This window comes from Penicillium daleae (assembly GCF_028827525.1).
Source record: "Penicillium daleae strain IBT 16125 chromosome Unknown utg000001l_segment0_segment0, whole genome shotgun sequence".
In the NCBI taxonomy this organism is placed as follows: domain Eukaryota; kingdom Fungi; phylum Ascomycota; class Eurotiomycetes; order Eurotiales; family Aspergillaceae; genus Penicillium; species Penicillium daleae.
Genome location: NW_026623149.1, coordinates 2,846,826 through 2,907,773, shown reverse-complemented (window position 1 = coordinate 2,907,773; position 60,948 = coordinate 2,846,826). Strand labels below are relative to the sequence as shown.

The window sequence follows — 60,948 nt, the reverse complement described above, 5'->3', positions numbered from 1 at the left end:
CGAAGAAACGTCCACGATGTACGCTGTGGAATTTCACGCTAGATGGGGCTTATGCTAGTTCTAGACAGGACGGTCAGATGACCAGGTGACGACTAAGTCAGAAAGCCAGGGATACCTAATTGATAAGCTTTTAAATCTTATATACACTAATCTGAGTTCTACGCTGCCTATCCGATGATCGAACTCGTAGATCCAACCCTAGAACCGTGAAGGTTCGGGAGATGACCTCTGTGTTACGAGCCAGCAAAAGGATCAAGCCCAGGTATGCATCAACAAAAGGGTGAAGACCAAGTTCGCGCTGGATTGCAGAACGCTAGATAAACCGATATTTGACTTATTAGAGCAGCATGCTAACGCCTGGATAGGGTATCTTCAACTATAATCGTGGAAATATAACTGTTTAGCGTCAATCCTCAGAGACGCCTAAGGCATTCTCCCGAATCCATGGCCAGTACACGTCGCTGGCCCATTTGGCGAGACGTTGCAGGCTCCATATTGTCTTGTATACCCCAAGGATATTACTACTCGACCCAAATACTTGCTCCAGCCATAGTAGGGTAGTCTCGCCCTCCCTTGTCGTCGCCGCAAAGCTCCACATGTGCCCATGCACGACGATAGCGGGCAGGAAAGGCAGTCCATCAAACGTACCGCCAGTTTGAGCGACGAGACGTTCAAGCAATCTCCATTGAGCAGTGTGCCAAGTGCCTAACTGCAGCTCCGCGGCTGCGAGGCGTTCTTCACCTTGTCGTTTAGTCTCGATGCTCACGGCAATAGGCCAATTTCGGAGAGCATATTCGTCTGTGTGGTTGATCACTTGGGCGGGGAGCGTCCGTGTGAGCTTCTCTGCTTCACTGCAAGCAACTGGCTCCGCTTCCGGGTTGACGTATATGCAAAAGTCCACCATTTTTCCTGTTGCACCAGGGGGTAGATACTCCCGAATGATTTTTGCGGTTGTGCATGGTTCAAAACCTATTAACTGACTTGGTCTTGCTGAGTCACATATAGCTTTGCGAAGGAGAGGATAATGGACCGCCATGTTCCATCCAGATTCGGACCGCTTCGTGCCCTGACAATGGAGCGCCTCCTTGACCAGGTCGGAGGCATCATCGAATGAAGGTGTCGGTCCGAGTTGATCTCGGTCCGCGGAGGGAGCAAACACAAACTCCCGGAAGACACGAAGTCCTGGTACTTGCTTTTCCTTCTCTTTGATCTCTTCCTCTCGGCGATTGGGATATGACACCATACCCATCATTGCAGTCCTCTAGCTCCACAAGCAACTGAGATAGTGCGACTGGCAAGTTCGGATCTGTCGAGTCTAGGACCTTTGTCTTGATTCTCTCGGAAGATAACTCCATGGCTCTGAGTTGTTTCAGAGGTGAAGACGGACCGGAAGCTTGCGATCGTTCCGACGATTCTGTGGGCGCCGGAATAGAAGGTACTGGGGACTCCGTGATTGCTCCATCTCCCTGATTACTTCTAGCTCTCGGTGTCTCGTCAACATCTCCCATCACTTTTCGTCTTTTATGCGTGGAACTGAAGTTGCTCGCCATTGTTTGGCGTCGTTTGCGCGATTCGGGTGGCGACGGAAGCTGTAGCTGATTCTTATCGGCCGACGGGTTCTGGTGCGGCGTAGGGATGATACTCCACGCACGGTCTGCGGGGCTTTTGAGGTTTGAAAGCCAATTGAGAATGTAGCAATCTTTCATCTTGTCACATCGTTGCGACTGGATCTCTCCAGAGAAGTAGCTTGAAAATTAGTGCTAATACGGAGAGCGGGATGTTTACATGGGGGGGACTTTTCTCTGAGACAACTGCTGACTCAGCTGTTAACCCCAGTGCCCGCCCACCACGTTTTTAGATGTAAACACGTGATTACTCTTTGCTGCTGATCCCTCGCAAACTCATCGATTCTCTATGATACACCTATTTCATTGCTGGCTAGCCAGTGACTCGCCAACATATCCATTACACTAGCCCTCCTTCTCCGTCAAGGAACCTGATGTAATTGGAGATGGAGCGATTTTCTTATCTTTCAAAGTACAAGGTGCTAATTTGAAAACCATATGTGCGTGCCGCGGCCACAGCCCCTCTCCATGCCCATCCAAGTCACCGCAAGGAATGACCGAGCTTGAAATTTCGGCTCCCCGTCGTACAGGCCGACCACATGATTCAGCCGACAGCATAAACCAGGCCCAGCCAATCGACCAGGCGCTCTGTGGGAAGTTCTATTGCCAGCACTTCCATGTCTCGGAGTTCCCACAAGATAGCGCTAACTCCCGGGGGTTTGATTGGTTCTCGGTCGCTACTCAATTAGGTGCAGCCCCCGCACTTCGATGTTCGTAATAACTGCGACTAAAAGCAAATCAACCTCAACAAGTTTCCGCCAAGTCTCATTTCGATATTATTATCTAGCCTTACCCTCCCCTCAAAATTGATACAGTACAGCCTGTTTATTCCATGTCATTTACAGGGAGTAATAGCTCTAAAGTTGGCAAGGCCGAACAGCCATATAAATATCACGTGGTTTCATCCGAGTTGCTGTCGGACAAGCAGCATTGGTGGATACCCGGAGGAAAGGAGATACTAACTAGTTAACTTATAGGTTAGTTAAGTTAGTTAGATCCGCCGAGATTAGTCATTATTATGCCCACATAAATTGCCAGCAAGGAGCAGTATAGCAATTCAGACTTCTTGATATCCTATTGGTGCACCAGTATGACTCACTGAGCGTCTTCCGACCAATAACTAAGCGTACGACGTGGTCAGAGTTTGAAATAGTAAATCTGTTCCTAGACATGAAAGGCAATATCGGTCGCCACGGTATATATTTGACCTTCAGAACAAAGAGACCAGGGAGCTTAGAAGAAATACATCCTAAGAGATGAATATGGATATTTAGTTAATGGTTAAGTCATTTTCAGACAGAGCTGTTGCGAGCATGTAGTATGACAGAGTACATTCCGTCGAGGTAGCTCCATTATGGGTAGACTAAGTACCAGTAACCGCCGAAGACATTTTTGGGGTTGGAGATTGATGGACTCTCGCAACGTATCCAGAATTGCCTTCAGTGTGGTGTTGTGGACTTCCTCATTTCTAAAACTTTACATCATTACCAGTATCAAAGGAACGGCAGGGTATGAGAGACGGTAGCTTACTGATGTAACATACTCTTTCCAGTCGAAAATCTATGCAATGGAAGTGGAGTGTCCTACGTAGCATTCAGGAGAAAGGGTATCAACTGTCCGTACTGGCTCTCAGAAACTCCTGCCAGTCGCTTTGAGAGCATACAGACTCCGGAGAGCGGTAGTATTCCAACAACCGTAGGACAGCTGCCTGAAAGAATCCGACTTGAAGATAAGTGGCGAGAATGCCTCAGCGCCAGGAGGGATAATGGCTTGTCCGCGCTCGATGGCAATTTCCGCCATCCAGGCAGAGTACGGGCGCGTCGTGCATGTTGCAGAGGACAAAGGGGTGTCTGTAAGGAGGCTCAAGAAGTAGACAAGGATCGGGAAAACGCGCGCATGATGGTAGATACATATGTTGTGTTCAGGGCAAAATTCGATTGCTTTGCGTCGTCGTTCTTGGGTCAAGCTATTTGCCAGGCTCTGGTCAATCGCTGCTGTTCACAGTCTTATCTCCGAAATTCTGCCACGACTATTTGATACGACCAACCACATCTGGCAGCAAGAAGATCTCTCCTTCGGATGCTGTTGTCCGGGAGAATGGAAAGCTGCCCCCAATATTGAAATTTGTCTCGGAAAGGCGAGCCAAAATGGAAGACAGAGTTATGGCACCTATCCGTTATAGCTATTGGTGTTGTTATTTAGAATACATTTGATTATTTCCGATGAGATGTAAGAGGCCAAACAAGTGTCTAAAAAGGAAACGACAGGATCAAGTTAGCCATGGTGGCCATGGCCCGAATCAAAAAGACCTAAGAATAAAATTAGATCCTGCGCATCCTAGAGAGCAGCCTTCGCCTTCTCTGGGTTCCAAAATTTTTACAACCCCTGCAGGATTGGCGTGTTATACTATGCACCACACACCGTTGCTGCTATACTCGCCAGAATATTGCATCACACCTACTGGAGAAGCATAAATTGATGAGAAACCAGCGCCTGTTCATAGAAAATGGACAGTTCCAGGCTTTGGCTCTAACGGCGGGAGATGTTCTGCAACCGCCAGATGGAATCGCAGAAATTCATGGACTGCCGACCCATATTGGGTTCCTTTGCCACTTTGACACCTGTCACTTTCGCACAACTAGCAAAGATATGAGGCGTCAGCACTATAATCAGAAGCATCAGTGGTATGTCTCCCACCAAGGTAGCAGGCCATGGCACCAGGCCATTTTTCAGACCTTCTTTACTCAGTGTCAACTGGTGCGATATTTTATTGTAACACCAGCAGTTGATGGGAATTAGTGCGAGCTTGATTTCCGCATGTACAGCCTATATATCTTTCAATAAAGGCAAGTATGTTCAATAGTCCCTTGAAATTCTTGATCATTATATTGTGTCTAAGCGTAATCACAGTATCACCGCATCAGTGGTGGACGCAGAATGTGATGCGTTTCCATCGTACATCCGCGTCCTGCCAGAGAATCTCTCTCGCCATCTATTAGAGAAGCATCGCTTACAGGCCAGTAAGCGAGGACGAATTGCATCCTCTAGTGAATTAGACTCGGTCGCCACCTCCAATGCTGGTGCGGTACAGCTACCTGATGGGAGAGAGGAGATTCATGGGCTGCCGACCGTGTTTGGGTATCTCTGCCACTTTGAACGATGTGACTTCCGCACGACGAGTACTGATCGGATCCGACAACAATACAATCGGCGGCACCAGTGGCAAGTTTCCCGCCAGGGCGCGATGCCATGGCACCAGGCTTATGTTCTGACATTGTTTTCCCAGTCGCCTGCTCAAAGAACTCGGTCCTAGCTATTACCTCCCTAGGGTGCAGGACGAGCCGTCTTTATTCCTGATCTGTGAGAGTATCGGACAGGTTCTAGAGAAAACGATGACCGTCCTCGTGCATGACCAGAACGTAGAGGCCCGATACCTCAGCCGGCGCAAGGCACGACTCGTCAATACCTTTACGCGGAGGGAGACCTCCCAAGATCCCATCACTGAACTACAGAACCAGCAGTCTCGTCGGAAATATATCGACACTTGGCAGAGGCTGATCTGCTATTGGGACCGCGTCGTTGGGCAGGGCCATCTCCGGGACACGCTCTTTCAGCCAAGCAGCTGACAGCTCGAAGCATGGTGCGAGGTAACTGAGGCCGCGAGCGAACTCACCAGTCGAACAGATCCCGATAGCGACGAGGTGAACACCGAGGCTTTCCATGACCGGCTCGATCGGGCTGTTCTCGAGTTCAGCCAGGCTATTATCCAACACTCTGTGCGCCATTGCAAGTTTGATTCCGTCTTTATGTCGTATGCTGCCGTGCGGTTCTGGAGCCATAAGCAAGGTGCACGGATGCTCGTCGGGAATTACACATCGATTCTATCGCAATTGATCTACGACTGCTAGATGGTGGTACTTGCCCAAGTGGTAGCGGAGGCCGAGGATGACCGGGACACGGACACTGGTGCTATGATCGTCGATATTCGGGATCAGTGGTTGTTGAATGACACGGAAGGTCCCGTGGTTGAATTGCAGGAGAACCGGCTACCCGGCTTCCGGATTGGCGAGACCGGAGTTCCCCCAGCACAGCTCCGCTGGCATGCGGATGGAGAGACACTGGTATGGTCGAATCTTCCACCTCTCAGACCTCTATCGGATCATCTTCGAAGGGATTGCGGAGGCTCGGCGGATTTTTGAGCAAGAGCTATTGGGATATCGCATCTTTCGTTTCGAGTTTCATCCTTCTCCCACGTGATTGATAACAGTTGTTAAGTTAGTTAGTCAGGTTTGTCACGCTTAGGGAGCGACTAAGCAAGAGCGGGTTCCGGGCTTAACTTAGTTAACTAAACTAACTAACTAGTTAGTTAATCCCGCGCGTCGCGGACAGGCACATTACGTGTCGCGTACCCGACAGCTAGTTTAGATGAATCACGTGATTGCACACCAAGAAGTCCCGCATGGCGCGTCTTGTCTTCTGGCACATTTAACACCTTTGCATTCGGGGCAATCCTCGACTCCGCTCCGTGTCATGAGCGACCAAGATGCCGATCTACACATCGCGTTTGACCCGGGCACAACCACCTGGACTGTGTGTTGGAAGTGGTCCTGTAGCCTGACGGTTCACACTCTCAAGTTTAGCTCAACCTACTCGGAAAAGGATAATGAGGAACTCGACGCCACGGTGGGCCGGTCACAGAGCAACTGGCATTATGGTCTTGATGTAAGATATCTGGATGTCCAGAAGTTTGAAAACATCAAGCTCGGGATTCTGGGCCAAGAACCCTACACGAGTGAATTGAAGCAATCGTTTCAGGCCACGGCTCGGGCCTATGGGGCGGCGGAGACGCCCGCCACTCTCTTTGAAAATCTATTCAAACACATTCTCGCGACGCTAGCAGAACGGTACTTAGAGGTACCGGAGAGTGAGGGCTTGATTCGTGGTCGGCGCTTCCAAGATATTCGGAAGCACTGCTGGGTTACTTACCCGGTCCGTCACAATAACTCATTACGAATCATTCTCTTCGAGGCGGCGCTCGCCGCGGGATTCAATCGTGTGGAGGGGGTCTCCGAGTCCATGGCGGCTGCCCACTTCGTGGCCTTGCACACTAAAGGCCAACTCTTTACTGTCGACAAGACAGCCCTAATCGGTGATTGTGGAGGCGGAAGCACGGTAATGCTCGCTTACGTTCAAGATAGTGACGTACGTACTGATAGTATTGGCAGGACTTTGTGGGTGTGCGCCGGGAACTGGAGGGATGGATTCGACAGGCGTGTGCGACTGATGGTTAGGGAAAGCCTGTCCCTAAAATACTGATGGCGGAACGGTGCGCTAACAACCGACATACAGGGCTCAGCCAGGGTGGACTGATGGTCAATCGTGCCTTCCAAGAGTGGCTATACGATACTTTCTCTGATAAAGATCTTCTGACAGCGCCTCGCTCTTGGCCCACGATCTCATTCGAGTTCGAAGGCTGTAAACGGGTGTTCAATGGGGTGGACCCTGTCCACTTGGACGTATTTGGCGAAAGAATTCAGATCAGCGTGTGAGTCTCTCCTTCGGTTCTGGCATTACGAACCAGTGTACCTAAGGGGCCCTGAGCTGCCTTAACGTCCTGGGATTAGGCCGGCCAGGACTGAGCCTGTAGATGATCGTGCCGGACAACCCACTTATCCGAACGACTTGCATTAGTGAAACCATGACTGGTTTTTTCCAGGACCTGATAGAGGGTATTCTGAGGGTGTTCTGGGACCAATACACTGCCGCTCAAGATCAGGGCCACGCGGCCGACTTCTTCTTCCTCTGCGGCGGACCAGCCCGAAATAAGTGGTTTGCCAAGAGTATCTTCGACGAGATACAGAAACGGGAGCCTAATATAATGTGTGCTGCGGAAACGCAGTGGGTAACCCAATATTCTCTCGCATAACTTTCCGATTGCTAACCAGGCTCGACTCTAGCGTGGGCACCGTAGCCCAAGGGGCGCTTTCGTTTGCGCATAACCCGATCCGAGAAACTAGCGTTGCCGGTGAGGACGTTGGCCTGACGTTTTTGATGGACCGATCCGTGTCGGGCGTCGAGTTAAGCGGAGATCGCGTGGAAGAGGCTATAGGGTGGGTTATCGAAAAGGTACAGTGCCTTTCGTAAACGATACCCTAGAGAGATGCTTATTACCTGAAGGGCCAACCGGCCGGTGACGGCAGTCGCGTCGAATTGATAAAAACGGTCTACCGTGACCGGCCCGGCCGACCCAACCGGGTCATCTCGTCTGATTTATACACCACCAACGACCAATTCAACCGAGCAAACATGAGGTCGGATCATGATGTCGATTGGGATTGTCGCATCACCTATCCGTTGGTTGGCGTTCACTCCCATCTGGTATACCTCGGCCGCATCGAAGCCAACATCCCGCATGACGAATTGTTCCCTGCGTCTACTACGCACCGCGAGATCGAGGCGCGTTTTATATTTTCCATTAAGCCTGAAGGACAGCTACTGAAGGTGGAAGTTTTGATCCAGCGCGAGAATGACTCGCTGCTGCTCACAAAATCTTACGTGCCGGCGGCCAGCTGGATACCTCAATCTGAACTGGACTTGGAGCCTGGCCATCACGATGGCACGCTGGCCTTCTTCCCTCGTGCCAAGCGGCGACGTCGGGATAAAAGGGGAAGACGTGTGCTTTCCACGATGAACACCAACATTCGCGAGGATCCCCCCGTGGCGACCTGTCCTGCGATTACACCTGCCTCACTGGTGGTCCCTTTCGTCGGAACTGAGAACGAAATTCCGTCGGTCACTGTCGACCACCGTCCAGTCGAGAACGACAATTCCGCAAATGGTATTTCCTTGCCGCCGGGTCGCAAAATTGTCCGTCACAGCCTAGGACCTAGGAACATGGCTTTTCTACTCTCGCCTCCCGATTAGGTCCGTGTCCTCGATGGAGGGGGAACGTAGCCCATCCAAATGCATTGTTGTTGCACCGGAGGACACTCTTCCCGCACTCGCTTAGCTTGGCATTCGGGATGATGTCAGAACGTGGAGAAAGAGCGGGAAAGAAGAGGGCTTTGGGAACGAAAATTCTGGCTGGACAGCGTTTGAGATGCGCGGAAGATATGTACATCTAATAATACACCTTATGTCCGTAATCCTCCAGGCCGCCTTAAATCTGACGTGCGTCAACCTTCATGCATAGTAGTCGTGCATAATCCCTCCGGAATGCCTTATGTGTCCTTGAACCATGGCTGGTCCCTTCGCCAGCTCGTTGGTTGAGACATTTCATGTCCATATTGTCTCCTGAAGATCTCACAGTCGCGTTGGTAGCAGCATAGTCGACGTCTGATTGGACATGCATTAAATACCGACGACCTTGCCTGAGGAACTCGCTCGGTAAGGATGTCCTTGATGATGCTATCCGAGCGTACCCTCGTCGATATGTGCTGATCGCCCGCAACATTCCGCCGATGCAACTGGATTCTCGTCTGTCATGTCACCAGATACGTCCATGTCAGCTCCAGGCCGACTGAAACAATCGCAACCACCAAATCGGATGTTGCCTCATAGCAGCCAGTCTCAGCTTACTGTTTGTTCGAGTTTCAAAGTCAGCACTCACAAAATGTTAAGACAGCTGAGTAACCGTAGATCGGTATTTCCCGCCCAAAAAGTCCTCACGGGTAAAGAAGTCCAGGACAAAGCGCAGAAAAAATCGAAAGGCAATACGATCCCAGGGTCTCCCTGAGCTCAAGGGCGAGAAGAAAAGCATAGGTCTCGGGGCGGTGCCATAGTTGGGAAGAAGGGTCCATGAAGGGTTGGATCTTTACCTCATTGTCCCACACTTCTCTGTCGCCTGCCCCGAGAGTGGGGATAGAGCTCCAGGAGTGTAGCTGCTTCATGCATGTAGCCGCCTTCCAAAGCTTCCCTTCGCCAGCTTTGGTCGTACCTAAACGAAATGGCTAACTTTCTATGGGATGAATTCCAGATGCTTGCAACTACCTCCAGCATCAGGAGGGCCCTCGTGTCCAAAGGCTGGTCCAGAAAGACTGCCCAACAGAAGGCCAAAGAGCAGAAAGCTGAATTACAAGAGTTATATCTTCACGGCCTTTTCGAGTTGAGTCTTACCATGTTGTTTACGTTGATGAATCTGGCCGCCATTAGGTGTAGCACCAAAATAATTGTCACAGTTCCACGGTGACGAGCGGTATCAAATTCTGCCTTCATATACTCAAGATGGTATAGTTCTTTATCGCGTCTTTTGTCAGTCAACGGATGCCTCTGTGTTCGAAGACTTCATCGATGAACTGCTGCGGCATTGTGGAAGATGGCCGGAGTCCTAGTTATCGATAACGCATCATTCCACCCCTCCGAGAAGCTTTCACAGATGTGTGCTGATGCGCGAGTAAAGTTGGTTTATTTGCCTCCGTACTCACCAGTCCTGAATCCAATTGAATGGTATCATGCTGAGCTAAAAAGCTTCATCAGACGTAATTGGAGCTAGTACGCATGTGATCACAAACAAGGATTTGGTTCCTGTCTCGAATGGTGTATTAATCGGGTCGGGGCAAGAGAAGACAGTGCTAGAGGAGATTTTCGGCACTCCGGTCTGAGCGTTGAAGAGTTGGTATAGTTGATTTCTCCTTCCGACGACATAATATGATTAAACCATACTCCACATGGCAAAGTTCGCAATTCCAAGCTGGCAACAGGAGGTAGATAGAGGAGAGCGGAGGTACCAGAATAGAGGCTATGACAGCTACACCACCAAAGCAAGTACATGTGAGTAGAAGCTAGGGAACATTTTAAGGTTAAACAACTAGGCATTTCTGAAATGCAATGTAGTCGAGTCTCGACTGGTCAACTGTTCATGACAACGTCTCGTCACTGATCTCATCAAAGATCTGGTGCCGGGTTCGCCGCCATTGGCCGCTTCATGGACGTGATCGCATCCTTACGATCCGCCACTGTTTCTTGGTGGGCCAACCGTAGATAATGGTTAATTGAGGAGGCAGAAACCGAGCAACACAAATAGATTTTTTATGTGCTGATTCTCTGCTTCCTTTTTCTGCAAGGCGATTCGATTCTTGATGTCCGTCCGCTTGGTTTCCTCTTCAAACGCTGCTAATTGATGCTCCAGCTCCCGAACGTACTCCTGCTTGCGAGCGCGGCTTCTCCGCTGGTTCTCCTGCACGCGGGCGAGTCGATTGACTTCCTGAAAACTAGTCAGAATTGACCATCGTGACAAGTTCTCAAGGATATCGTATACCTTCTGCGACTTCACTGCTGAATCCCATTGTGCCTGGGCTTTGGAGTGTTGAGTATCTGAAGAGTGATGCCAGAGCCTGCTGATATCCCTCTCAAATCATTCTGAACGAGGTTGCTTCAGGACTGAAACAACGTTCAACCGGGTAAAGTGTAGTAACCAATAACCGACTGATTGTCCTGAACCAACCTTGGATTTCGGAAGTCACACCTACTGAAAGCTTCCACCTTCACGTGGCACCATACTAAACCATACCCGCCACCCGAAGCACAATTCCTTTCCATCCCAGAGGGGGTGGTTAGTCATCATTATTCACATATAAACAGCATGTGGCAACTGCTCAGTATCCAATGGGCCCTCGAGTGTACGAATGACGAAGAATGTAGCTGCAAAACCTACTGGTGATGCGCGATGTCGCATGCCGTTGCGCTGAAACGACATGTAGAAAGGAACGAGGGTAAATACCCTAAAATTTAGCTCTATTAGGAAAAAACTGAGAGATAGTCGAGAAATATTAAAAGATAGCCAATTCAACTGCCACTTTATTGGCTGCGTTTGAAGATATATATATTATATTTCAGACCTAGAAGGCAATAATTATGTACCGTAGTTTAAATCGAAGATACATTTGGACGGCTAATCTATGTCCAATTCTATATATACCATAGTAGATTCCCTTCTGCAATCCCACATACCCACTGCAACGTCCCACTCCAGGAGGGTTTAAAACCTCTGATGACATGCCTCGTTACCTAGTTCACTAATCGCAATCAATACTAACTTCAATATAGCTGTTTCGTGGACATTTTCTTCGGACTTCCTTATCTTCGCGCTTTTCATAGTGTCCCTCTTTCGAATAAGGTTGATACCTTTAGGCGGAAAGTTGGTCGCCGACTCCGATAGTTCTAGGCCATTGACCGCGGCACCACTGCTCTCAGTAATATCACATAGCTTTAGGCCATCTCCATCACAACCCACTTCAACCAGGCCTGATATACTCGACTATTACCTCGTTCTCTTGTCAATTTCTATTTCTGTACTACTTTTGTTCCGTACAACCAGCTCCCTGCTCTAAGAGTACACTAAGCTCCACCAAACTATCACGGTGGACTTATAAATTCAACCGATAAGGTTTTAGCCTAGGCACGGGAGGTTTTATTAAGTTCGCTTGGATATTAGTACCGTGGCTTTCGCAGAGTGTGTCCGACTTGATGTTTGTCTGGTGGCATAGGAGGTTGATCCGAGACAGCTGTGTCAGCACCAGGCCCCCGCTTCTGTATCGGCCGAATCTGGATTGGATGGCATGCCGCGGAAGCGGAACCTAATGGAGTTTAAATCCGGCTTTAAGTTACTATTACCTAGGGTTTACTAATTAGTTTAAGGTTAAAGAAGTTACCGAGTACAAGGGAGATTAGACCGAGGTTTGCCTCGGCCTGTCCTTGGCAGTAAGTATCACCGCTCAATTCGTCATCACTATCTTTGTATTGCCAGGCCACGTAGGCAATTAAGTCTCCGGCACTTGCGGAGTATTGGAGATTCATGTCCGAAGATTGCCTTTAATGAATGAATTTGATTGGAGTCTAATTAATAATGCCACCAAATAACTGCTTGGAACGGAAATGATAGGCTCTCTTAACGAACTAACTATGATTTCGCTGTTGATAAATTGATCCGTGTTGTGATGGCCTACTGTATGATTAGAAATCGCTCCTCGAGGCTCGCTGCATATAAAAGCATTGTACTTTACTGGCTCATACTAAAAGAACGGATTTTGCTTAACTTTCGATTTAACTTCGCTATGGCTGCGAAGGTCTTTGTGTAAGCATGACTACCAGCGTACAACGATGACCTGGGTATACTGATCGGCGACAGTACAGGGATCACGGGGTATATTGGCGGCCAGGCCGTGGCGCACCTGGCTCGGAAACACCCTGAATTGGAGATTATCGCCCTTGTCCGCAATGCAGGGCATGTCGAAACTATCCAGTCCGTTTTCCCACAAATCAAGACAATCATCGGTGATCTGGACAGTGTGGAGATCATTGAACAACAGAGCGCAGAAGCGGACATTGTACTTCGTAAGCCTGTCCAGTTTCCCTGGAGGTTAGTTACGACACACCGCTAACCACCACGTTTACTCTGATAGAATGCGCCTCTGCAGATCATCCTGTGGCAGCCGCTGCTATCGTGAAGGGAATCAGGTCCAAACCAGCAGGCAGTCCACCAGGCTTCTATATTCACACCTCGGGAACAGGCATACTGGGGGACCCCTCTCAGGATTATGGCCAACCCCCTGACAGGGTGTATGATGATATCGCCGATATCAAGGTAATTACATCCTTTTCAATGGATCGCTGGCACCGCAATGTCGACAAGATCGTCCTGGATGCCGCCACAAGTGACCCGGTTGAGCAGCCTAAGATCAAGACAGCGATTGTCTGCCCACCCACCATATACGGCACCGGCATTGGTCCAGTTAGAAAGCGCAGTGTTCAAATTCCGGATCTGGCAAAAGCCTCTCTACGCAGAGGGAAAGCGCTTACTGTCCGTCAGGGACAGAATGAGTGGAGGAACATTCATGTCGCCGATTTAGCGGATGCGTATGTTAGTCTTGTAGAGGAAGCCTTAAAGGGGGGTGGAAAGGCAGATTGGAACGGCGATGGGTACTACTTTGTTGAAAACGGGCAGCATGTTTGGAAAGATGTGGCGAAGGCGGTGGCCCTCTATGGGTTCAAGAAGGGACATTTGAAAACTCCCGATGTTGAACCGCTTTCCGTGGAGGAGTGTCTTCGTATTCAAGGAGACCCTGTGCCTGGGCCTGCAATCTGGGGAGTAAACTCTCTGGGTATTGCAAGTCGCATCCGCAGGCTTGGCTGGGAGGCACGTCAGCCATCCATATGGCAGTGTATTTCAGAGGCAGTTGATGTGGAGGCCGAGGCTCTGGGGATCGCTTTGTGATCATACAATACGCTAAATCAACTGCGCTCAATTCGTAATAACTAACACTGGCGTATGTAGCCTGAATCGTAAGTGTAAGAAGTTTTCATGCCAATGCTAGATTGAAATTTCTTTATCCGCCCCCTACTACTTTCCACCCTTGTAACTCGAAGCGTAGCATGGTTTTAGAGATAAATAATCAGTGGCCTGAAAAGTCATATTCCTGAAAGTCCTGAAGGGGAAATGCATTATGGATCGCAATTCACCACCGTTCATATGATTTCGGCCCCGCTAATCTAATTGAGAGAAAATATTATACTACACACTTGCCCAGTTGTTGGCCATGTTTATCAATATTCACTTTAACCGGTCTAGTTTCATCGAAATTTGTCTGTGAACTTGTAAATATTAATCCAAAACAGTCTCATTGAACAGATGTTGATGCTTCTCGGGGCTCTAATCGGTAGACAAGTAAGCTCTACTTTAGTTCCCAGGATAAGCTCACTTTACCCCAGGTTAGACACGCAGTCATCGTCATTGATTCACCTAGTAACACTAGTAAGGGCTGGGATACTGGAGTAGATGTACTCATGACAGCTATGTAACTGCAAGATCGTCCTTCCCATATTTTCTAGATTCCGCCCTTTCGTCCATGCAGATATGAGGAAAGCGCTATGTTTTATGCTCACTTTTAATATCTTCGAAATCCCTGATAACCTTGCCATATCAGTTTGGAGGATCGTAGCCCAGAACCAAGATTTAACATCTCAAAAGCCACTTCTCATTCAAGTATTACCGACTTCGTGATCGCCTATTTTCTAATATACGTCTACGGCCTACATGAACTGAAGGTGGTGCTCAATAACGGGAGCGTAATGCCCTCTCTCCTTCCCCGTAACACACTCGCTCACCTGAGTATGAAGGCTTACCTCACGACAGCTTCTCTAGATCTCGCTATGGCCCATGTGGTTATCAATTTTGGGACACTCAAACCGATGTTTATGCAGATGGCAGATAGGCCGACTGTAACTATTAAATGCTTAGGTTTATCTACTGCTGTAGGCACATGAAACAAGAGATCTGATATGCTCTACGTGATGGATTTTTGGAAGATCACCCTGAAGACGACAAATCTTTACCAAGGTGCTATACCTAACCTCAGAGGGGGCGCAATGCCGGCTCTCCAGGCCTAAGGTAGCTAGACGAGCCTGGCAGCTGAGGTAGACAGGTAGAGTTTTTGGCGAGGCCCGACTGGAGGTGCACGTTAAATATGATTTGCCTACGATTGAAAAAAGATAATTAATATCCGAAGCAAAGCGAACGAAGTGAATTTGAAAGGGTTATAGTGTTCCTAATGAAGTCAGTCGGCATATCGTTCGTGGTCATTCGGAATGTCTCTTCGAAGCTTGTTGTAGGGCTTGCACACTTAAGAACAATGAAAACCTGCTGAAAAGTTGAGGATTAGCTAATTGAACTGCTAAGACTAGTTGTCCTCATCTCAATGGCTGGAAAGTCGATCAGATTTGAGAATGAGGATGGAATTGGATTTAGGGAAACTCTTTACTCGGGATGATTGGTATTTTGCCATGTATATAATTTTTAGGCGCACGGGAATTCTTTTCAAAGTTATGATTGAAAAAACTACAAGGCCTCCATATGCAAATCATCTGGCATATCAAAATAACCATCTTTTGGCTGAGGGGGAAATATGCGGTCCCAAAGGTTCTTGATATTTTATCAGTAAGGATGTATAACAGGGCTTTCCGAAAAGAAGACCAGGGATCTCTTACCCAGTCAATTTCAAGCATTTGAGAATCAGTACTGCCATTCCTACCATGCGCTCCAACGCACTGTTTGGTCGGCAGGCTCTCATTCGGGCTAGCACTGGAGGCGGAGCTGGGGAGATGGCTAGGCTGGAGCTTCGTGTTGCTGTCTACTCCAGGGTCTAATTCGCGGTATTGAATCCACGGAGGGAACTCCCCAGTTGATGAAGCCAATGGAGTCACTATATTGTCCACGGTGTCATTGTGCTGACCTGATATGGCGACGCCACGGTATGGTAATATAGAGGTCAAATGACCTATGTATAGGTCCACCTCCTCGGGTGAAGGCACTGGAGGATCAGGGGCTGCTGGTGGATTCTGACTCTGTGCGGCTGATTCTGGCTCCCCATGGGCATGGCTAAGGGGCAACCTGGGGTCTGTAGTATCACCATCTTTCTGGGGTGTGACGGCGATCATCGAGTCCTCGAATTGAACGGGATTCTTCAAGCCCTTGGCTTTTTGATACACCCTCATTCGATCACATACCATGCTCAGCAAATATCTCGCTTTCATGTCTCGATGTCCAATAATATCGTGGAGCGTCGGGATACCCCTCTTCATATCTATGGGAGGTATAGTGATCAAGGCATCAGCAAAAACGAAATCCAAGCAGCGCCAAATCCGATTTGCCTCCCTACGCATTGGGAACATGAACACCTCATTTAGCAACAGGAGTGCCGAATGATATTGCTGGTAGGCACCACTATACCAGGACCACTGTTTGAGATCCTGGGTTGATTCGAGTCCCATGGCAGCTTCCAGCGCCTCGGTACCTTTGGTCAGAACGATTTGGCGTAGCTTATCAGGAATGCTATAAGTAATGCTGTTCATATACCGGTGCAGGGGAACGAGGTACATTAGGCTGGTGAAGAGCTTCAACACAAGCTGTGCCATTCTTTGCATTGGACTCGGGTTCACTGAGTTGAGATAAGGGCCATATTTTGCATCCATCGAAACGCGGAATGCGTCAATCTTAGAGATTGCTCTGGTAAGGCCGATTTTTTCCTGGTCGACCCGGATACGCAGGTATAAGCACTTGCGCTGCATCTCCTGGCATTCAAATCGGATCATGGAAAATATCATATCATTCCAAGTGGATGTGGAATGCGGAGAGGGTGAACTGGAAGAAGCCACATCTAATGGAAGTTGTGTGGTGTACCCATCGGGATGGATGTATGGCCTAGGTCCCTGGATTTCACTGGTCTGGAGATCTAGGTAGGAGATTTGATACCAGATGACGCGTCTAACTTGGCATTCGGATGGAGAGAAGTCGTACTCAGATGGATCACGGTGAAGCCCCATACATTCTGCTAGCCTAATTGCCATGCCAGTCAAAACAGTGTGCGCACGGGAGATTTCATCTACACACATTGGCATCTGAAACGATAGATTTGAGTGAGTGATTCTGTTGCCAAATAAAGTTGAAGTTGAAAGGCCAAGGGCAAACCATGAATACATACCAGGTAAGCCACAAAGGCTAGTAACGTTTCAATTTTTGTGGATGTGAGCAATTGAGCACGCCCCAGAGAAGCCTCAACGCCCAGCTTCAAGCAGTTCTTCAACTCATGCCGGGAATGTTGGCAGACTTCAAAGACTTGCTCTTCAGACATGCTGACCACGGCTGAGAAGAGAACAGAGTACACGATCGCTAACAGAGACGGTGTGACTCGTTCTCCATCCTCAATGGCTTCCCAAAGAGTTTCATATCGCTGCACAAACGAGGGCCTGTGAAGGACTTGTGCGACAGGATGAACAGCATTCCAATACTGCTCAAGCAGTTTGTCCGCAATAATGCGATGAGGGATATACCACAGCAGAGGCTCAGGAGCCGAAGGCTGACAGAATAAAATGCTGAGCGATGGAGCCGTAAAGGACCGCGAAGGCCGTAAAAGCTCCTCGGCTGGGATTAAACTATAGTTGGTGGGACAAAGTAAGAGCCGCGCTGTGGGACATGTTGAAGACAACAATCGATCTAGAGCCACGTGAATTAGCAATGTTCAAAGGCAGCTCGGTGGTTGCTTATAGTACATACCTCATCGGCTATCCTTGGGCGATACAGACCCCCAATTCTCCTCGGAATAGGCCTACTTGTGAGGTTAACCAGGTCAGTAGCGTATCGTCCCATCGAACGCGCAGCGAAGACAACACCCTCAATGCGCACTACACCCAACTTTCGGGACGGTGCTCGAGGCAGCCGTCTACGTAGGAACGATGATTCCTCGTATCCAGATGTCAGCATGGAAAATAGTTCTTACGATTATTTTGAACAACTCTGCAATCCTACTTTCACTCGCAAAGTCGCATCTTCAAGGCGGACACGCACTTATCACCTCAATTACTGAAGCGATTAATCGACCGTCAGAGATGGACACTACAGTCAACTTGCAGCTACTATAAGAAGGGCATAAGGAGAATATAGGACCAGCAACCAACTCAGCCCGCGAAAGAGTAGAGTACAGCGAAGTCAAACCTCCGCCATGGACGCAAGCCCAGTGGGCAAGCGAACCCAACGAGAGAGGATGGCAGCCCGATCTCAAAATTGTCAGGGCTGTCATCCAGTTCGCAATGGGGACCGAACGGTTGGTTGGAGAGAGGTGAGGTGCGATAATGGATGCATTACGAGAAGATCGTACGGTGGTGAACGTACCAAACGTAGTCAAAGTCATCGGAGTAGCGCACACTAGCTAGGGGGCTGCATACGACATAAGGTCGTGAAAACCCCGAGGAGTTAACAAAAACAATAAATCAACACAATTACGCAAAGGGATGTCATTTCTTACGTCTTCCACTTTATTACTACTAGCGCTCGCTCCTCTCATGGGCTGTCGGCTGATCTCTAGATTTCCATGGGGAGAAGTCATTCGGAGGCCGAAGAAGGGCCATGAGAAGTTGCGATGAAGCTGGCCCGGAAAATAGGCCGGGCGAGGGTTAGCCCAGCATAGCTAGGTTGACCCGATTGCTGCCGCTTTAGATCACCCCTCCACTTCTTTAGCACTATAAAGCGGAAGCGGAACCACAAGGGAAATAAATTCGCCGCTTAATACGAATTATAAAGCACGGACAACTCATCTGATCTCGGAAGTTGTCTGAGTCGTGTCCATCTAATACTGAAGGTCTGGTGTCCAATTCCAACTCGGATGGACGAAAGGATAATCACTACATCTCGAGTGGCCTCATCCAGTACAGTGCTTATCTCAATACCCATTCCCTAGTTACTAAATAGTTAATTTTTATAATGAGAGATGTAGTTGTGTATAGTACATCGTAGTAGCGGTAATAGTTCCAGGATCCAGTGAACTGTCTTCAATGAAAAGCGTGGATCTCGGGTGATGCAAGGGAATGGGAGGTCAACTGTCCCCGCCTATTATGACTTTCCCAGTGTAATAACTGCCTGTCATTGGTAGGACCAAGGAAAGTAAAGGCGAATATCCTCACAATTGGTAGACTTATCGAAAGTCTGCCGCTGACTGATCGGACAATTGTGGTGGTAACGAGACGCAATGCTCTACCAAGGAGGTTCACAAACCTATCGATCCGATACAGACAACACAAGTATATCCCATACTGACTCATCTTCATAGTTAGATACTAATGAGAAAAGCCCAAGTCTTTCGGTCGAAGAGGCCTTCAACCGATCTTATCACATGCAAAAGCCTCGACCAGCTTCTGTTGGACATGACATTTCTATACCTTCTGCCACACCAATCCTGGGAGAACAATCGAATATATGCTCCATGGGATCGGCAGCCGATATTCATTCAGGACTGATTGCTGTGACTGATCTGTTCATCTCGGATCCAGAGCCATATATTCTGTGCATACGCGACGAGGTCACCATTTCATCGATGTGAAATGTCGAAGCTGGACGCCTAGGTGAGTTATTAGATTGTCAAATCCCAGAGGGTACGGTTGTCACTGCATCAGCCGATAATCAACAATATCTATCAGGCAATTGACTCTGAAATCAGTATGGATCCCGCAACCATCATATATAATCTGAGCCGGTCTCGGATGATGGCTTGAAGTTACTGATGACAAGATTGGGAACTCTCCCTGTTGCCGACGATGGAGGTCTATGCTTCTTTGGAGCCCCATCAAATGTCCATTTAATACAGCAACGGGCTTCTGATCTCTGCTCTATCGTAACACCTTACGCGAGGATACTCAGGCAATCCTCGAGAAGACTTGGCTGAGACAGGAGGTTCTAGGAAACCTAGAAGGGTATCTCATTAAGTTGTATCTCTCATGGGAAAATCTCGATCCCCACGTTATCAATAGAAAGCTATTGTGTGGCCAAAAATCAAGCTCTGCACCATTCACATAATGTGGAATTACTGTGCTACTATTCCATACTACTATTCCTCTAAAGTGCTGGTCAACGCAATATTAGTGAATATCCTCTATTGAACTTGCTGAATCCGTTTGCCCTCGCCCTGAAGATTTGTTTGGAGTCGAGTTTGATAGCCCAAGTGTTGCCACTCTACAGCCACTGGTTGTGTTGACTGCAGATGAGGCAGCATTTACCGTGGATGCTCGAGGATAGTGGTACAGTGAGATGGCGATGAGGCTAGCCGTCGATCTCGGCCTCTACGCAAACGTGAAGACTTGAATAACCATCGGTGTATTGAGCAGGACCGAGGCTACACTATGACCAACAACTTACTTTGGGTATATATGCCGGACCTGTGCGATTTCACCGATTCAGAAGGGCATTCTCATCGGGATCGTAGAGCAACTTCTCATATAGCACGGGCATCAAAGCATCCGGACCATGGCTCCGATACGAACCGACCCTAGGTACCAAAGGTAATAAATAGTAGGTGAAGCAACAGCTAAAATTGCCCGGTTGACCCTGATACATCACGCTTTAAAACACCAGAAGAGCGGAATCTCAGCTTCGATAATTGACACCATACTATTATGATTCTCTATCTCAACCGCGGCATTGTATTTAAGGATTATCAGTCTATAAGCTTACTCAAAGCTCATCAGGTTCCTGGTCCTTCCCAAGTGTTCGATCTCAACCTCCACCATGTCCCCGTCCTTCAGATACTTGGGGCCCTTCATGCCCATCGCTACACCGGCCGGAGTTCCCGTCATGATCACGGTGCCTGCTTCTAGGGTGGTGCCCTGGCTCACAAAGCTAATGATCCTCTTCACACCGAACAAGAGATCGTTGGTGTTGGAGTCCTGCCGCAGCTCGCCATTGACGAATGTCTGGAGTCGGAGATTGTCCGCAGCTCCAACAACCTGGAACCGATACTTAGTCACCAATTGACTATAAGAATAGTGGTTTTCGGAGAACACAGAAATTTACCTTTGGCGACACGATCATTGGACCCAGGGCTGCAAACTTGTCAAAGCCTTTGCTAAATCACCACTGTGGAACACCTCCCGCAAAAGCAGGGTCACGCTGCCATTTTCTGGCAGAGACGTCGTTTGATGAACAATATCCAGCGACATAATCCAAGGCATCCCGCTCAGGAATATCTTTACCAGTCTTGCCAATCACGATTGACTGGTGGCGTTGTTAGTATACAAGTCAGTACAATGGAGGGACGTGTAGAGAATATGAGTACCAATTCGCCTTCATAGTCCAATTGGTCATCCTGTGCAAGTTTAGGAATAGGAATATCTTCCTGGAAGCCTGCAATGGAGGTCGACGGCTTTATGAATACGGAAGGATAGGGAGGAGGTGCACGACCTCCTTCCTTGACTTTCCGCCAGAATACTGTTAGACAACTTAACGAGGATCAGGGTAAAAATTCACTTACTGTGTTTCATGTAGTTGAGACCAATGCAACGGATGATAGGCACGTCACGCGGCTGAAGAACTCCAAGGAGTTCCTTCACGCGAAAACTTTGTGTGCCTGGGGACAGAAGAAGAGGACTGTCCCCCACATATTCGGTGGCATAGAGCTCTCCCATGGCTAGCAGGTCAGAGAGCTCTTTAGCCTCAGTGATCTTCGGCTCTCCAAATCGAATGTTGTTCGCATCATCGGCAAAGCGTATCAGCATAGACCAAGTCATTTTGCTCGTCGGTTTTATATTCACACTCAGAAATTCCAGAGTTAGACCTGAGAGCAGAGCTAAGTCTCTTTCAACATATACTTCATCCTCTGTATGATTTCGGTGAGGGGGTCCGCAATTAGACTCTTGTAGATACTCCACTGAGGGACTCATCGGGATGTTGCCCCGACATTAACGGCCATGGCTCGCTAATCCCCTCAATTCTCGGGCAAATTCCATTACTCAGCTTTCTTCGTCTTAACAACCAGCCTTGTCTTCTTTATCGTTAGCTGTATACCCCAACGCACTCGTCGCCACACCAGGATATCAACATCTCCACCAACATCATGCCTCGACCAACTTTCTCGCCATGCCCAGTGGGCACAAAGATGTGGGTAGGGCTTTCTCCATCGCTGCAGCGAGTATGGAAGTTATCTGACCTAGTAGCTCCTTGACATGGGAACATTGCACATCGACGCCAACTTCCTGCTTGCGGGAGGGCACGAGAATGGTAGGTCATAGCATGGTTCGAGTTTCCCAGCGGTCGTAACTAGTCTGTCCAGCTGGCTCGGCGAGCAACCCAAATCCAACCCACAAGCGGATTGAAATGATCGTATACGGGGTCCTTATTGCGCATGCCACGGCCGGTCTGATTCTCTTTGAAACGGGCTGTCACGATGATATGGAGAAACACTGGGGCCCGGTCAGGACTCTTGCTGCTGGATGATTTCGATGGATATGAACTGATCGGTCTCGGGATAGATGTACGATGTATCGCCGCGCAAACAATACGCCTCGAAAAACCGGCTCGACGAGCAGATCGCGATAACTGGTCATTCCATCAAGGATATTCGAGCGGTGATCATCGGTCATCTTCGTATGCACTCCACTCCGTCCATCACTATTGCAATAGAATTAATTAACCCTGGTGGCGAGCCCAGATGCCGACCATTCTGGTGGCTTAATGCACTTCCTTGGCACAGATGTTCCTATCTATGTACATGACTTGGAACTCAATAATGCCTTGTGGTGCCTTTTCACCAAGGTTCGACTGGTCTCCCTTATACTCTCACCCCTCTCGGATGGGCCGACTAATCATATATGTTAGGCTGACGCGGGTCCATACATGCCCTCATACCTTGACCACCGCCTGAATTGGCAAACATTCAAAGACCCAGTCACGGAGCTTTTCCCCGGACTAACGATGCATCTTTGCCCAGGGTAAGAGAGAAATACATACATACTGCTCTGGAATCCGCGTGCAACTAACAAGGTGTCTACAGTCACACCCCCGGCCTGTGCTGTCTCCAAGTAGACCTTGAGAATGACGGGTGCTTTATCTTTACCGGTGACCAGTTCCACGTGAAAGAGAACTACACTAAGAGAATTCCCCAAGGTTAGTAGTGACGTTCTAGCATATTTTATACGCGCAGTTAACGGTGAACTTTATGAAAGGCCTTCTGGGACGGGACCGGAATGCTTGGTTCCAGTCAACTCTGTACATCGAAAGATTGGAAGTAGTACTGGACGCTAAGATTGTCTTCGGCCATGATTATGAGGTTTTCAAGTCGCTTAAGCAAGCTCCTGAATATTATCATTAGACTGCTAGATTTAATGTCATGCACATATCTGGCTAGTAAAAGCTATGGCACTAAATATATACCTTCTCAGGGAATCTTATCCCACCGATCCATAACTAGGCGATAGCCGTCACGCGACGCTAATGCTTGCTCCCGCTGACAGAGAATAAGAATAAGGCGAATGAGGACTCAATTTTCCTCCAGATTTTGGCCCCAGCGTGCCTCAGGCTGCGCCAGCTACTTCTGACCAGTGTTTCTTAGAGCGGTTAGGCCCCAGTCTGCGGAGTCATCATTCCTGGGGAAGCGGAGAGAGCTCCCCAGTTGCGGACAGCGCCTCCGACAAAACTTAAAATTCCTCTGGTGTGATGAGGGCTACCGCCATAGCTCTTGGGCCAATGAATAAATACCGAGAACTCCTGTTCCATGCTGACGCAGTCTGTGAAGGTTCCAGTTTCTCCGAACGCCATCGAGCATGACCGTACTGGATAATTTTTCCACTCTAGCAGGCCTGGCATTCTGCCTTGGCGCTGTATCCGTTCTCTACCGATTGCTATTCTCGCCTCTGCGCAATGTCCCAGGGCCGCGTCTTGCTGCTCTCTCAAGTATTTGGCTATGGGTACAGGACATGACTGGAAACTCACCGCAGTCTATTTCCAAGCTCCATAAGAGTCTCGGTATGTCGACCTCCTTATATCACATTCGGCTCATATTCTAACGATCAAGGCCCAATCGTCCGCATCGGCCCTAACGAGATCAGTATTGACGATATCGAGATACACAATCGCGTCCTATATTGCCAGGCTCCCAAGTATATGAAGGTATGATTCAATGCTCTCGTGGGCAAATAAATTCACTAACTATTTGGAGACAGGCCGCTTACTTCTACGACCCATTCAAGACCGGGCCATCAGGGATCTTCCAGAGCTCAGAGCCCAAAGAACATTCCACTTTGCGGCGTTTAGTCAGCAAGCCATTTTCCAGAAAGAGTGTTCTGCAGTTCGAGCCAGAGATCTGGAAATCAGTCGATATGCTCTCAGACGTGTTGCGCCAACATGGCAAAGCTAACAACACCTTTGACCTCTCAAAGATGTCTCGCTGTCTTTCACTCGATTTTATCACGAATTTCACGTACGGGGAATCAATGCAGGCAGTTCTTTCTCCTGAGTTCCATGACGATGTCCTGGACGCGTTCGATTCTTTCGCTGTTAGCAATTTCTTAGTATGTGATCTCCTCTGATGTGATAAACGACTTTCTGATTGCTATTCAGTTTATGATGATACCTTCTCTTCGTCAACCCTCAATAACTCTGCTGTCCATGTTACCTTTTAAGGTGTTTCAGGCTATTCCAAGCATGAGACGTGTGAGTCCAACACCACCACCACCCTAGTCATCATGCTTATAGCTCTCCCATAGCGCGTCCAAAAAGCACTGGAAAGATACGATAGTACGGGGAAGTCTAGCTCGGGGTTCCAGCCTCTCCTGCAAGCCGAACACGCAGCCTCTATTGCGCAGAACTACCCTCTAAGCAAAGACTTTCTGGTCGCTGATGGCTTGGCGGATATCTTTGCCGGGACAGACACAACATCGACAACGCTCACTCTAACACTCAACGAGATCTTCTCCAATCCCAGAGTATACGGCCGTCTCCATGCGGAGCTAAAGAGAGCCATCCCAAATCCCAGTGACACTGCAGAGCTATCCAACCTCGAGTCCCTACCGTACCTCGCCGCTTGTGTCAAGGTGCGTCGCCAGCTCCAGTCCAAACCCCTTTCTCCAATAGTGACTATAGGATATCTGCTAATTATTTTACAGGAAGGCCTCCGCTTCAGCACGCCAGTCCGGTCCCGCCTCCCCCGCGTAACTCCCGAATCCGGCCTTACCTACGGCAAACACTTCATCCCATCCGGCACCTTCATTTCCTCAAGCCCCTACCTAATGAACTACAATGAGACGGTCTTCCCCGATCCCTGTACCTACAAGCCAGAGCGTTGGCTTCTAGACAACCCGGCCGAGATCAAGCAGCTAGACAATTGCTGGGCTCCGTTTTCGAAAGGTTCACGAGGCTGCATCGGGATTAACCTTGCTATGGCCGAGATTTACATAACCATTGCAGCTATTGTGAGGCGATTTGAACTGGTGGAGAAGAAATTCAGGGAGTTGAAGATTAGGGAGATTTTTGGGGTTATTTTTGATGAGCCCCTAGTTATGAAGTTGAAAAGCGTCCAGGAGTGATTATGAGTATCAAATAGGTGGAGTGATGGAGACATTACGACTACTCGGTACGGGCAGATATTTGTATTGACTGCTCGAGATGTGATGTTTTTGACTTCTATCCTTCGGAATCGTTAGTATTCATGACTTGCTTTATGCGTGTTTAAGATTATAGTATGGTGTGAGTACTTGATGCGACAGACTTCACCCTTGTGTTAAATCCTAATTGAAATGAGTGGATCCCGTATAGAAATGATAGAAATGAAACGTTCATTCAAGATTATTAGGAATTCTTCCAATCAATAATAGAAACTACAGAAGTCTCCTTCCTGACCGGCTCGGTTTGCATGTTTTGCTTCTATTAACCATTTTCTTCCTGTTCCCTCGGAAGATACGTAATCGCCAGCTTATCTCATGTTGTGTCCTCGCTGGAGAAGTAATTATCTCCCAAACAACTCTGCATATGTCGCTCGAAGGATGTGGATAGTTGCTCTCGTGACGATTCCGTCAATCAATCTACTCAATTTTCCATCCAGTGATTCTGTTTCCGCCTGGTGAGATAACTCGTCTCATCGGATCCCCCAGGATTTCCTAGCTTCCCCTCGATTAGCAAACCCACGGCCGCTTGGGGAAAAGGCGCGCATCGAGCAATGCCTCCTCGGAAGCTCGCTCCGTGAAAGGATCAGGCGGATTATTCGATTACGGACCCCCTCTCCGACACACTTTCCCTTACAATGCGGAAACCGTCTACACCAATGCACTGTACTAGGCCGCGTAGATTTTGACAATAAATTTCTGGCCAGGTGATACTTTGCTACGGGCCGTTATGGAGCAGTGCAGTATCGGGCGGGTCTATCGAGGGCAGAAGACGGCCATGGTGGGACTTTATATACCCTTTCCCTACCTCTCGAGAGCGCCAAAAAGAACTTTTCATAGAACTTGGTAATAACGGATCAGTATGGCTGGAAAGAAACTTGCTATTGTCATTGTTGGTGCGGGCATTGCGGGCCTTGCAGCCGCTATTGCCCTGCGAGAAAAGGGACACCAGGTGACCGTCCTGGAGGCTGCTCCGCAGGTTAGTCCCCTCATTCGTCTCCCTTGTTCCAGGTTGAGAGCTGATAAATTTGGTTAGCTGTCTGACATTGGGGCAGGTATTCAGGTCCCCCCGAACTCCGTTCGACTTCTTAAGCAACTTGGTATCTATGAGCCGGTACATCTAACACGCCATTTATCAGACCCAGAGAATATACCTGACATTTTATTCTACAGATATCGAAGCTCGCTACCTGGCCGCGCTCTATTACACTTAAAAGATGGCAGAACGGAGCCAACATCACCAAGACACCGCTGTATCCTCGGATGGAGGAAGTATACGGTTACCCTTACTTCCTAATTCACCGAGGGGACCTACACAAGGTGCTCCTGGACCGCGCTTATGAGGTGGGCACCGTAATTAAGGTCAATTCCTTCGTCTCAGAGGTCAACGAAGCGGCTCCGTCGGTCACCCTTAACGACGGTACTGTGTATAGGGCGGATTTACTCATTGGTGCCGACGGTACGCTGTCCACGCATTCAGATCTCCTTAAGCTTGTTGCATTCGAGCTAACAACGTCTGCCAGGAATCAAGTCTCAGGTCCGAAAAGCTGTGATCACCGATCGAGACGTGGAGATTATCCCTGACCCAAACTGCGCCTACCGAACATTGATTCCCGGGGAACTCATGATGGATGACCCGGAACTTAAAGCGCTTATCGAAAGTCCCGCCGCCAATTGCTGGATCGGACCTGAGGGCCACATCATGGCGTATCCCATCCGCAATGGAGCCCTGTACAACTTCGTCATGTGTCATCCTGGTTCGGTGCCGGTTGGACAGCCCAACGAGCGGGCGAGCCTAGATGACATGAACGAGAGGTACAAAACATGGGATCCGGTTATCTGCAAACTCATCGCGCTTGTTCCGCAGTGTCTGAAATGGCAGAACGCGGAGATTGAGAAGCTCGAGACCTGGGTGTCGCAGTCCGGGAAGGTAGTGCTGATTGGAGATTCTAGCCACGCCATGGTCCCATATATGGCTCAGGGAGCCGCCATGGCCGTGGAGGACGCGGTTACACTGGCTGAATGCTTGGACCGTGTTTCCGAACCAGCACAGATTCCTGACATGATGAAGCAGTTCCAGGACATTCGCCTTAATCGTTGCTACTTGATCTTGGATGGTGCGCGGAATAATGGTGGTGTGTGGCACCTTCCTGACGGACCTGCCCAGCAGGAGCGTGATAAAAGGATGGGCGAACCACCGAAACCGCTAGAGCAACAGTCTGAAGCTGCAGATACTGCTGAGAACCCCAACAAATGGAGTGATCCTAAATTCCAGCCTTGGATGTTCGGGTACGATGCACGTGTTGAGGTATGTATCCCCTCCCACTCATTGCTGTGTCGGTGCTAATCATCTCTGGTTAACAGACTATTTCGTACCTGAAGAACCATCCTGCCGCAATATTAGCTGTCTGAAAGTTGGCCTTGGGTATGATAGATTAATTGTGGTGTCTAGGTCAATATGCAGAGATGGTTTCGGAGAAGATATCTTTCCGTAAATTGCAGCGCTTGTTGCATTTTTAATATTTCGACCTCATTGCACGTAACGTCCCAACGACAATATCGACTGCGGCCACAACCTGCGAGCAATGTTCCCTCGTTCTATTTTTCGAGTTACATTCCCTATTAGGAACCTTGAGGACAAGCTCGCCCTTAAGGGAAACCCACCTATCTCTGACTGCCTCCAACTTTCTTTTATTTTTATATTTATTTTTATATTATGTAGTGCAGTGGGATATCCAGTGACATTATATCGCTTAGTCGTTTCTGTTTTGCAGTCTATTTGTCTGGTTTGTTTTGGGGATTTTCTGCGGAAATCGGATGCTTTAGAGCGAGGAAGTGAGGAGATGTACAGAACACCCACAACAGAAGTGTGGGACGCATTCTGAATGGAGCTTTTCTTCTCATTTTTCTACCTTTTCTCATAGATCATGACGATCCTTCAATTCTGCTATTAAGGCAGCTGGATCTACTGCTGATAGGCGTTTACTGACCGTGCGATTCCATCCTCTTGTTGCCTCTCCTACGGGAGGTTCGCTGTTGGGAGTTTATTCTCTCTCGCGTGGCTCGAGCTGCCTGTGTCGACCAGGCAGACTTGAGCTTCCCCACCTCAATAGGTTATCTTCTGGCGGAGATTCCGTCCTATTTGGCGGATTGTTCCCGCGGGTGTTCTTAGGACCAGCGTTTGCTGTTTGCTTTCCTTACTTCTTCGGTCTATATAGGCCGGGAGGGCCTCTCTTTCCCTCTTCCCTTCGAATATAGATCGAAATCGCTTTTCTGTTTCCTTTCTGGCTTCCTGTGCGTAGACGTAGAGAGGCGTCTTTATCTTCCTTCAAAGGTTTAAATATGTAGATAATCAGGAGACTAATCAGCCCCGAATATCACGTTTCTTTCCAAAAATTATTTGTGAACCGCCACTCTATCTTCAGGCAGAGAAGAAAGTCGAAAATATATTTTGCACCGGAGGGGCCTGTACAAAATACTGCCGAAAATTTATGGAGACATAAGTTCATCATCCCCATACTATACAGGACACGAAATACTTTAAGTAAGATATTTAAGAAGACTATATATAGGTAACATTTTTATGTTACCAAGTGGTTTAAATGAAAATTTATCGGTCGCTACTGACAAATTGACGATTCAATGAATAATTGACACGGTAGAATGTTCAAATGCCCCCAGACTTTCTAATCATATGTACATACATTCAATGGTATTTCATCAGCCATATTCTGAAGTGACGGTGTCCTGATCAAATCAAGCCCAGCCCGGTTGAAAATCCATCAGTCTCTCAGGCCCCAGCTCTTGACCACGCGATGTGACTGTATCACGATCAAAGGCGTTCCAGAAACTAAAAGAACTGTGTAGTAAACAGCCCATTGTCTCCGCAGAAAACACTCCCAACTCTTCCATTTGGCTCGGGTTTACGTTGCTCGTTGCATCCTGCATTCCAGCATCGGGCAGTGCATTCACGGGTCCCCATGCATCCAGTCCTATACTATTTCCTACACCTACATGATGGAGTCCTATATCCTTACCCAATCCTGGCGCGAAGGTACTTAGCGGCATCTCTGGGTTGTCACTGTCGTCGTTGCTGTTGGGAGGGCTTTTTCGGTAAGGCCTGTCCTGTAATTTGAAATATGGTTAGGCATGTTTTGAAAGCTCGTTGAACTATGGGACTTTGTCGGTAGCCGGGGGGCTGTACCTGCTCATATGCAACCTGATGTAACTGCTGGAGAAAAATCTCGCTTTGCCGCAATTTGTCACCCCCAAAAGGGACCAGAGAACGAATTGTCTCGAGCCCCTTGCGGATGGTTTCGTGAATCACAGCCACGTCTAGGATTATGACGGCCCTGTGCTCGGTTGGAAGCCCTACAGCACCGAGCAGGACACATAGAGAATCGAAATTGACTGATCGGGTGCTTCATCAGACGGTTTTGAACAATGGATGCGGGGTTGGGAAGCTTACAATGAAAGTCCCACCACCATGCGCCTGTCAGATTGGCGGGGCGGTTAACACTAATCGCGTCAATCTGCTGCTGCGCAGATTGGACACATATTTGAGCACTGAGATAGGCCAGCAAGCTCTCAAAGTTGGACTGAGGCCGTATGACAGTACCATCACCAGCCGGTCCGTGGATAAGGTCGGAAAAGAGTGGTGGCCAGTGATACGACGGATCGGTAGCGCTCTCAATTGATTTAGGCGGGCCAAGTAAGAAGAGGATAGTCTGGCGGTGAAGTAAAATGCGCAGTCCGAGAAACCTATTTTTGAGGACAGTTCTACATCGCTGTATCCACCATGGTTGTGGTGATTCTTGCTGCTGTGCGCCGTCCAACGAAAATCGAAAGTAGTCAGGGAGAGAGGCATGCCAAGATACTAGCTGTTCGTCAGCCTTTAACAAACTTATTAGCGACTGCAATACGTTGCGCCGTGTATTGGGTTCGAAAGATGAGTCAGCTCGTCCACTGGGTGGTTGCAGCTCTTCCGTGATCTTGTCCATCACTAGGTAGAGACGGACGGTGCAGCGAATGAAGGCGTTCACCGAAGGGATTCTATCAGGTTGTGTCTTGCCATCGCGTATGTATATATCATCAATCGACTGAGGAAGCGGGGGATTCGAGAATCTGGGGTGTAAAAGAGTTGGCTGACGACCATAGATCATGCTGGCCACCCTGACATATCGAGATCTTAGCATACATCACCATAAACGACAGTCCATGCGACAAGACATACCTGTCGAGGGAAAAACATCCCCACCAAAGACGCCTGCCAAGCTCACGATCAAGAGGGGCTTGCGAGCAGTCCCGCGAATCCAAGTGCAAGCCCAGGCATTGTGCAATCCTTGTGGCATGGCCGATAGTAAGCCAGCATTGCTTCCCCCTCATGGTACCTTGTTGATACTGCGCCATCAGCAGGAGGGTCTGCAGCATACTGATTGAGCAGGTATTATATGTATGAGCGACGATAAAGGCGCGGGCACACCTGTAGAAGGAAGTACCGGAGCCCATGGTGCTCACTGGATCACCGTCGGGAGTCATGTTGCGGCAGAATAGGCAGCCCAGTGCAAATATCAAATTCATGGTCGCGATAGCAACTGGTTCCATGGGATTTTCGGAGGTGTACATCTTGTCGAACTGAGCAAGCGTATCCTCTTCGATTAAGAAAGGCCAGATAGGGTGGACATTGAAGAAGTAAGCCTCCAGCAACTGTTTCGCAACATGTCGATGCGGTATGCCTGAGAAGGATGGCATAGTGAGGTATGACCGCAATGCGGCGAGATCATCCTCGTCATCCCGGGAGCTGGCGTTCGCTTGAAGGAGGCCCTGTCTAGGGGGCAAAGACTGGCCTGTTGTGGTGGATGCAGACATCCTTCGGGGCATGGTCGAGGCCTTAACGTGCATGGCAAACCGAAGAGAATAAGAATCACGGTAGAATCCATCCGTGTCTTTGCCCTGTTGCGGCGACATGGAGTATGCGACCATTCCATCTGTTGCTGGCACCTGGTCTGCCGTTTCCCTTCCTTCTGTCTCATTTTCGCTGATGGTAAACGTCGTTACCGGGGGCCTCGGCTCGGGGGCTACAGGAGTGTAGTTGTTGTTTCCTCCGTTGATATCTGTGGCCGCGACGTTGGCCTGTATCCCGGTGAGACATAGCTGCGGACTATTCGATCGACTGTGGGAGCTGTTTGGGGGCGAGGCGATTGAGCCCTGTTGATGCCTGGTGATCGTCTCTGGTTGGGGGTTTAATTGAGCTTCCAATTCCTGTATCTTCGCTTCCAAATTATCCACGTGCCTACAAACTGTCAGGACCTACGTGTCAAAAGGATTATGAACTGTAGGGACGTACGACTGGGAGCAGATCGCCCTCTTGTATGGCGGCGGATAGACACACTCCTGGTTACGGCCTTCACAAAACGAACAGCGCGGCCGTTTCGAATCGCATCGGGCTTTCCGGGCCTTGCAAGTAGAACACGCCTGGTGCACCTGATTATGCGACCGATCGACCGTTTGCTTTCTTTTCGAAGGTACTGTGCGTCGAGGCGCTGGATTTGGCGGTGGTGATTTTGCGGAGTCGGACATGTCGACGGTGACCTTCACCTAACGGATGGTGGGTTGTTCGAAGAGAAGCACAGGCGCAAAAATTAAATTACGACCGATGCACACTATCTTCACCTACTTCGTCCTGAATGCGGGGTTATTTCCCCAACCACGGGAGTCTGGAGAACAGGAACGAACTTCTCCGCAGATTTTTAGTGGGTACGTGCGCCCCGTCCCCACATGATGACTACGTACGGGGCGAATAATTAAATGGGTTCCAGCGGAGGGTCCCTCCGAAGCGATATTACTGGCAATTGATTAGCTGAGAGTTTGTCTAGTTATTGGGTAACAAGTAGCCATCATGAGAGCCAGACTCGTCCACCGCAGGGTCTAGAGATCTTGGCTGAAATTGCTGTCAGTTACCGTAATCGTCTTGATTTGTAGAAATTCGTCAAACGCTATGAGAGAAACGTCAGAGTGGGTAGGAAAATTGGAAATGGAATTCCGCCTCAACTCACCCCAAGGGACACCAAACCGCCCCCATCCGCTTGACTTGGTTCCTCCGTGAGGAAGCTGGACTTCATCGTGCACGGTCATCGAATTGATGTGGACCGCACCACTATCAATTCCGCGCGCAATCCTTATTCCTCGCGGCACATTCTTGGTAAACACGCTGGCGGAAAGGCCATATTCGTGTCCGTTAGCCAAAGCGACCGCCTCATCTTCGGACTCGAAGGGTAATACGGCGAGGGTTGGGCCAAAGCTCTCTTCCGAGTAAAGCCGCATCGATGGCTTCACGCCAGTAAGAATGGTCGGATGTAGGCTCGCCCCGTTTCTTTCTAGCTTTCCATAGACCAGTCTACCCCCTTGGTTAATTGCATCTTCAACCAGAGCTTCGGTTTTCATGGCCTGCTGATCAGACACAGCCCAACTGCAGGGAATTCGTGGCGCCTCGGCTGACATTTTAGCAATCAACGTCTCGGCCACGGATTTATGAACCAGGACAGTGTCGGTTCCCATGCAGATTTGCCCATGCTGCGAAGCGTGTAGTTAGTTCATATGGCCTTCTGCAGTCGGCAGGACAAGCAATGAGTGACGGCTTACATGCACAAATGCACCCATCACAGCGGCCTTTGCTGCCTCCTCAAGGTCAGCATCTTCAAACACAATGAGCGGCGCCTTGCCACCCAGTTCCAGAATGCAAGGTTTCGCATATTGTGCAGCCTTGGCGGCGATTACCTTACCCACCGCTGTACTCCCAGTGAAATTCACTTTGCGCACGGCCGGGTGGCTAATGAGAGTCTCGAAGATCTGGGCCGCGTCCTCTCTGCGGTGCTGGATAATATTCAACACCCCAGGGGGAAGCCAGCTTCTTTCAGTAATCGGCCGAGAAAGTGATGCACACCCGGACAGAGCTCCGATGCCTTCAGAATTGCTGTATTTCCACATGCGATTGGCGTTATCACGGAGCGAAGGGCAAGAAACAGGGACGCGTTCCATGGCGCGATGCCGAGTTGGACTCCGTATGGCTGCTTGACCACAAATGCCATCGTATTCGAGTCACGACAGTGCGGCAGGGATCCGGTCGTCATATTTGTGATCTGGCCAGCGAGCTCTTCGAATAAGGCGATGCCATTATTGATGTTGATTTCCTCGACCATGAAGTCCGGAGCGGGGGTCTCCAGCTGCCACGCCAATCAGTTCACATCCCCGTTGGTATAATTTTGCTAAACATCACACACTTGCCTTGATAAGCTCTGAAATCTCGTGTCGTCGATTGTGCAGAATGCGAGCAGCAGATTGTAACAGCGTCCGTCTCTCCTATGGCGATGTCTTGGACCACGTCCTGAAAGCCCGCTGTGCGCTCTCAACAGCGGCAACAGCTAATTCTGGAGTCGCCCCATTCGCTGCGTGGACAATCTTTCCTGTTTTTCCGTTGATGACAGGGAACTCTATCGCACTGCTAACGTCTTCATTGTCTATCCAAAGAGCTTGGACGAGTGCCATCTTTCTGAATACTGATTGTAGATGAATACGGAGTTGGCTAGCAGTCGTCTACAACCTAGTTGGCACTATCTTGAATCTTCTTATGAGACATCCTCTACCCACTGTACTGATCTAACCCTTCAGGGTAGATTTCACGGCTTGCCATACCGTAGATCTCTACCGCGGCCGGACGCCCCGTCGGAGGTACGGGCCGAAACCCTATCCAGAGGCAGGCTTGGGAGGACAAGGCTGATTTAAAAACCGGGTTTCTAAAGCAGGTCTAATCTGATCTTATCTCTACTATTCTTTCTACAGGCTAGTGGCGGTGTGTTTGAGGCTCTTAAAAGTGATCCGATCGTGCTCACGAGGGTTTTCCGCCGCCGAGGAAGATCATCAAGATGTCTGAAATTGTGGATATGCTCGTCTGCCGCGAATTAGGTGGCCCGTACGAATTGCGAAAGGTCCGATTAGGGTCACTTCGAAACGACGAATTACTTGTCCGGATTATCGCAACTGGTGTTTGCCATACCGACTTTTCCTGTTGCAATGCACGTATATTTCTCCTAAAATGTGCGTACGCCTTCCGAACAATGGCTAACTGAAACTAGGGTACCACCCCAGTCCCCCTACCGCTGGTTGGTGGGCATGAGGGTGCTGGTATTGTAGAGCAGGTAGGCTCCGAAGTCACGGATATCTCTCCCGGTGATCACGTATTGCTCAGCTTCAGCACCTGTGGTGAATGTGCTCCTTGCACAAGAAATCTGCCGGCTTACTGCGCAAATCTTTGGAAATTGAACTTCCTTGGGGCTCGAACGGATGGCACAAAAGCGTACACCGATGCCATCGACGGGACAGAGATATCCTCGCACTTCTTTGGCCAGTCGTCGTTCGCGAAGAAGGCCATTGTCAGAGCCACATCTGCGATTCGGGTTGCGCCAGACCTTCCGCTGCAGACCCTGTGTGTTCTTGGATGCACGCTGCAGACTGGGGCCGGAACGGTCTTGAATCAACTCCAACCACCGCGAGGAAGCTCTATTGCGGTATTTGGAGCTGGTGCGGTCGGAATCGCATCGATATTAGCCTCACAGTTAACGCCCGATGTCAAAATTATTGCGGTCGATGTGCTAGCCAGTAAACTACAGATCGCGAAAATGCTAGGAGCACATTACACCGTTGATTCAACGAAAGAGAACCCTATTGCGGAAATCCTTGCACTTACAAGTGGTTTTGGTGTTGAGAGGGCATTGGATACAACCGGGCATCCTGAGGTTATTAAAACAATGCTGTCAGTTACAGCACCAGGTGGCACTGCTGCTTCCGTCGGGGCGCCAAAGATGGGAACAAAGATTGACATTGAGCCCGCCATATGGATTACTCGGGGGTAAGCTACATAGGCGTTCATCAGGGGTCCTCTCGACCGCAGGAGGTAGGCTCTATTCAAATTTTTCTGATCGCTATCTGTCACTGATTCCAAATATAGTTCATCCCCCGACTGATCCAGCTATGGGCAGACGGGGATCTACCAGTGGAGACGATGATCACGGAGTATAAGTATACGGAGATTGAGCGCGCAAAAACTGAGCTGCGAGGTGGCTCATGTGTGAAGGCAGTTTTGCTCTGGGACGAGAGTAACTAATTCCACATTTGTTCTTCCATGTGTTGAATTTGAACGTACCCGTATCATTGACTACCCACCCGTTTCCACGTGTGCGTAGTCCAACTTCCAATGCAAAAGACTTTTAAGGCAAAATGGCTACCTATTCTTTAACTATCTATATCTCTCAGCCACCATAACTATATGAAAATCTTATCCTGAGAACCAGGATCGAATTTTACAGCCTGTATAGTCTACAACCGTGGTGAAGTTTTAGAATTGTAAGTATTGTGACGGTCAGTATTTTCCAAGCCTGGGAATACCTTCGTTCCGGGTAACGCCTGAAGTCTCTGTTTGGCGGTGTGTAATGTCGGCTTATTTGCTGGGTTCTCGAGTCCTCTCCTCCTGGCTGACCTTCCTTTTCTTCTCCTTCCTCTCCAGCTTCGGTACTTTCGCCTGTCGGTAACCGAAGTGATCTGTTCTCTTTGATTGACCCGTAACAAGTAAAGGCGCGTCAATAGAAAGAGGTGATAAGGGATACCTTCGAAGATTGGCGATTTAAATGCTACACAACCTATTAAATAACAAAGACAGTATATTAGTAAAATAAGACTTCTAAAGTACATAATAACTAATTTCCGGGCTATTGGTAGTAGTGAATTAATCTATCCCTCACTGCTATTTTGCACGAGATTACTAGCAGCTCGCGGCCATGCCTAATGTATATCATGCGATAGGCATATTTATAAGCCTGATAGCTATTAGACTAATGGCTTAGTTAAATACGTAGTCGAGGTTTTATATATTGAAGGCTTTATTCTTAGATCTGAGAGGTATTACTTAATAGAATCATAAACCTACAAGAGAAAAATTATCGCAGTATTAAGCGGCTTCGAGAAGCGAATCTTAAAGAAATAAAGGGGCTATATACTGAACGTAGATAAATCACGAAGATTATACCTAGCGTTTGTAGATTATAAGGACCGTATCTACACAATCCTCGCTATCCTGATAAGATCTCCCTGCAGTTAGTAGCAAGCAGGTATACATGTTTGATTGATAGATAGATTTTTTGCATTATGAACTGCCCACGCATGAAAGGGGCATGTAGTCAATGCCACAGGTAAGCCTCAACCATAGAGTAAACAGATCAGTTCTCTACCATAAAGTCGGCTGTAATCCAGCTGGAATTCAAGGCTGAATTCTAAACACTGCCTAGAAGACCGAGTATTACACGATTTCGTCCTTCTCGCCAATTTCAGGCACTTACAAAGCACCCCACTCCAGGTAACTAATACGTGATGGGTGTTAGTATCACAGTGTGAGCGACGGGGATAGCGTCCGATAGCTTCGGCCCGGGAGACCGCAGTGGCCTTTCACCAGCCGGCGGTGGTGGATTGGACGTCGGCTGTCGGAGAAAGCAGTGTGACTATATCTAGTGATGTTGCAGTGTCATGGAATGATGAAACTGTGAAGACTTGTTTTCGCATCAAAGTATTTGACCACATCATGTCTGGACAACGTTCAACTGCTTTTACCGGCCTCGGACGTATCGATGTCCATCATCATTGTTTTCCGGGAACTGTCCCGGAGTTGCAGTCCGAGTTTGAGAACAATTCCTACAATCTCAACTATTCCCCATTCCCCTCCACGCCGCAAGAGCATATCCAGTATATGGACGAAGTTGGTATTCAGACCGCTGTTATTGTATGTCTTATGAAAATTACCCTAGTATTGGATTCGACTCCTAACGTGATTTTGTATTTGTCCTCAAGACTCCATCTATCAAGTCCGAGTGGCACAACGGTTACACTGCCCCCGATTTCCTCGAATTATGCCGCAAGTCTTTCCAGGCTCAGCTTGAATACGTTTCTTTCAATCCTCTCCGGTTTGGTATGGGCCCCCACCGCAAGGTATAGGGACACTATTAACGTTGTAACAAGGCTGTTTCGCTGTTCTTCCGCTGCCGCATATTCGGGAGACATTAACCTTTATCCGCGAAGCATCCTCCGCTCTAATCCCCCCGGATGGTTTCGCTGTGACCACCGCTATGGGTATACAGTCACCACCATCGTATCAGCTCCATCCTAGCTAACGATTCATCTAGGCCAGCGCTATCTGGGTGATCCCGCTTTTGAGCCCGTGTGGGCTGAGATCAACAAGCTTCGCGCAGTCGTCTTCATTCACCCAGCGGACACGATCATGCCAGAGCACCTAAACTTTGGCCCATGTAAGTCAATCATGCAGTATTTAATGGTCGGGCGTGCCACTGATCCAGTAACACACAGTCGTGCAGGAATTCCCCTTCGACACCGCCCGCGCCATCACAAGCATCATCCACTCCAGTATCCTCGTCCGCCATCCGGACATCCGCTTCCTCTTCTCCCACAACGGCGGCGCATTCCCGTACCTGGCTGACCGAATCGGCCGTCAGCATCTTGACAATGTCATCACCAAGACAAATGAGGGTCTGACTATGCGTGAGCTTTTGGCGACGAAGAATATTTACTTTGACACCAGCATCTCCTCCCCCATGCAGTACCCAATTATACAAGATCTCGGTATTTCGTCGAAGCGTCTGCTCTACGCAACTGACTACCCGTACACCAAGCGCGATGACAATATCACTTATTTGGACGGCTACAATGCGCCCAAAGATTCGGGACTTTATGACGAGGCAGAGATGGAGGGTATTCTGCGTGAGAATTCCCTAGAGCTGTTCCCACGCCTTGCGAAATTGTATGCTGCGCTTCGTTAAAGTGTTTCCAAGCTACGAGATTTTTTGCGTTTAGAATTGTGAAAATTAAGTTTCAGAAGATTGAAAAAGGAAAATTATATCTGTTTCGAGGATAATAGTATACCTAGTAATTCTAGTCTCTCTCTAGTGGTAAACACAATATATATAGATGTGTTGTAAATTTTCCACAAATATGTGATTCGTTCAAAATCATTGATGTCGCCTCGCTTTTCTATGATAAATTATCTTCTTTTGGATTCATTGGTGATACGCGGAGTGTTCAGTAGGGTTTTCAGCTTGCCCTAAATCGTCTCGTTCAAGGAATATTTAATCAGTGACTCCGTCTTAACCAATCAAGCCTCTTGATCTCATTCGTTCAATTGCGATGTGACCATTTTAGCTTGCTTCAATAATACTTAATGCTTGTTTTCAGTACATACAAACCTATTAAAAAGGACTGTAGACCACTCCTCAATGAAACTCTCAAATAGTGCAGTATGAATAGACACTGTTGCCTTGTGTTTGCAATGAATATATATAGTTGGCCCTAGCCCCTGTTACATAATAGGCGACGGCTTCCTAGCTCCCCTACTAATAGCCTATTTACGCAGCCCCAGTGCATGAGCTTCTATATCAACAGCTTCCGACACGTACTCCCATATCGATGGTTTCTGAGCCTTCCACCCCAGAGACTTAATGCGACTCGCATGTCCCAGCGAATTGACGCCCCAAATATATGGTCCGGGATGCGGGGTTGACTGCGCCTCCAGCGTTTCCTCCACGGAGAGGATATCCACCTTTTCGCTTTTGAAGTACCCCTTTTTAAAACCATCCTCAGCAACGGCCTTCGCTAATTCCTTCCAAACATGGCGACCATTTTCAACGAAGTAGTACCCCTCTGTATTCCAGTCTGCCCTTCCACCCCCTTTCAGGGCTTCTTCAACGAGAAGAACATAGGCGTCGGCTAGATCTGCAACGTGCACATTGCACCATTCATTCTCCCCCTTATTGACAGTCAGCGACCCACCCCGGCGAAGGGCGGCGTTAGCTAGATCCGGAAGTTGGACGCTGCGGATTCGAACGGGGCCATCTCCCTTCCGTAGATGGTGGGAGGGCAAATGATGGATGTTTTGATCTTAGCGTTCTCAACTGGGTCATCGCCCGCGGACGCCTCGAGCACGAGCTTGTCAACGTTCCGGTGCGACCGTTTTAGCGGGAATTTGGTGATGATTTTAATATCAGCGACATCGTCATATTCCCTGTCGGGCGGTGCACCGTAATCCTGGTCCGGGTCACACAGTATACCCGTGCCGGAGGTGTGGATGAGAACGCCCGGGGCGCTCCCGCCGGGCTTGGACTTAATCCCTTTGATAATGGCTGCGACAGCGACAGGGTGATCTGCGGAGGCGCATTCTGTCGGCACAGGTTGTTAGCTAACGTCCCCCTGATAGGTGAAGGGGTTTACACACGAAGTACAATGTCGGATTCCGCGCTCAGACGTGCAAGGATATCCACACTATCAAGATGGCCGATAACGGTGTTGACCTGTGGCAAGACGGCTTTGACAGCAGCCGCTTGTCTCTCATTGCGAACAAGCGCAGTTACGCTCACATCAGGGCGTTTGCGAAGTAAATGGACCACGGTCTGGCCCCCAATGTAGCCTGTGATTCCCGTACTGCGGAGTATATCGCCGATCAGTTCACCTGCAGATGACTTGCGCTTCCACACCAGACTGTCATGGAACGGAGCACCTACACGAATATTTTTGCAATCATGATGGTGGCAGTTGACTTGAAGTTGAGCGAGTATATGTTGTATCTACTTGATATGGCTTGAAGATTCAGCGTCTTTTGTACATAACATGCGTCGACTGCCGACAGCAACCTCGACGTCGTGATGTTAAGTCAATCCAAATTGGTAAGCACAGTACTCAACGGCTCTTACGGCCGTAGGATCCAAGTCCGATTGCGGATGAATCTCTGTCGCATGCCTGACAAAGGTCTGAGCAATCAAATGCTAATCAACAATACTCTGGGGCGTCATACGTTTCCTGAACAAGCCGTCCTACGTAAATGCCGCATTTCCGAGAGCTAACCCCGACACAGATTGACTTGTGGGTGACATGCAGGCTGACAAATGTTTACACTTCAGTAGTGGAAATATTGCGGGATTTCAAATTCCGACCAGGCACTCCAATCCTAGACGAACACAAACTCGACATGCGATTCAATCATCCTATTACCACTCTTACGGCAGCTTCGCTGTTTGGGGTTTGTTCTGCCTCTGCCTACTACTCTGTCCCTCTTCATCTCTCTCGTGCCTCGACCTGCCTGTGCCGACCAGGCTACCTTGAGCTTCCCCACTTTATTAACGTAATCCACAGTCATTCGGAACACAGCCATTCGGAACACAGCCATTCGGAACACAGCCATTCGGAACACAGCCATTCGGAACACCCACTCCCATTACAGAATTTTAAATCAGGATATGTCAACGAAAACGTATTAAGTAATTTAAATATGGCGATTTTTACATGTATTGATCCTATGGCCAATCTCCCTACACCCACTACACCTAGGCGGAGCCCTAGTAGCCCGCCGATCTGCCTGAATAGGCAATTCGCCCTGCGTATGCGATTCTACCACAGGCGCTTCTGGTGGTAAATCTAGCTGCGCAACTAGCTGTATGCCCTCTTCAACGGTCAAACCCTCATGGCAGGGTATCCGCTTATGCGACCGATTGCGCTTCTTGACGATCTTCTCATTGGCTGCGCGTAGATTCGCATTATCTTGCGCGAGTAATGCAGCGTTGTGTAGCGATAGTGCAGTGCCCTTGATAATCTGATCTAGCATGGTTTTGATTGGGCTCGGAGGGCTTTGTGACCGCTGGTGTAGTAGATCTATCAGCATCGAAGATTGCTTTTGTAGCTGAACGATAGTTCTAGGCGTCTTTGGTATAAATTGGCTAGATCTACTGCTTGGCGGGCTTGGTGGTGACGGAGTTCGTAGAGAGATATTAAGCTTCGAGAGCACTCTTTCTGCATCGATTGGCACTAGGCCACTAGCTGCGAGGCTATTTTGAATAGTGCTTGATTGGTAGGCTTCCTGCCGCGCGCGTTGGTAGTCTTCTAGGAAATCGAATTTATCGATATGATTATATCCTCTACGCGCATGATCGCTTACGAAGCGACCGTACGCGCGCTTTAGCACTGCAAAAAGCCAACATCTAGTGGTTGTAGTGGATGCGATGGATGCGCAGGCATACAAAGAGGTATAATATCGTTTTCTGCGCATAATCGGTCGAATTGGGGCGTAAGGTGGCTACCATGGCCATCAAGAATTAGTAGCCGAAATCGGCCACTTACACGCGAATTCGTTGATGGGATAAATAGCTTTTCTAGCCAGCGTAGGCCAATCTCATCGGTAGTCCAGCCATTATTGGATACTTCAAATCGCCAATTGTGTGGTAGATTATCAAACCAGCCAGCAATAGCTACTTTGCCTGTAAAAACCACACATGGCGGTAGCGAATAGCCATCTGCGCAAATTGCTTCGATAGCAGTGACCCATTCGCGATTTCCTGGCTGTAGTATCGATCGCCGACCGTAGTATTCGGCTCGCGTAACTACCTTCTGCGCCGAAACAAGGCCCATTGCAAATCCCGTCTCATCAAAGTTGTAGATATCCTCCGCTAGTATACCGTTCTCGTCGATAACGCGCTGTACGGTCGTAAACCACTCTCATAGCGATTTCGGGTCTTAGTTTAGGGCGCGCTGGTAGTCGTAGCGTCTCGAGAAGCGTGTACGAAGCTCATCGCGACGTTTAATAAAATTTGATGGCCAATTAACACCGACTGTAGGCGGAGGGTGGCTACCGCGTTTAGCCAGTAAGATATTAGCCATTTCTCTCACGGTAGCGGGCCTAGGCGCTGCTCCACGCGAATCCATAGAGAGAATCCATTCAACAAGCGAACCCTCTTCGTATTGGGTCAGTTGATGGCCAGGCGGGCGTTTATCTTCGCGTGAGGTTTGACCGTGTAAGCGCGAATGTAGTGTTGTGAGCGGTATTTCGTATAGCTTCGCTGCTGCGCGGAGAGATTTGATGCGGCCATTTTTCATATCATCAAGGGCTAATAAGATCTTTCCTTCCCGATTAGCCGATTTCTGCTGAGATTCAGAGCGAATTGGTGGCATAGTAGTTCGTTGAAGAAGGTAGGTAGGTAGGAAGACGCGATTTTGGATGGGGTGTTCCGAATGGCTGTGTTCCGAATGACTGTGGATTACGTTAGTTATTTTCAGGATTACCAAGCAGTAGGATGGATAACTAAGTCTTTAGGAACTGCAATATTTAGGTCGTGGGTGAGGTGATTGGTCGATTAGTGGACGCAGGGTTATCTTGGGCAAATCCTGAATATGCTGCCCCTGGTCTCTTGCGACTTACAGATTTAGATATTTTGCGGGGTTATTCTATTATGTGCGTAGATACCGGCACTTTATTCACATTCTGACTAGGCTCCTATGCCTCTACGATGAAAGACGCTCTGTCGATCCAGCGGACGGTCCTCCAGTGGACGGTCCTCCTGCCCTTAATACTCCCGGAAGCATTATATCCAGAGAGCCACAGCTTATGTCTCTTGCGAGTCTCTGATGTTTACATGGATACTCACGGTATTCCGTAGCTATTGGCAGGTAGCGCTTTGCCTAAGCTGTATCTCTATCAGCTGAACGGTAACAACAGTTAATAAGAAATGACACTAGTAGTTAAGTAATTAGTGACGGCACTAGCAAAGGCGCACAATCGGGGAGAAAGATGCCTCGTGAGGATCGTGTACCTGAACGAGGGTAAATATCGACTCAGCTGTTGTTGCAATATCGTTTCAGCTAACTCTGTCGTCCGGATTGTGACGCAGTGTACCAGGCCCTTTGCATATACTACATTAGAAACGGAATATCTGTTAATCATCGCATTATGAAGGAGTTTTCTCGCCTTTCCACGAGGCCTCACATACCCGACTGTTCTTGTTCGTAGCACGTTTCTGTAAAAGCCGATTGATTTGATTAATTGAAGAACTATCAAGCATCTCATAGTCCCAGGGGGGATTTTAGATAGTTTGCTACGACACGGGTACAATTTAGCAATAATGTTTCTTGCCAAGAAAGCAAAAAGAGATTACGACCCCACCCAGTCGCAAACGTAGATCTGGTGGAACCTTCACACAACGATTATGATTGGCTCATCCTTTGGTGGGTCTATTGATATTGAAAGTGAATCTTTACGGCCGTATAATCTGCCAAGGCTTGCTGTTCGTACTCGATGTCAATTGTGGCGTTATCAAGGGGGCAGTTCAAGTTTCCTAGCCATTAGAAAAAGCCCACGTATAACTTGATCTCCGAGGAGGTGGATTTCAGATTGCACGGGTCACAGGGGCTTCTCCGGGGTAGCCCTGAAAAATATAAATCCTCTGCGGCTCCGTCGAGTGCTTCTCTATTAGTGCCCACGCCAGGCTTCTCCCTGGCTTTATTCATTCACGATTCATTGAACGTCACCCGCCAGAATGTCAGATTCTCAGCACTTCGTTACGTTTGGTCCTAACGCCAACTGTACCCTTGACGTAAGGAATAACGGATGATTTGAGGAATGGTGCTTACTTTGCTACTCGCAGCTTTGCTCGATAAAACAAAGTGTATATGGATATCGGCCATCTTTGGCAGCAAATGTCGTCTTTATTGCCCTTTTCAATTTATCAATGGCAATTCATATCTACCTGGGATTTAGATGGAAATCCTGGTGGTATATGTGGTGCATGGTACTAGGCTGTACCCATGAGACTGCTGGCTACATCGGGCGTGTCCTTATGTACTATAATCCGTGGAGCTTTGCGGCATTCATTCTCCAAATTAGTATCAACTCCCCTGGCGACTCCTAGGCTTGCGCCCTTGTACCTTCCGGTTATCGCAGGAGCTGACATGACAGTAGTTTGCATCACGCAAGCACCGGTATTTTTTTGCGCTGCTATTTATGTGACCCTCGCTCAAACGTAAGTTGTGCTCCCATCAGCTCATGGGCGAAAATATCTGATGTATTTTAGTATCAATCACTACTCTCCGAAGTTGGCAAGATTTCCTCCAAGGTATTTATACTGGGTTTTCATTCCTTCCGACATCATATCCCTTGGCCTTCAGGGTGCCGGCGGTGGGCTATCTGCTTCTTCCTCAGGCTCCAGTCAAATCGGGGTTGACATTGCGATGGCTGGATTGATCTTGCAAGTCGTTATGCTTTTCGTGTTCCTCGGGCTATTTAGCGACTTTGTAATCAGATACCTGTCATCAGACAGCGCCAGAAACATCGGTACTCGCGGAAAGCTTTTCTTCGGCTTTCTACTTCTCGCCGTTCTGACCACTCTTGCCCGTTGCATCTTCCGTGCAGATGAGCTGAAGGAGGGCTATACTAGTGGCAGTTTGATATCCAACGAGGGTTTATTTATTGGCCTCGAGGGAGTGTAAGTGAACCTGATTTGTCATTCAATCTCCTAACTTTCTTCTGGCTACTAACGCAATACAGTCTCATTGTGGTCGCGGTATTTTCCTTATGCATTGGTCACCCAGGATTTATCTTTAGGGAAAGGGAAGATCATGAATACACCAGTGTCAATTCCACAGAGCTGAAATGAGGACTTCATTCGGGTTCAATCTCCCACACCCACAATGACATAATCAGGAAAGGAAAGAGAGTGCTTTAGGGTACCCACTTGAGTCCTACATCTTTTGACTAGGATTAACAGGATAATATATCCGCAAACTACGGATTCGACTATTAGATATCTTCTTAGTGGCGCGCCTTGAGTCTAGGAGTCCTGTCATGATAACTTGGTAAATATTCTCTTAGCGTGCCAGGCGGCTTCGGGAAGGTCAACCCGATACCCCCGATCTGATAGTGGTCGATGGGCCTTCGCAATTCCTCGAGATGATGTATCCAGTCGAGCGAGAAGTAGGCGCTATTGTTAGGTTCATGATTTAATTCGTCAGGGGTATTCGTGAATCCTTTATCTCAACTAAGTACCTGACGTTTCCTATAGGACCGTGCTATGTAGTGCTACGTAGTCGGGCAGTGCATTGCGGATTAACGTAATCAACCACCTAATCGTCCACTTTTCCCCTGTCCACGATAAATTTGAAGTATTTTTACCATAGCCACAATTAAATTGTACTATCTGGTAAGTTAATTATACAGTTATTTGTTAGGACAACTCCTTGTAGTTTATCCAATAGTGTTGCAGCCACTACAGCGTGATGGAGCTCGCTGTCGACGGACAGTAGAGGGTAGATCAGGCTGCTCAACATGCTCATTCAGCTGCTGAACGCGATCGCGCCCTTCTTGGACACCTAAAATGGTGTCATTACCAATGCTTGCATGCTTTCTTGCCTTCTTCCTGCCTTTCTGCTCATTCTCAGCCCGTAGACTCCTCATTTCCTATTGAAGACGGTTGTTCACATTCATTGCCATCTGGGTGGCCTTTTCAAGGTGGCTAATATGAGACATCAGGCTGCTAGAGAGTGTTCGTGAAATAGGACTTTTTCGCAATCTACGAACCTTAGGTCTAACTTGCGGAGGTTGTAAGGAGTTTGAACAGCGGATGAGGTTGAGTCTTCGACCAATGGTGGTATCGGCGTACGAAGTTGAAATGCTTGAGGCCAGTCCCTGCGAAGCCACTGCATATATTCGTTGCGTTGAATACCTTTTCACGAGCAGGTGGATATAGGGAAAGAAAGTCTTCCTTGTCGATGTGGTTGTTACCAACCGTCATCATCCCTTCAAGTAGTTTCCCATATGCGCGCTTAAGCGGGCCGAAAACCCCAGAAAATATAAAAATCCGTAGTCAGATGACTCCCATATCCATCGAGAATAAGCAATCTCTGCGCACCAGTTGAATAGCGCCTGGATTGTGGTTCAAATACCTCCTATTGTACCTTTTGTCCAGCTATTCTCGCTGGTTGCAAACCGCCAGTCCTTCAGAAGTATAGGGTCTTGATACCGAGCAGCCTGATGGGTTGATGCTTTCAAAATGATAAGCGGCGGTATATGAATCCCCTTGAAGCTTATAGATTCAAGAATTGTAACCCATTCACGATCCCCCTGGATAGCCGTACGAGATCTTTCACTTCGCTTTACTGCAGTAATAACCTTCGATGTTGACCAGAGTCCCATTGCAAAGCCGGTCTCGTCAAAATTCCAGATATCATCTTCGTGAATACCTTGTTCCGTGATAGCCGCTTGTACAGACTCGAACCAGTCCCGAATAACCCGTGGGTCCCCCTGCTTTGCACGCTGATATGTAATCCTTCCATTATATCTTGTATGCAGCCTCATCATGGCGGTTGACAAATTTGTAGGTCCAGTTAATACGAAGTTCTACAGTTAAGACCTGTGTACGCTCACGAAGCAAGGTATGTGCCATTCCACGTATGTACTCTGGTCGAATTGGAAAGCCTCGCTTATCTGCATCTAGCAGCTGCTTACCCAGCACTTCTTCTTCAATCACCGTCAACATATGGCCGTTGGCGCGTGTTTCCGACCGTGGGTTGATTCCTTTGAACCGATCGAGAAGGGTAGATTTAGGCTCGTCAAATATTGCAACGGCCCTTGATTTCGACCGAATTCTTTTGCTTCTATAAGTTGTAAGTGCCATTTGTATTCGATATTTTCTTGGGAAAGAGACATTTTGCAAAGTAGTGGTGGAGAATCGGCGTGTTGGAAATGATTGAGAGATGGATGGAAAAGTGGACGACTCGCTGGTGTGGACGGCTCGGTGGTCGATTACGTTAATGGAAATGTAGGGTATACTGTCGTGTATTTAGTGGGTATACTACATGGAATTTATGGACATCCTGAGAGGCCGAGCTTGATTATTCTCTTTTTAATCTATAATGTATGATAATCAAAGTTGTTTTCGATCTGGTCGACTAGTAATTCGTAAAGTACGATGAAGCGCACCGTTTGGTAGCGAAAATATGAGTATATATACACAATTACGTACATATTGGAGTGGGGAATCCAGTGACATTATGTAGCCTACTCGTTCCTGTTTTGCTGTCTGTTGTCTGGTTTGCTTTGGGAGATTTCTGCGGAAATTGTTTACTTTAGAGCGGGCAAGTGAAATATATATAGAGAATACACGCCATATACAGCACAACACACGAAGGGCGAAGAAGGTTGAACATCGACGTATTTCCCGCGAAGCCTTCCCTCTCATCTTTCTAGTTCTTGTTTGTGGACGTGAAGTTTATCCATTTCTTCTATTGAGGCTGCTGGACTACTGTTGGTAGGGCGTTTACCAACAGTTTGATTCCTTCCCTATATTCTCTCTTACGGCAGCTTCGCTGTTAGGGGTTTGTTCTTCCTCTACTTACGACTCTGTTTCTTGCTCTCTCTCTCTCTCGTGCCTCGACTTGCCTGTGTCGACCAGGCTGCATTGAGCTTCCCCTCGTATCAGGTTTTATTATAAACCACAAAATCCTATAATAACTATTTACCCTTTCTCTTAGTCATTATCATAATATATTCAGCCTTTCTTCGGTCCTGTTAATGGACATTTAAACGCCTCTATCTATCTATATCATGTAATCCGTCTCAAGATTATAGGGGATTCGAACAAATGTAAATTTGGACAGAAAAGCCGGCGGAGTGCAATCCCTCCTTGTCGACAACAGGTTGGTCCCGATCGCAGGAATAATTTGGCACTATGTTTAACCCTGAATAAAGAAGAATTTATTAACTGGTGGCTACAGACTTCGGATGGAAAGTTTAAAGAACTTTGTATCAGGCTGGTTGACGTTAGGTAGGTTGTTAGCAACCTAGATAACCAGCTACCAGAACTACCAAAACAAGCCGCACCTGATCCCGATGCATATGGCGGGACTACACTACCTGAAACAGCCCTCTCGTCGCCTAACACGGATATAACTCCTCCTTTACACCGAAGCTACATCGGAACCTCCATCGAATATATGAACACAATCGTTACGGAACACATCGCTATTGCGAACAGTGAGTTCGGTCGAATGAGATGCGCACAGGTACCCCTCCAGCTCAAATACACTAACTGATAGATCAAGTCGCTCCCCAGACGGTATATTATGTATACGCGATGTCAATCGACCAATTACAGTGAAAAAGGACAAGGATAGCTCTCGCAGAGGAGAGAAGGTTAGCTAAACAGCATGAGAAAGTCTATGGTGTGGGGGTACTACCTATGCCTGCGCAGGTGAGTGAGAAACAAAAGTAGCGAGTGTAGTGCAACAGAGTTATTTCTTCTAGATAGCCAGCTAATGCGTTGATAGATTGTGTGAATAGCATCAAATTGACTGTTACAGCGTCGCGCACCCATACTGGGAAGCGGTGTGAGTACGCGACGGCTGGCTCAAGGGCAGCTTAACTATAATGGGCATGGCATAAGGTAAGTTGAAGTTCAAAAAGCCATTAAAGAAAAGAAGCGTCCCTGTACCAGGGGCTAAGTGATTCGAGAAACGAATTCTTCTGCCCGGTATTTTTATATGACCGTGGGTTGGGGTCGTGAGATGTTGAGCACAACCCCGCTTCTTGCCATTATCATGCCATTAAAGAGGAAGGATAGAGGCCACCATTCTCCCCCTAGTAATATTTTCCTACTCAGGAATTTGTCCACAATTCGCAGCTTGATGGACTATGGTAGCCAACATTATTCCAGTGTGTTTTACGCATATATGCACCTTCTTACAGCAGAAGATTGTAATATAGAGCATAGCCGTCAACGAAATATCCCGCCTTAGACTTTGAATCTCCAACAGGAACTAGACGCGATAATACATTGCGTAGTTGCATCATAAATTCACCCATCCCCTCACTGTCTAACATGTGGGCCATTCAACATTTGCAGCCACTATCAACCAACCATCTACACCACCTGTCGCAGCATCGAGTGCTCTTCATCTCCATCAAAGGTTTCTCCGCGATCAAACATATTATTCAAAGAGAGTGCAAGCTCTACAATCACCGGAGGATAGGCGCTGCGAAGGTATGCTTGCATCATATCCAGACCATTTGTTACTTCGGCACTTGTCCAAATATTCGCGTGTCGAACATATCGTTTCTTCTGCCACCGCACTTGGGGGATAGTTTTCTCCATCAGTGGAAGCATAAGCCTAGGGCATGCAGATGGGATGTCATCCAGGACACCAGCACGGGCCAGTGTCATCGTTCCCGTACAGATCGCCAGTATCGCTGATACCTTCTTCGATGTGCTAAGCAAGAATTGGACGACGGCAGGAGAGGGTTCATGTAATGGATGCGGACCGGGAAGAAGGAGGATATCCAGCGATGGCGATTCTGATATAGATATCTTTCAAAAGTTATGGAATTAGCAGCCATTTCTTGACTGGCCTGTCTGGCTCGCTACCCACCGTAGGCTGAATTCTGACGCCACTGGTCATTTTCACTGGTTTCTCACCATCCTCGGTAATGTAGTGAATTTCGCTCCTTATACCGAGGGAAACTATCTCTTCTGGAAGACCACAAGCATTGAGGTACTCCGGCTGAAGGGTCGTGAGGAGGTCAATCGGGGCCAAGTCCAGAAGTTGGACTAGATCGCTTATCAATAACACTCCAACCTGTAAGGGTCGTGTTTGGGTGGATTGTGCCATATTTCAAGCTGAAACTATGAAGAGAGAGCTCAGCGGTTATCTAGAGACATCATAATTGTTTATATCTAATATTTGTCACATAACCGGACGCTGGCGTATTCTAGCTCGAGCCTCGAGGTAAGCGGAACAATTTTTTTCCATCTCCTTACGGCCGAGCCAGCAGCTCATCTGGTATTAGAATAATCAGAATGTTTCCGACAGCCATCGAGCCGGGGCCTGTTACGGCCGTAAGTGCTGATTGTATAATACAGTCAGCGTTCATTAGAATTGGAACATGGTACCTGGCCCACTTATCTTTCTGCCAGTGGGCGTGCGTCCCAAATACTAACGAACGGCCACTGTATGCCAAGTTCAAAGGTGGTATTTTAGTTCGTTACCGGTCCGCCTGACCCAGCGTCTACCCAATCCACGTATATTTCCTACGGTTAACTGGGTCAATTCGGAATACCTGCGTCGTAGCACGTCAATACTAGCCCTTGGGGGTGGGACGCTTTGAACAGCAATCTCCTCGAGAGTTCTTCAATCAATCAATCAATCGATTACGTCAATTTGTTCCTCAGCTATTTTATGCGGACATCCTCGATCCAACGAGGGTGAGTATCGAAATGGAATGGCTGGAGGGCAGGAAGATATGCCAGAATGCTGCAAAATAGGCGGATACCGGGAGGCAGGATATAACTATGGTGGGAGTGCAAAAGTTTGAAACAATTTCCTCCTCACCGCCTATCACCCACCGCCTAATACCACCTACTTCCTACAGATGACGCCTGATATAGAAGCTAATTTATCGCTTACAATCTCTCACGGGGTAGAGGCAATGATTGAGGGACATGGGTTGTATACGAAATACTAGGTTGTTGTACTTTAAATCTAGCCTCTTGAGTGATATCTTGCCTAGCAGAAAACTTGGCATTAAGGAAATAGTTTCAGCTTTTGCACTGCCACTGTACTCTATGTCCGACAAGATTAGTTATGTATGAGAGCCTTTTAGCAATTCAGACCTATTCATACATTGTATTGGTGCATCGGTATTTACTCTGTGTATCTCAGTGAAATATGGCGTCCAGAAACATCGTCACTTTCGTATACTTTCGGCGTTCAATAAAAGCCAAACTGAATCTTTTGACCTTATAAGATACCTTTGAAAGTAGGTCATCCTAGGCCACACGCGGCGGTTCAATGATAACATGCAGAATCGGGCTTTATCATCTTTAATAAGCTTCTTCAGACGACTGAAATGAGGTTGAGACTCACCCTTGAGCGCTCAGGTCCATTTTTGATAGTATATCTAATACCTAAGAGGAGTTCAGGGGCAGCGCCTATGAACGCGTTTGTACCTCCATTTGATAGTGCGTCGCTCACATACACGCCCTCGCAAGGGCTAGTGTAAGCTTTTTTGACAGGACCACGCTATTTGGTAGCAATATCTACACAAAATATAGCTAATTGATTGAGATATCAGATGCGTATATGCGTGTGTAGGGAGTAATTCAATATAATATCACTCTGTACAGCAGTGTTGACACTGTAGGCGGAACAGGAGGCGGTAAGGATGAAAGGGCTTGTCTGGGCAAGCCAAAACAGTATGGACTAGTAAATAGAATAGACGGATGAGGTGAGGATAAGGTCAAACGGAACAAATTCGGAATGATACAGTTGACTGATGGAAGAGAAAAAAGTATGCGCCAGGTGTAGGTTGAAATACCCATGGATGGTGCCGATCCTCGTAGCTACAATACTCAAATTGCCAAGAATATCAATTTTACTGAACAAAACACAAAAGAAATCTGTATGGATCCATCTGAAATTACCCATATCTCGACAAGAGATTGGTTTGCCTACCACCTCACGTATCAACCATTTGATATCTTGCTTTGATGGTTAATACGTCGTATAAGTAACACCTTCCTTGTAGTGTTCATGACGATATTCCCAGTTTATAATTGATCAATAAAACTGCACCACGCAGTAAGTACAACAAAGGTATCGAAATCAGTTGTCGGCCCATGTGGGAAACCCAACGTGACGGTTTGGCATGGGTGTAAGCGTTATGCATAACGAAATTAACGGAATAAATCATTACGACGAACATTTTAGAACTTCAGCTTCCAGATGAACTGCCTCCGAAATACCTTCCCATAAAGGTGGTTCGCGAGTCTCCCAGCCACCTTTACTAATGTGACTTTGCGATGCCAAAGGAGCTTACTTCTCAGAGAGTCTACTCCCTAGATTACAGGCCCTCGCACGAAATCTCCTTTGATACTAAGACACTTTCCCACAAAATCAACATCGGAGTTTCCAAATAGTCCTTCTTGAACCCACCGATGACAACCGGCTTCGCCCGCCTCTTGTCAAGCATGCTGCCCGTTTTCGGCAAAAATACCTGCCGGTACTCCAGTTTGCGTCTATACTCACTTTAAGGCATCGTCTACAGAACATCTTCCGGATCCGCTAAATCTGATTTTGAAAAACAGTAAGGTTTACTATATATATCGAGGATCTCCGTAGACTAGCAAATGAATACTGTACTTTCTACTTGGATCAATGTTGGTGTCATATATTGTAGGCGGACAGATCTCTTCATGTTAGAATATTCGTTCTCTAAGAGAAATGAAGTCAACTCTCTATACCTACGTTCCGAGCCTGTGCGTTTACCTACAACTGAGCCGTTACGTATATTCACGATATTCAAAAGAACTATTTAAACTCAATTTTACTTCAAAATTTAGAAAACACAGTTATTGTAAGCTTACATAATTAGATTACCATTATTGTAATTGTAAAATTGGGACATTCCTCATCTGAATGCAACCACCCCACCCACTACCTGTGTTATCACGTCTAGGTCCCATATTTACACATCCTGTACCAAACACTTTCAGTTTATGCAAGTAGGCCACTGCTAAAGAACGCCCCAGCTATCCACATCCAGAAGGTCGGCTTTGTTATCGTCACTGTTTTTCTCGCATGAGGCCGTCAGATTCATTTGCTTACGGCCACTATATGCTACCCATCTTGGATGGAAAGTGAAACAGGTATTAATATAGTAGAATGGATCACTTACTTGTGGATCCCGAGGTATGGGTCGTCGATAGGGATGTAGTGGTTGTTGCCGTTGCGTTTGTAGTCGACGTTGAGCTTGAGCTTGAACTCGAGCTTGGGCTTGTGGCATTCCCCTCAGCCTCTGAGCACATACTAGCCAGACCCTGCAAGCCTGCTGTTATCTCCGAAGTTATGTTGTTGTTGGACCCACACTTCGAAGCAGAGCATTGGACTGCCGTATTCCCCCCATTATCGAGATTTGCCTCCATCGCAGTGCAAACACATTGTAGGTCGGATAACTGGGTGCTGGAGTTTGCATCACTAGCGCAGGAAGTACCCACGCTACTAGAGTAAAAGGTTTGGAAGCATGGTTGAGCGCAAGTGGGGAGGCTTTGCTGCCAGGAGTCGAAAGAGTTCGGTTTTGAGTCTGCAGTAGCAATGCCGAGGATGAAAGTGACAGTAAGGGAAAGTAAGAAATAATGCATGGTGATAAAAATGAGATTGTCTGTGTCGAAAGTCAACCAAAATTTTTGAGCTGTCTGTCAGCTCTTATACGTTGAAAAGGACAGATTCTCCTCCTAAAAATATCCTAGAAGTAATCAGTAAATGTATCAGGGAGAGCGATAAATACGAGCTCGTGGCCTGGTTAACTGGTACGGCCGAAAGGTCTACCTCGTTACGATTCCGGGATGGCCCCACACCAATGTGCGAGGTATTTGTGCCTTGGCAGGTGAACCCTTAGGTACCCTTCTGCTGGCCAGGTTGTTTCATCGCACGAGATTAGCAAAATCGCTGGTTCGGCCATTAGAGACTCGGAAAAGGACTATTCATGGCACATGTAACTGGTGTACTGTTCTCCATTGGGTCCACCATGTGTTGGTGTCTCTCCGTTGTGGCATGTTCTGTATAAGATTACCTCGTAACTCCACAGATGTACGGCCGTAAGAAAGTTTGAAATGGAGAGGCGTTTGTCCGAGTTACGGAGATTTTCCCTCTCAATATGCCAGCAGGATGATAAATCATCACACGAAGCCAGCGTAAATCCCTAAATAGGTACTATACTATGGCTCGCAGAGCGCAGGGTAGGTTAAGGGACCGCTTAGGCAGGGGGGATAGTGCTTTAGTCAGAACCAGCTTGATGTCTTTGTTATGGATCTTTCGCTGACCTATCCAAAACCCGACCTGGAGCCCTCCTTGATCTGGTCCAAAGATATATGTGTTTCTGGGTGTGGGTTGATGGAACTGGGGATTCCCCCGGCCAGTGTTGAACGGATCTCGGCATGGCTAAGATGTGTGATCAGTTCTGTTTGGTAGGGGTCTAAAGAATGAAGGAGATAATAAAGTAAACGGGTGTTGAGTACTGGCGATGTAGAGGAAAAGACCAGAAGGAAACTTAGGCCAACTATGGATTAATGCAAGCTTCACTAACGGGGCGCTTAACTTGGTTGGTAAAGCTGAAGCTTAGCCGAATATCCTAGTCACCGTTCGATAACCATATTAGAACCAATCTCATAAGAGAAGTACAAAATTTATCTACACATGATATCAAGGTCTATTTAACACGCGCAATGGAAACATCCATTTCATAAAAACCCCTTCCCCCCCCCCCCTCCACCACCACCATCCCGCTCCCTGGAAGCTATAAGCACAGCTCTGTCTCGAGGTCACCAGTCATCAACCTAGGGCTACATATTGTCCTCACTCCAATGACTCCTAGTCTTCAACCAAGCCTCCCTCTCCTGCTGCCCCTCAACATCCGTCTTCCCAACCCCGAGTCCGCGCTCAACCCACTCGCGACTCCCCATCTCCGAAAGCCGGGACAACGCTCGTGCAAACGCGAACCGCTCCTCGTCACCGCTGAAGATGGACGTGTTCTTCAGCGCTTGCACGGACATGCCCAGGTCATCCATGAGGTTGCGCATGGCGTCGGAGAGGTCGGAGTGGTCGCCTTCCGCTTTGAGGGTGTCTTTGAGGTCGGATTGGGAGAGGAAGAGGTTTGTTAGGGGGACTTCTGTTGTTAGGACGAGTTTTGCCTGTGGCCAACAGATTAAGTTAGAATTAGTAGGGTTGTAAAGTGGTGTATTGGGGCTTTGTGAGTAGGAAGACGAACCCTGCTTTCGTATACCGCATCGATAAAAGTGATGAAGCGTCGAGCAAGATCACGCTGGTTGAGGCTCATCCCGGGCACGTTCGTAACGATGAATGCATCGTAATGCCGCACCAGCTCGAGGTAATCCGCCGCGCCGGTGGCCGTTCCAATTAATTGGTCAAAGGTGAAAAGAGCGGCCTTGCCACTGGCCTGCGGGACTTGGATCTTGCGGCCCCAGACAACCTGGGTGGTCGCGTGGGGTGGGTCGTTAATAGGGTCACCCAGGAACTCGAACCACTTTCTGGCGTGCTGGTCTGCGTCTGCGCCCAGCGGGTGGTGGTAGACAGCTGCTGGGGGACGGGGGATCTTGCGATAGTCGGTTGGAGAGTTGAGGTTGATAACGTTCAGGGCGGTTTTGAGGAGAGTAATGCAGGGGATGAAGGATTCGCGCTGAATGCCGTTTTTGTATAGATCGTCTGGGTGACGGTTAGATGTTGTGACGAGGACGACGCCGTGAGATTGGAGGAATTGGAGGAGTCTGGCGTAGATATATCCGGGTTAGCATATGCAGATTAAGAAGATCGAGTACATGAAGACCTCGTACTCACCTCCGCAAAATCATAGCATCCGCAACGTCTGTACACTGAAACTCGTCAAAACACAACACACTCGCCGTCTCCGCAATATCCGCCGCAACAAGCGGCAACGCATCAAAATCATTCCCAAACTTCATCTTGACCACATGCATCCGCTTATGTACATCCTGCATGAAATTATGAAAATGGATGCGAGTCTTGGTCTTGATATTCGGCGGCAGCGTATCAAAAAACAGATCCATCAACATGGTCTTGCCGCATCCCACATCACCATACATATACAGGCCCTTCGGCAGGCCCTCGGGCGCCGTAGAAACTGCAGGCTTGGTGGCAGCGGAGCCGAACAGGGACCCGAAGAAGGACTTTTTAGGTTGGGGGTCGAGCGATTCCACGCTGGGGTGAATGACGGCGGGGGCGTTGTAATATTTCAATGCTTCATATAGGTCTTGGAGGTTCTGGATAATTCCTGGTGGAGAGAGTTTGCATTAGCTCTTGGACCAGGGCACGGGGCTGCTTCAAGGCCCTGCTTACCTCGCTGGTACGAGTCATCCCGTAGTCGACCCTCCTGCACGCGTATATCATACTCCCTCATCGGACCATCCTGCGGCGCACCCGACACTTTCGTCTCGGAGAGAGCCTCTGAAGGCGCAACCCCCTCGGCGGCGGTAGCCAGACCCCGCTTCTGCAGGAGACTTGTATTCACAGGCACCGTGATCAGGTTCGTAGGCACAGACGATTGCAGACCAGTTCGTTGCGGAAGCCTCGTCAGAGTTGAGTATGCCATCGGCCGCAGACCAAGAGATTTCTCATTCGCGATGCTTCGGGGCAACGGCGCAACCCGCGTGCCATGGGACCGCCGCACCGCGCAAGGGACGCAGTCCGCGCAGAGTTTTGCTGGAGGTCGCCTCATTTGTGTAGATGATGTGTATGTACAGTGGGTGTGGGGAGTGTGAGACCCGTGGAGTGACGGGCAAGTGTGAATGGATGGCGGGCGAAAGTCGTAGCCGAGGTATCGCCGCAGGAATTGTTTTCTTCCGGGGAAGCGGCGAAGTAGACGAAGTACTCCGTACAGAGAGCGGATAGGGCAGCACAAGGCCCTCGACGAAGGACAGAAATAGCAACACAAGCCAGGAGTCCAAGAGAAATGAAGAAGAAAGCTGGAATGAAGGCTCAAAGGATATCTACAAATCGACAGGGAAATAAAAGTAAGGCTAAAGTCGAGGAACCGGCTATTGATCTGGCTTCCGAAGGGTGGCCGTTCCTGAGGCAAAAAGGCATCCCGGCCGAGATGCCGAGTCACGTGATCTGTAATTTTCATAGGCACTCTGCCAAAGACCAAAGTTCAATAGTTATACAGTTAGATATATTGGTATAGTACTGCCAACTAGGATATAAATCAGTCCAGAAGCCTTCCCTGTATATGCACAAGAAAGAGAGCATATGTACAAGTCACTGTAGCAGACAAAAGCAAAAGCACTCAGGGTATGTCACCCACACAAAGAAGACGTGAAGAAATGAACTCGGTGGCTCAGATGTGAGCTGTACAGATTGGAAATCAGAAGGCTGGTCGAACATCAAACAAGATGAAAGTAAGGATAAGACGAGAACAGCGGTGACCAGGATAGGTAACAATATGACTGAAAGATGTTGAAAACGTGAGAGAATCGCGAATGAAAATAAAGAAGACATGCCAAACATCACACATCATACTCATAACATCGCGATGATCATCCTCCCCTGAAAGGAACACAGAAAAGAAGCTCATCGCTGAAAAAGGCAAATGGAGGACTTGGGATGAGAGTCCTCCCGAAAGAAGAGATGCCGGAACGCCGATGCACCCAGAAAGATGGAGAAAGGAAACGGGAGGGAGAGGTAGAAGAGGTCTATGACAATGGTCGAACAAAACACAACAAAATACCCAAAGGGGTCGAGAAAGAGCACATCAGAAGCTCGCTCCATTTATGCAATGTTGACGAACAATGTCAACTTGGTGTTGCGCTGCATCGCGCTCTCCAGATCCGCGTCTGATTGCAGGTCGACATAAGTCCCCGAGGACTCATCGCGGTACTGCACGATGATATCCTCCTGGATCTTAAGTCGATCACACAGCTTGTCCTTGAGGTGCTGCAGACTCACACCCGATGGAATGCGGATGGCGATCAGGTCGTCCTGGAAGAACACCTTGACCTTCATCGCGCTAGAGTTGGACGTGCTCGACACCTGCGTCAGGGAGCTGGGCTGACGATTCATTGGAGGAGGACCGCCGTTGGCGTATGTGGCCGGGGCAGCGCCCTGGGCGCGCTGCTGCGATGCGCGGTCGGGCCCGGCGTTCATGGGCACCTGTGAAGACTGGCGGGAGACGCTCTGCGAGGGTTCCAGACCGGAGGAAGAGTGGTGCGATTGGTCGGAATAGCGTGCCTCCTCGCCAAAGGCGGTCGGGTCGATTTCGAAATCACCCTGGCGCGGAGCGAATAGCTGCCGTACTAGTTGGCAGCGGGCGATGTGTGGGGGCATGGAAAGGAGCTTCTTGATGTACTCGTCGAGATTCTGGCGACGACCGTTGGAGATGGCATCCGTGACGTGGGTGACGGGGCCGGGCATGAATGGTAGAGTGCGCGGGCGGCCACGGTTACCGGCTTCATCTTCGAACTGGGTGAGAAGGGCGATCTGGAAATCGTAAAAGTCGTGGTAGTAGCGCGACAATTCCCAGCACCGGCCGTCTTCCATCTTCGCCTCGATGATGTACCAGTACTTGTCGTTGTCGAAGCAGTAACGGGGGATGGAGGCGGCGACGGGTGCAAGAAGGGGCGGGTAGCCTTGCGATTGACCCATAGCGGTTTGGCCAGCGATAGTGCCCTTGCTGGCATTGCGCTGGTGGTATCCCTAACGAAACATCACAATGCGATTAGTTATTGATCAATGTGGAAAGTCGCAAGCGACAATGAGATCCATCCCACTGATCCTAACTTACAGAGGAGTTGCCATTCTGACTCATGTGGCCCGCACTCTGGTGCGATCCGCCCATAGACATCTTGTCCATGCCCGCAGTCACCGTGAGAACGCTGCCACCAGAGGGCTCCAGTTTGCCCAGCGTGATGCTGCTGTTCTTGTACTCGGCGGTCATCTTCTTCCACTCCTCTACCTTGGGCACACCCGCACGGCGCACCGCCTCCAGTGGATCAGTCACCGCCTGACCACTCTGCATATCGCGCAATTCAATAAATGAGACGGGGATCAAGCCTGGGCCGCCGAGACGACCGATGGGCTTGGCCACAAACCACTCCGGGTTCGACTGGGCGATGACGATGATGGCCTCGCCAGCGCGCGCATCCAATTCATCAGGTCGCTCGGCCTGGAAATCATACTGGACGATGCCGTAGACCATGGCGCCCTGGCCTTTTCCGAGGGCAGACATTCTGAACGCGCCTTGTCGGGTGGTGTTGGTGGAAGAATCGGAGGTGGGACTGCGGTCGGAAAAGCCAGAATCGTGGTGGTCCTTTTTATGTAGATCCACGGACCCCCCACTATCCCTTTCGTTTTTGCCGATGACTTCGAAGAAGGAGACGGGAACGAGCCCTCGGGCACTAGGGATGAGCGGATTGCACGCTTCGTACCAGTCCGAGTCGTCCTCCCTACTAATAACGTGGAAGAAGTCGCCCTTGCTAAAGGCCAATTCCTGGGTGGTCCCGGGTTCGGGAGTGTAGTCGTAAAGCGCTTTGATGACCTGGTGCGCGCACAAGCAGCGACGGGGGTCAGCTTTGGTCTTTGTTTTCAGGGAGAGTGTTGGTGTTGTTGTCAAGTTCCAGCGCACAGAAAGGGGGGAGGAACCATGGATTGGGGGAGTAGTGGGAACCGGAGGAGCGCACTGATAACGGAGGGGTGGGAAAAAGAAGTGGGAGGAGGGAGAGTGGGTATGAGACCGTCCAGTTGAATAGTGGCGGTAGTGCGAGATCGCAACCGAGGGGCGTTTTTGTGTTCCCTTTTGTTTGGGGACGGTAGGGGGAGAGAGAGGGACAGAGAGAGTTGGTGGCTGGGAGGGGCCGGAAGGATCAAGGAAACAGGGGACAGAGAGGACAGGGAGAGAGCGAGAGAGAAGGGGGAATGCCAACAACAACAACAACAACAACAAACGACTCACCTTTTTGGGCGGCAGGATGGCAATGGCCGACTTGGGAGTGATGGAGATATGGTGATGATGATGCTTGGGATCTTTCTCCCCCTTCAAGGAGCGCCGGATGGCCTATATTGGGCGGGACCGGGTTAATTTAACGACACACGAGACGTAATCTTCCGGAGTGGTCTGCGACACGTCCGAACGAGAGAGAGAGAGAGAGAGAGAGGCTGGAGAAGGAGAGAGAGGGGCGGGGGATCGGACACTCACCTTCATCGCGGAAGGGAAGAGAAGGAGGGAGGAATGTATTCAGGGCCAACCAGGATTGCTCAAGGGAAGGTGGAAGAAAATGATGAAAGAGAGGAGAAAGAGGGCGTGTGGAAAGGAGAGGAAAAGGATTTCTTTTTTTTCTTCTCTCAGGTCAGCAGTATACCCAGGGCCATTTGGGTAGTAGCAGGAGGAGAAGGAAGAGAAGGTAGGAAAAGGAAAAAAAGGCAGGCACGCGATGGAGTAATAAGAGAGAAGGTCAACTACTACATTAACCTCTGGCCACCTATAGAAGAAGGAGATGAAGAGAGAAAGAGAGAGCGAGAGCGAGAGAGAGGCGCTGCGGATTATTGGGGTTCCAACCACAGGCTGGATTGTGATATTTGCGAAGCGACAAGAATAGATCGTCACTGAGGAGCGGAGTATGGAGGAGAGCTATAGGTTATAGGTTGTAGGCTATAGGCCAGCGGAGGACACAGTGATGGAATCTATGGATATATGGATATAAAGCGGAATAATGCGACTCACGAACATCCTCGAGGGGCGTTATAGTCCCTCAAACATGGTCTCCGAGAGTTTGGGACCAACGACCGTGGATGCAGCACGAGCGTGCCTGTGGCAATCTCCCAGTTTGGCAATCTCCCAGTTTGGCAATCTCCCAGTTTGGCGCGCTACCATATCGACATACAACGTATGCAAGTATACATTGAGACACGATACCCAACTACAGCCCCAGTCTCAAGAAGATGAAGATAGGAATAGGCTCCGGTGTCTGTAGTA

General features: G+C 48.6%; 17 protein-coding genes across 17 annotated transcripts; 8 read left to right on the top strand and 9 right to left on the bottom strand.

The window, feature by feature from the left end:
• Positions 1–406: 406 nt before the first annotated feature.
• Positions 407–1,252, bottom strand: N7458_000935 (uncharacterized protein; the record flags this gene model as incomplete). Its single annotated transcript, XM_056904329.1, has 1 exon — positions 407–1,252. One exon carries the CDS (start codon positions 1,250–1,252, stop codon positions 407–409), a length of 846 nt encoding a protein of 281 aa, XP_056772096.1.
• A 3,022-nt stretch (positions 1,253–4,274) lies between these two features.
• N7458_000934 (Hsp70 family protein) lies at positions 4,275–8,549 on the top strand (the record flags this gene model as incomplete). The annotated part of the gene is made up of 12 exons (XM_056904328.1): positions 4,275–4,309; positions 4,536–4,763; positions 4,912–5,200; positions 5,255–5,485; positions 5,534–5,746; positions 5,992–6,003; positions 6,051–6,797; positions 6,851–6,899; positions 6,975–7,170; positions 7,317–7,523; positions 7,583–7,751; positions 7,803–8,549. 12 exons carry the CDS (start codon positions 4,275–4,277, stop codon positions 8,547–8,549), a joined length of 3,123 nt encoding a protein of 1,040 aa, XP_056772095.1.
• A 2,062-nt stretch (positions 8,550–10,611) lies between these two features.
• N7458_000933 (uncharacterized protein) lies at positions 10,612–10,909 on the bottom strand (the record flags this gene model as incomplete). Its single annotated transcript, XM_056904327.1, has 2 exons — positions 10,612–10,823; positions 10,882–10,909. The coding sequence occupies 2 exons, from the start codon at positions 10,907–10,909 to the stop codon at positions 10,612–10,614; spliced, it is 240 nt and encodes a 79-aa protein (XP_056772094.1).
• Positions 10,910–12,676: 1,767 nt separating this feature from the next.
• Positions 12,677–13,836, top strand: N7458_000932 (uncharacterized protein; the record flags this gene model as incomplete). Its single annotated transcript, XM_056904326.1, has 3 exons — positions 12,677–12,696; positions 12,751–12,956; positions 13,025–13,836. 3 exons carry the CDS (start codon positions 12,677–12,679, stop codon positions 13,834–13,836), a joined length of 1,038 nt encoding a protein of 345 aa, XP_056772093.1.
• A 1,620-nt stretch (positions 13,837–15,456) lies between these two features.
• Positions 15,457–17,675, bottom strand: N7458_000931 (fungal specific transcription factor domain-containing protein; the record flags this gene model as incomplete). The annotated part of the gene is made up of 4 exons (XM_056904325.1): positions 15,457–15,510; positions 15,606–17,015; positions 17,099–17,549; positions 17,671–17,675. The coding sequence occupies 4 exons, from the start codon at positions 17,673–17,675 to the stop codon at positions 15,457–15,459; spliced, it is 1,920 nt and encodes a 639-aa protein (XP_056772092.1).
• A 2,937-nt stretch (positions 17,676–20,612) lies between these two features.
• On the bottom strand, positions 20,613–21,668 carry N7458_000930 (fumarylacetoacetate hydrolase family protein; the record flags this gene model as incomplete). The annotated part of the gene is made up of 4 exons (XM_056904324.1): positions 20,613–20,916; positions 21,017–21,156; positions 21,218–21,369; positions 21,413–21,668. 4 exons carry the CDS (start codon positions 21,666–21,668, stop codon positions 20,613–20,615), a joined length of 852 nt encoding a protein of 283 aa, XP_056772091.1.
• Positions 21,669–22,017: 349 nt separating this feature from the next.
• Positions 22,018–23,248, top strand: N7458_000929 (N-acyl homoserine lactonase family protein; the record flags this gene model as incomplete). The annotated part of the gene is made up of 8 exons (XM_056904323.1): positions 22,018–22,038; positions 22,095–22,158; positions 22,211–22,350; positions 22,410–22,524; positions 22,589–22,692; positions 22,756–22,868; positions 22,931–23,043; positions 23,103–23,248. 8 exons carry the CDS (start codon positions 22,018–22,020, stop codon positions 23,246–23,248), a joined length of 816 nt encoding a protein of 271 aa, XP_056772090.1.
• A 451-nt stretch (positions 23,249–23,699) lies between these two features.
• Positions 23,700–25,460, top strand: N7458_000928 (cytochrome P450; the record flags this gene model as incomplete). The annotated part of the gene is made up of 6 exons (XM_056904322.1): positions 23,700–23,901; positions 23,951–24,045; positions 24,099–24,446; positions 24,496–24,588; positions 24,642–24,968; positions 25,041–25,460. 6 exons carry the CDS (start codon positions 23,700–23,702, stop codon positions 25,458–25,460), a joined length of 1,485 nt encoding a protein of 494 aa, XP_056772089.1.
• A 937-nt stretch (positions 25,461–26,397) lies between these two features.
• On the top strand, positions 26,398–27,947 carry N7458_000927 (uncharacterized protein; the record flags this gene model as incomplete). The annotated part of the gene is made up of 5 exons (XM_056904321.1): positions 26,398–26,514; positions 26,572–26,649; positions 26,709–26,994; positions 27,059–27,843; positions 27,900–27,947. The coding sequence occupies 5 exons, from the start codon at positions 26,398–26,400 to the stop codon at positions 27,945–27,947; spliced, it is 1,314 nt and encodes a 437-aa protein (XP_056772088.1).
• A 1,344-nt stretch (positions 27,948–29,291) lies between these two features.
• Positions 29,292–34,079, bottom strand: N7458_000926 (uncharacterized protein; the record flags this gene model as incomplete). Its single annotated transcript, XM_056904320.1, has 11 exons — positions 29,292–29,660; positions 29,740–29,945; positions 30,004–30,707; positions 30,769–31,827; positions 31,882–32,132; positions 32,496–32,530; positions 32,591–33,107; positions 33,177–33,507; positions 33,564–33,757; positions 33,813–33,893; positions 33,945–34,079. The coding sequence occupies 11 exons, from the start codon at positions 34,077–34,079 to the stop codon at positions 29,292–29,294; spliced, it is 3,882 nt and encodes a 1,293-aa protein (XP_056772087.1).
• A 377-nt stretch (positions 34,080–34,456) lies between these two features.
• Positions 34,457–35,443, top strand: N7458_000925 (S-glutathione dehydrogenase; the record flags this gene model as incomplete). Its single annotated transcript, XM_056904319.1, has 2 exons — positions 34,457–34,628; positions 34,680–35,443. The coding sequence occupies 2 exons, from the start codon at positions 34,457–34,459 to the stop codon at positions 35,441–35,443; spliced, it is 936 nt and encodes a 311-aa protein (XP_056772086.1).
• A 1,718-nt stretch (positions 35,444–37,161) lies between these two features.
• Positions 37,162–38,410, top strand: N7458_000924 (amidohydrolase family protein; the record flags this gene model as incomplete). Its single annotated transcript, XM_056904318.1, has 5 exons — positions 37,162–37,359; positions 37,428–37,545; positions 37,596–37,706; positions 37,760–37,882; positions 37,941–38,410. The coding sequence occupies 5 exons, from the start codon at positions 37,162–37,164 to the stop codon at positions 38,408–38,410; spliced, it is 1,020 nt and encodes a 339-aa protein (XP_056772085.1).
• A 578-nt stretch (positions 38,411–38,988) lies between these two features.
• N7458_000923 (uncharacterized protein) lies at positions 38,989–40,164 on the bottom strand (the record flags this gene model as incomplete). Its single annotated transcript, XM_056904317.1, has 4 exons — positions 38,989–39,483; positions 39,540–39,802; positions 39,859–40,064; positions 40,145–40,164. The coding sequence occupies 4 exons, from the start codon at positions 40,162–40,164 to the stop codon at positions 38,989–38,991; spliced, it is 984 nt and encodes a 327-aa protein (XP_056772084.1).
• A 4,190-nt stretch (positions 40,165–44,354) lies between these two features.
• On the top strand, positions 44,355–45,478 carry N7458_000922 (RTA1 like protein-domain-containing protein; the record flags this gene model as incomplete). Its single annotated transcript, XM_056904316.1, has 5 exons — positions 44,355–44,425; positions 44,477–44,887; positions 44,950–44,965; positions 45,274–45,375; positions 45,464–45,478. The coding sequence occupies 5 exons, from the start codon at positions 44,355–44,357 to the stop codon at positions 45,476–45,478; spliced, it is 615 nt and encodes a 204-aa protein (XP_056772083.1).
• A 3,840-nt stretch (positions 45,479–49,318) lies between these two features.
• Positions 49,319–50,063, bottom strand: N7458_000921 (uncharacterized protein; the record flags this gene model as incomplete). Its single annotated transcript, XM_056904315.1, has 2 exons — positions 49,319–49,762; positions 49,824–50,063. The coding sequence occupies 2 exons, from the start codon at positions 50,061–50,063 to the stop codon at positions 49,319–49,321; spliced, it is 684 nt and encodes a 227-aa protein (XP_056772082.1).
• Positions 50,064–54,790: 4,727 nt separating this feature from the next.
• On the bottom strand, positions 54,791–56,700 carry N7458_000920 (AFG1/ZapE family ATPase; the record flags this gene model as incomplete). Its single annotated transcript, XM_056904314.1, has 4 exons — positions 54,791–55,138; positions 55,216–55,732; positions 55,803–56,256; positions 56,322–56,700. 4 exons carry the CDS (start codon positions 56,698–56,700, stop codon positions 54,791–54,793), a joined length of 1,698 nt encoding a protein of 565 aa, XP_056772081.1.
• A 1,049-nt stretch (positions 56,701–57,749) lies between these two features.
• On the bottom strand, positions 57,750–60,177 carry N7458_000919 (phosphatidylinositol-3-phosphate-binding protein BEM1; the record flags this gene model as incomplete). The annotated part of the gene is made up of 4 exons (XM_056904313.1): positions 57,750–58,673; positions 58,762–59,820; positions 59,929–60,030; positions 60,172–60,177. 4 exons carry the CDS (start codon positions 60,175–60,177, stop codon positions 57,750–57,752), a joined length of 2,091 nt encoding a protein of 696 aa, XP_056772080.1.
• Between the last annotated feature and the right edge of the window lie 771 nt (positions 60,178–60,948).